Source organism: Triticum aestivum, chromosome 3D (genome assembly GCF_018294505.1).
Source record: "Triticum aestivum cultivar Chinese Spring chromosome 3D, IWGSC CS RefSeq v2.1, whole genome shotgun sequence".
Lineage (NCBI taxonomy): Eukaryota > Viridiplantae > Streptophyta > Magnoliopsida > Poales > Poaceae > Triticum > Triticum aestivum.
Window position 1 is genome coordinate 619,068,964 of NC_057802.1, and position 71,514 is coordinate 619,140,477.

A 71,514-nucleotide genomic window follows, 5' to 3' on the forward strand; every position below is an offset into this window, starting at 1 on the left:
ACGGTAGCTGGTGGAAGCTGAATCTTCTTCTTCTTGTTGCTGTTCAAGCAAGGGCAAGGGGGCTGCGGGGGAGAGGAGGAAGAAGGGGTCTGAGGAGGAGGATGCTTCGCGGGGGCTGAGAAGAAGGGAAGCCCATGTGAGGGAGGGACGGACGACCTTTCTCCACTGCTTCTTCTCTTCTCCTTGTCTCTCTCGCTCTCTTCTCTTCTCTTCTCTTCTGCAGTGAGTTTGTGGATAGAAAAGTAAGGGAGAAAGAAAGCTCCTGCCCACAGGAAAGAAAGAGGAGAACAGAGTGAGTCAGACACAGGATGGTGCCTTTGTTTGGTCTCTGTCCCCCTCCTCTCTCCTGCACTGCACTTCTTGATCATTTTCAACAACAACAACAATATATATATATATATATATGCACTCCAAAATTATTGTTTATATACCTACAGAGTATAAGTATATATTCTCCTTCCTTCCTTCCTTCCTTCCTTTCTTCTAAGAAGAGGAGCATCTTACTAGTACTTCCATCCATCTGTTGTGTTGTCAGATAAAATAAAATACTAACTAGATTGCTGCAATCTTAATTTATTGTCAAAGGACGGCCTAGCCTGTCCTTTGGATCTGTTTGTATCTCCCCTTGGTTTCAACATCAAATTTAACGCCCAAATACACCTAGATGTTTCTTTCCTTTTTCTTTTCTTTCACAAAATACTCTCATCCGTATGTTATGGATTTTAGTGATCTAAACACGCTTATATTAGTTTACGGAGCCCAAGCTAATTTTGAAAAGAAAAAAAATATCTACTCCCTTCTATCTATATTACTTGTTGCTGATTTAGTACAACTAGGAAGTACTACATTTGTCACGCCTTAATTAGCTATTGCGTAGTCGCTGTCAGCTTATCTTTTCGTCTGCATACAAAAATTATCGCTCAGAGTTACCATTAATTAAGAGTCTTTTTACGGTACCCTGGTACTCCCCAAGGCCTATGTGGAGTACCAACTAAATCCGGCCGTTAATATTGGAGGGCATTAGAGACATTTTACAGTTGACACGGTGGTTTGATTACCCTAATCCAATCAATTTGTGTCTACGGCGCCGCCTCAGCGCCCGAATCAGCCGCCGCCATCTCAGTTTCTAAGATCACGTCGCCTTTGTTATAGATGAATTTGCCGGCGCGGTTGAAATCAAAACGATCTCCTTTGTTGTAAACGAATCTGCCGGCGTTACTGAAATCAAATGGGCCGCCCCTGTAATTTGCTGATCATAAATTCCCCCATGTCCATATTCAATCAACAGTATTGATTGACGGTAAACTAACGTGATTCAGAAATCCTTGTTGGACCGTTCATGCCTGCATGATTTTGTGTTTCTCTTGGCCAAGGGAAGAAGGACCATACGTTGGTGCATGATCGAAGAACTCGCTGGTGCATGATCGAAGGTGCATAAGTTGGAGCATGATCAAAGAACTCGCTGTAGCTGACTGCCGAAGTAGCATCATACTAGTCATCAAACTTTGGATCTGAGTCTAGCTCTTGTACATGACGAATATACCCTCAGAATTAAGGTACTCCCTCGTATTTGGCTGCAGTACTCCTTGATGCTTACAATGGAGTACCATTTAAGCACGCCCGTTGGATTTGAACAAATGGATGGCTCATATTAAACTCGGGGTACTGTAAAAGAACTCTTAATTAATTGTCAAACTTGGTGAGTAACGTCTTGTCTCATCTTGATTTGTTTATTTATGGATGGTGTCTTGCTCCCTAGCTTCTTCTAGAAACAAAGCGATCCAGGTGAAGCTGATTTCAAGAGCTCCCTCTTTTGTTGCTACCTACTACTACTCCAGCAATTTACAAGGGTGAAAATGTTTGACTGGCCAGTACAACTCACTACTCCCTCCGTCTGGAAATACTTGTCGGAAAAATGAATGTATCTAGACATATTTTAGTTTTAAATACATCCATTTTAATTCATTTTTGCGACAAGTAATTCCGGACGGAGGGAGTACTTATTACTGGGATTCCATTAGTCAAGTACCCATAGCATGGCAGGAAAAAGGAGTATAGTAGTGTCGACCAATGGCAAATGGGTTCAAGTCAACTCATCTTGTGTTGATGACTAGGACTCACACATCTCTCTGTCATGAACGAATCGCGCATGATAAGTTGCCTCTCCTTTCATTCTACCTTCTTCTCTTTTTCTTCCATGGAAATTTTGGGCATCCATGCACATGCTAAAGAGGTGGCCCGTTAATATACCCGATCAAAACGACAGACACATCGATCATGCGAGATGAATGCCAGCTAAGCTCATGAGGGTTAACATGCATGTAAGTCATGTTTTAGGTCGAAATTAAGAGCCATATATAGAACCTAGTCATGTTTTGCCTTTTCACTCTTCTTCTTTGTCCATGCAAGTCCACATTTAATTAGGCTTGGGTAAACCCTGTCCATCTTTCACACTGAGTTGTTGGTTAAACTAGTTGGTATATTCAGTTCTACAAATATGTGATTGTTCATCACAATGATGTAGAGGTCAAGGTCAGCCTCTTTTCGGGACAAAAGTGTTCAACATATATGTATCATCGTAGTTCATTTCTCAGTCAGATCAATAAGAGTGTAGTACAGTACTAGTGCACAAATCAATAACAACACTATGGGCGATGCCTAGAGATTGTTTCTAGGACAAAAGCCTTGATGGATGGATGATAATAAGATCCCCAAGTTGCCACAATTCAGAAGATGAAACATTCTCGTCAAACTTCTCAGGCATCTATCAACAACACACACATTGATGACTAAATAACTCTACTAATTCTTCTCTTCTCCTAGTTAGGAAATGACTTATTGCGTACCATGGATGTTGATGGCCATCTCAGGTACTTAATTACTTGCCAACAACACAAACATCTCCTAAAACAGAGCCTTCTTACATTCACTCAGGGTGAAACAAATCATTGACATTTAATTAACAATGGAATTGTGTACGATATTTATTTAACTGGCGGTGTTAGCCTGCACTCGATAATTTTTCAAAAGAAAAACTCATGTTCAAACTTTTAAAGAAAAATTGATTCTTCGTCTACCATTTTATTCGTGTCCGACGAGCCAAAGGTGGTGCCGACACATGCGCAATAGTGCTGACAAAGATGGATAACATGTATGTGGTAGTTTTGGCAAAGATGGGTTGAAACATACATTGTGTTGGCGACAATGCAAGTGAGACACGACGCCGGATGAAGCCCAAATGCGAATACGAGATGTAGAAGAGTGGCCTTAATTTGTGGTAGTAGGTGCTTGTTAGGTTGACACTGAGGCAAAACACAAGGGCAAGGTGGCAGCATGGACCTATTTAATAATGATAAGAAGAGGGGAGTAGATAGCATGTGTGAGAGTGGTTTGTTGGAGACTCTCGTTGATGTCATGCCGAGGTAGGTGATGGCAGAGCGGAGGTGGGTCAAGACAGGGTGAGAGAAGGGGAGGAGGGTCGGCTTATGGAAATGGGGTGGGGCAATTTCGACTGTCATATACTCAATCTTTGGGGGGAAACAACTAGGTGTACCAAATATGTAGTTCTTACTAAATAAGCATAATTGATATATTTCATATCGCTCAATATCAATGAAGTGTTAAAGGAGACTAAAAGCATCTCAATCTGAAGTTGCGCCATTAATTCCATGGTTTCTGTACTATTGGTACCATGTTATTCGTGTCCGACGAGCCAAAGGCGGTGCCAACATATCCATGGTAGTGCTGATAAAGATGGATGACATGTATGTGGTAGTGTTGTCAAAGACGGACTGAAACACACGTTGCGTTGGCGACAATGCAAAAGCGGCATGATGCCAGCTGGAGCCCAATGCGAATACGAGGTGTAGGAGAGTCGCTTGAATTTGCGGTGGCAGGTGCTTGTTAGGCCGACACCGAGGTGGAAAAAAAGAGCAAGGTGGCGGCATCCAACTATTTGATAATGATAAGAAGGGGGAGTAGGTAGTAGGCGTGAGAGTGGTGTTTGTCGGAGACTCTCGTCGATCTTACACCAAGGCAGGTGATGGCAGAGCAGCGGTTGGTCAGGACATGGAAAGAGAAGGGGAGGAGGGTCGGCTAATGGAAATGGAGTGGGGCAATTTCGACCATCATATATGAGCTAGGTTGTATCATGGAAAAAAGTGTGTCTCGAGGGAAAACAGCTAGGTATACCAAATATATAGTTCTTATCCAAATAAGCATAATTGATATCTTTTGTATCTGTTGATATCAATGAAGTGTTAAAGGAGAGACTAAAGGCATCTCGATCGGCAGTTGTGCCATTAATTCCCTAGTTTCTGTACTAGTGCTACCATTTTATTCGTGTCCAATGAGCCAAAGGCGGTGCTGGTCTAAATTACTTATATACAATATATATTCCTTTTTCTTATTTTCTATTTTGTTTTTATCTGCATGGCTAAATTATTTATATACAGTATATATTCTCCTTCTGAGAAGCATCTTACTTCCATCCATCTCTTCTTTGATAAAATAATTACATAGATAGTTGTTGTTTTAATTTATTATAAAAGGGTGGCCTGGCATGTCCTTTGGATCTGTATCTCGCCTTGGTTTTAACATCAAATTTAACGGCCAAAATACATGTACTATGTTTGTTTTGTTTTGTTTAAAGAAATCCCCCATCTATTTGTTAGATACCCAAGCTGATTTTTTTCATATATACTTCCTTCGATCCATATTAATCTTCGCTGCTTTAATATAATTTTGGTATAAAGTTGTACTCAAGCAGCAACAGTTAATATAAAACGAGGAGAGTACGTTATTTGTCACGCCATAATTAGCTATTGTGTATTCGTTGTCAGCTTATCTTTTCTTCTGCATATAAGTCGAGTTAGTTAACATATTTATACTGCATAGAGAAATAATGGCTCGAGTCACCATTAATCAATTGTAAAACTTGGTGACCAATGTCCTGTCCCACAAACATTTTTTTACGGTGCGTAGCTCCCTAGATTCTTCTTCTAGACAGAAAGCAATTCGGGTGAAGCTGATTTCAAGAGCTCCATCTTTTGTTGCTAAGCAGTTTTAACATGCTTTGTCTTATCTTCTCTTTTCACATGAGAGGTAAGAGTATAAAATAGATCTGATCCGTTGATATCATTAATTAGTGGTCTGATTAACTCTTACCTTCTTACCTCACATGTCAAAAGAGGAGGTAAGAGGAAGCATGTTAAAATTTGCCCCAGTGGATTTACAAGGGTGAAAATGTTTGACTGGATGGTACGACTCACTAGTTACTAGGATTCGATTAATCAATTACCTATAGCATGGCAAAGGAGTATAGTATCAACCAACCAATGGCAAATGGGTTCAAGTCAACTCTTGTGTTGATGACTAGGACTCACACATCTCTCTGTCATGAACGAATCGCACATGATAAGTTGACTCTCCTTTAATTCTACCTTCTTCTCTTTTCTCCATGAAAATTTTGCGCCTATGTGCACATGCTAAAAAGGAGACCGGTTAATTTATCCGGTCAAAATTACAGACACATCATTCATGCGAGATGAATGTCAGTTAAGCTCAAGAAGTTTAGCATGCATAAGTCATGTCTTAGCGAAAATTAAGAGGCAAATATTGTTGGTTGTGAGCTGGTCATATGTTGTACTTTTTTTACTGTTCTTCCTGTCTACGTCAGTCAGCATGTAGGCTTGAGTGACCATTGTCCATCTTTCTCGTTACACTGAGAGTTCGATCGGGTGAAGCATCTAGCTAAGCTAGCCCTGGTACCATTCATGATTGAACTACTTCTTTTCCTTTCTGACGTCAATTTTTTAACATTTCTAAAAATAAATAGAAACTCATGTTGTTGTTTGTATTGTAAAAAGGATGGCCTACGCTGATCTATTGTATCTCAGCCTTGGTTTCGACATCACTTCACATTTAACAGCCGAAATACGTTTGGATAGTTTACATAAAAGATACTCACATTTGTCTGTTAGATACCCAAGCTGATCCTTTTTTTAAACATACGTACTACAATTGTATCTCAGCCTTGGTTTCAACATCACATCACATTTAACGGTATTTTGTACTATGTTGGATTGTTTACAAAAAAGATACTCACACCTCTATAGTAGAAAAAAGATCAGCCAAATTCGGGTGAAGATAATTTCAAGGGCTCCCTCTTTTGTTACTACTTCGGTATTTTTGAATGGTGAAAATGTTTGACTGGATGGTAGAAAATGGTTAAAACGACGGACGCATCGATCATGTGAGATGAATGGCAGTTAAGCTCAGGAGGTTTAGCATGCATAAGTCATGTCTTAGTGGAAATTAGGAGGCAAATATAGAACCTATCCAACTAGCCATGTTGTTGGTTGTGAGTTGGTTATGTTTTAGTAATTTTCTACTCTTCTTCCTATCCATGTCGGTCAGCATTTAGGCTTGAGTGACCATTGTCCATCTTTCTCATCACATTGAGAATCCGGGTAAAGCTGGTTTCAAGGGCTCCTTTTGTTGCTAGCACTCCGGTGATTTAGAATGGTGAAAATGCTTGACCCGAGCGGTACAACTAACTAGCTACTTATACTAGGATGATTTGGCATTGCATAGTAAAGGAGTATTATTCAATCAACCAACCAATGGCAATGGGTTGTGGTCAGCTCTTGATGATTAGTCATGGACAAATCGCACATGATAAGTTGCCGCTAGCTCCTTTTTTCCCAATGGAACGTAACAGTGAAAAATGGCCCGTTAATCATATCAAGAAAGGATAGACACATCAGGTGAAATGGATGACAGTCAAGCCGAGGAGGTTTAGCATGCATGCATAAAGCTATGTTTTATTTGGAAATCAAGAGGCATGTAACATAGTCTTCTTCTTTTCTCTTCTGTGTCTCGAGTTGGCCGAATTAACTTATTGAGTTTGGACACCTTTTCTCTCTTGAAGTAGTGCCCGAGTTGCTGCCCTTCTTGTGTCCCCTCCCTGGAATGCAAGACTTAATCCCCATATTCATTAAAATCTCTGTACCAAAATGTAAGCTTTTTTTTGCCTAGGGTATAAAAAATGTCTTACGGCTTTTTTGTTACGGAGGGAGTGCTATTTTGGCTTAAATATTGATAAGAATGTAGTAGCACTGCAGATTGACGGGCAAGACCACAACATGTACATGACGATGGAAGATTGCACAAATATTGCTATTAGGACAAAAGCTTGGATGGATGGATGATAATTAAGATCCCCAAGTTCCCACGGTACAGAAGAAGGAACATTTTTGTGAACTTTTGCAGCCATCTATCAACCACGACAAAAATGGCTGCTAGGTTGTCAACCTTTTCCGGCAGAGCAATGCTAGCTAGCTTGACTTACTTAGGAAATGACTTATTGCGCATCATGGATGCTGGCCATCTCAAGGACTTGGGAACAACACACACATCTCCTGAAGTAGAGTATTCTTACGTTCACTCAGGGTGAGAGAAATCATTGCATTGCTACATTTATTTAATTAATGGTGGAACTGTGTGTACAATGTTTATTTATATGGTTGGGTTAACAGGCACTTGATTATTTTTTCAAAAACTCTCATGCTCAAACTTTTTAAGCAAAATTGATTCTTTGTCTGCCAAAGGCGGTGCCGACACGTCATTGGTAGTGCTGACAAAGATGGCTGGCATGTACACGGTAGTGCTGGCAAAGATTCGCTGGAACGTACGTTGCGCTGGCGACAATGTAGGCAAAGCACGACGCCAGCTGGAGCCCCAATGTGAATATGAGGTGTAGGAGAGTGGCATCAAATTGCGGTGGTGTATGCTTGTTAAGCTGACACCGGGGCGAAAAAGAAGAGCAAGGTGGCGGCATCAGGCTATTCGGTGGTGATAAGAAGAGGGGACGAGATAGCATGCGGTGGAGTGGTGTGTCGGAGACCCTCATCGATGTCACACCAGAGTAGGTGAGGGCAAAGCGGCAGAGAGGTGGTTGGTCGGGAGAGGGGAAGAGGGAGAAGGAGGATCTGCTTGTGAGAATGCAGTGAGCAATTTCGAGCATCATATATGAGGTTGTATCATGAAAAGTGTATATGGGGAAAATCAGCTATGTATACCAATATATAGTTTATATGTAACGAGGCATAATTGATATCTTTTTTATCACTCAATACCATTAACTAACAATTTTGAAGGAGACTAAAGGCATCTCGATCGGTAGTTGCGCCATCAACTGCCTAGTGAGGTGTGGCATCGAGACGAAATAATGCATCGAGGGAACTAACATGAAGCACTTCGCTGACTTTTGTTTATAGTCTGTATTTAGCACATGTAAGCATCTGACATTGAAATGGAGAACACTTCTATGCTTTTATTTTTCTATTTTTTTTGTTCGATGACCGTCTAGTTTTGTATGTAGATGCCCTAATACTCAGAGTGAAAGAAATCATTGTGCAACATAAGGTTGAATTGTGAGTATGATGTTTATTTAAGTGGCCATGTTAATAGTCACTCAGTTATTTAAAAAAAACTCATGTACAAACTTTTGAAGGAAAATCGATTCTTCATCCATGTCCAGCGAACCAAAGGTGGTGCCAACACATCTATGGTAGTGCTGACAAAGATGGCTGACATGTGGGCAGTGGTGCTGGCAAAGATGCGTTGAAACGTACGTTGCTCAAAAAAAACGATGGTGAAGCACAATGCCAGCTGGAACCCCAATACGAATATGAGGTGTAGGAGAGTGGTATATGCTTGTTAAGCTAACACCGCCGCAAAAAAACAAGAGCAAGGTGGCAACATCAAGCTATTCGGTGGCAATAAGAAGATGGGAGGAGGTACCATGCGGTGGAGTGGTGTGTGAAAGACCCTCATCGATGTCACACCTGAGTAGGTGAGGGCAAAGCATCAAAGAGGTGGTGGGCCGGGGAGGAGAGAGGGGGAGGAGGTAGTTTATGGGAATGCAATGAGCAAAACTGTCAAGCCGTATCACGAAAAGTGTATATGAAAAAAAATAGAATGCCAAATATATAGTTTCTATGTAAGTAGGCATAATTGATATATATTTTTTTCGCTGGTGCCACTAACAAACGTGTTAAAGGATACTAAATGCATCTCAATAGGCAGTTGCGTCGTCAACGCTCGGGTGGGGTGTGGCATCGGCGCTGAATAATTCACCGAGGAAACTAACATGAAGCGCTTGGCTGGCGTTTCTTTCTATTCCGTATTTAGCACATGTAAGCCCCTAGCACTGAAAGAGAGAACATGCATATGCTTTCAAAAGGTTATGTTTTTTGTCCGATAAGCGTCTAGCATTGTACGTAGATGCCCCAATACCATGGCAGAGATAACTTTTTTTTGCCAGAAAAACTTCCGATCTATTCATCCAACATCATGACAGTACAAAGAACACTAGAAGTAAAAGAAATTACATCCATGTCCATAGACCACCTATTGCATGCATTGTCCTTGCCAGCTTATCTTTTTCCTATGCATATAGTACCATGAGTTAACCCATGCTACCAGTAATTAATGGCAAACCTTGGTGAGTCACGTCTTGCTGAACTAGATTAATCATGTATGTTGCTCTCTTCTCTTCTAGAAAGAAAGCAATTGAGTTCAAGCTGATTTCAAGGGCTCCCTCTTTTGTAGCGCTGAGGAGTACTGTAGTTTACAAGGGTGAAAATGTTTTACTGCTGGGCAAGCATAACAATGGAGTATTAACCAACCAATAATGGGTTGAGGTCAGCACCATATTTTCATTATTGTTTTAGTTCAAAGCGGTATATTAATATATATGCTTGTACACATGACATGGCTTAAACGTACGTCGGCAGAATGTAATAGTTCATATCAACGATATCAATAAAAATGTAATAGTCATGTGGATCAACGAACAAGACCGCTGCCTCTGCGTGGATAACAAGATGATCGAACAGTGCACACGAAAAGTAGCAGCCACAAAAGCTAAGCCTTGATTGAATGGAAGGATGATCACACAATCCAGAACAGAAACATTCTTGTCAACTTTTGAAGGCATCTATAAAGCAGAGTGAAAGTCTGTTTTGAAACTAACTAGATAGGATTAGTTACCAAACAGTGTAGCAATGGAGTATCAATCGACCAGTGGAAATTGGTTGAGGTCAACTCTAGATGACTAGGACAAATCCCTGTCATGAACGAATCGCGCGTAATAAGTTGCCACTAGCTCCTTTCTCTCTTCATTTTTTTCCATGGAAAATTTGCACCTCGACAAACATGGTAAAAAAGATGGGCACTTAATCTGGTCAAGATGATAGCCACGTCATGCGAGATGTATGACAGTCAATTTAAGGAGGTTTTAGGTGGAAATCTGAGTTAGCAGGAGTAGTCCTACTCGGCATGACGAAGAAATGACCAATATTTTACACATATTTTTTTGTGGCAAGTTAGATTCATGGCGCATGTGCTATGTATGCAACCGATCCATACACAACGTAGTCATTGGCTAACTAAACTTTTGTCATTGTAACTAACCTCATGAATAGTGTCCAACCACACATCTCTATCATGAATGAATCACGCATGATAAGTTGTCGCTCCTTTCTGTCTTCTTTTTTTTCATGGAAAACTTGCATGTCCATCCACATGGGGAAAAGATGCGAGATGAATTGATGACATCTAAGTTGCGGAGTTCTATTTTAGTATGCATAAGTCATGTTTTACCTAGGTGGAAAATCAAGAGGCATCTCCAGAATTAGTTTAGTTAGACACCTTTTGTGTCACATCATAGATGCCAGTCAAAATGATAGCCACATCATATATTTACTTAGATAGCCAAATCATGTTTTACCACCAAGTCGTCAGGTTCTTCTTTTCTTTTTCTCTTCTGTGCTTGTGCGACAGGCGTAGTTGGATTAGTTTAGTTAGTCTGGACAGTGGACACCTTTTGTGTCTGGGGATATAGCCTGAATTGATGCTGCTCCAGACTTCTTCCCGAGATTCTTGCACAAAACCATCTTTTCATTATTATCTCGTTAGTTTGAAGTTGGTATATATTCTTGTACACATGACATGACTTTAACGTCGTTAGAAAATACATCTCGTGCACGCTGAACGAATTCAGCTACAACAGAAGGAAAATGATGCATACTAGGCCTTTTAACTTGATAATTAACGTCTCTAAGGCGGACCCGCAAACCGCCTTGCAGGAGTCCGGACACCCGAAACATAGGAATCTGACACCCCCGGCCCACCCAAAACCCTTCCCGGATGCCGCGACTCCATCCTCTCTATTTTTTCTCCTTCCTTCTTTCTCTCTTGCCTTCGCCGCCGCTCACTCACCCCGGCCACCTTGCCACACCCCTGCCGGAACTCTACATCCCCACACTAGTAGAAAACATTGTAAAACCTGGTGAGCTATGCCTTGGGTCGTCCCGATCGGACACATAAGCTGATTTCAATTTTCAAGGCCTCATGTTGTTCGTAGAGGCATAATTCTGAAAGGGATGAAATGTTTTTTGACTGGATGATAAAACTAGTTAGTATGATTAATTACCCATGTTAAAGCAAAGGAGTATCAATTAACCAACCAATGGCAATGGGTTGGGGTTAACTGATGATGACTAGCGTCTAGCTAGGACATACCCCTGTCATGAACAAATCGCCCATGATAAGTTGCCGCCTCTTTCTATACTAATCTTTGTGTAAGTACTTAGCTTTTCCATGGAAAATTTGTTTGCACCTCCATCCACATAGTCGGACAAGGGCAACGTTAAAAAGATTGGCCAGTTAATCCCATCAACACAACACTTATTTTTCTGCACATGGATGCTCTTCTTCCGTCGTTCCCATCTATTGAGATTGTTTGGAGAAAAAAATCCCATCAGCACATCATGCATGCGAGATGAACGGTAGTTTAACTAGCTAGCATGCATAGTTGACTGAATCAAAATTAGCAGTCAGTCAGTCAATCAGTCAGGTCTTCAGTGTCCAGTTTTACGCAGGAAATCAAGAGGCATGTAGCACGCTTCTTCTTTTCTTTTGCTTTAGTATTACACAACAACAAGTGGGCTGCCTGAAGTTCAGCTTAATAACTCCACAGACAGACTTAGCCTTGTCTCTGGAACGCTGCCTGCAGTATCATACTACTGTAGTGTAGTTCAAGTTCATTTCATTTCTTAACATCAACCAGATCAAGACCGCTGCATCTGGATGGCATGGATAACAAGATCAATATGATGACGATGGAGCAGCTCTCGCTTTCTCCTTTTCTTAATAAATAAAAGATGATGGATGCAACAGTGCACAAATAAAGAAGAAACATTCTTGTCCACTTTTGCAAGCATCTTTCTATTGCACAAAACACCAACTATTGGAATCGAATTTGCTCAAAACACCTACCCTTCAGGTTTGTAGATAGCACGTATTGGTGTAATCCGCTGTAGATAACTCTAATCAATGACATGATTCCTAATAGTTGGCGTGTGCAAACTATGGTCAATAATTGATACACGAGTCGAAATTTTACGGATCAATAATTGACACATTTATGGTTTTATTTTTTTTATTATTTTAAAATAATTTTGAAAGAAAAAATCCTACTGAGCCAACAAGTTGTCAATATCTTCAAAAACTGTGGTCCAGATAAGCTAAAAAGTTCTCAACTCAATACTAACTTTATGGAATTTTTAAATGCTAAGTTTTAAACCAAAAATTGCAACGAGCAACAAAAGCTGTGGATATTGGCAGTTTTTATCAGTCAACTGACGTGATCGACCTTTTATTTTATTTTTTTGCCACATGTGCACTTACAAACTCATTGTTTATCATGTCAACACAGTAAAACGATTAATTAGAGCTAACCGCTAGGGATGCAGAGCGGCGCCCGATCTGCCCCGCTTCCAAGTCAAAATATGTGAGCTTGGTTATAATTTCTCCGGGCAGATTTAGCTTGGTTTGAACTAATCACATGTTTATGCGGGATGCCCGCCTGCACCCCTACTAACCGCAATGGGTTACACCACTTTCTCTTTGTGTCTGTGTTGGTTTCTGCAGTGACTGTGGATAGAAAAGGGCCGGAGAAAGCTGCCCACAGGAAAGAAAGGGAAGGGATAGGTGCCTTTGTTTGGTCATTTGGTTTTTTGTCCGCACTGCAAAGTTATTTATATACAGTATAGATTCTGCTTCTAAGAAGCATCTTACATACTACTTCCATCCATCCATCCGTTAGATAAAATAACTAGATACTCAATCTGCTGTTTTTGTTGTATCAGCCTTGGCTTCAACATCGTATTTAATGGCCGAAATACGTGTACCATGTTTTGTAGTATTGTTTATTAAAAATAAATACTCCCATTTGTATGCTACAGACAGCCAAGCTGTTTTCTTTTTCTTGAAGAGACTACAGTTGTGACACCCAAGCTCACGCCTTTAACTATTGCATGGCTCGAGTTACGATTAATTAATTTGTAATACTTGGTTAGTAACGTCTTGTTGTCCAGATATTTTTCTAGTGTGTGTTGCTCTCTTCTCTTCTACTCCCTCCGTTCCTAAATACTTGTCTTTCTAGGCATTTCAACAAGTGACTACATACGGAGTAAAATGAGTGAATCTACACTCTAAAATATGCCTAGAAAGACAAGTATTTAGGAACGGAGGGAGTAGAAAGGTAGAAAGAAACTCAGGTGAAGCTGATTTCAAGGGCTCCCTGTTGCTACTACTCCTATGATTTAGACTGGTCATAGTGGTGATATCTTAGCCGGTATCATGCAATTGAGAATAGCAAACACGCTAATGTGACAAAAAATTAAAGAAGAGAGAGATTTAAAGTAGCATAAATAGATACTGTATCATATTAAATACTATGCTACTTTGTATTATGCATGGTAATAAATAAGATAATCTGTACTACTGGGCACTAAACCCTAATAAACACACAGACCCTACGTACGTTGTGCAGGAAAGAACCCGCTACTGAGCCGACCCACTAATAGGAATAGAAACAGAGCAGGCCGTAAAATCACAAAAACACAGACGCTACCAGGATTTGAACTCACGACCCCCCTAGAGAATTGAATGAGTGCACACCGTCTACCAGCTGCTTTTGATTAATTGCAGCGCTAGTCGTTTATGACTACATATATCGAATATATTTTAGACTCCGTGAACAATTTTTGAAAACGAAAACTTTTTCAAAATCGTAAAAAAGAATTTGGAAACACTAATATTTTTCAAAATCCATGATTTTTTTAATATGCAAACTTTTTTGAAACTGTGAACAATATTTGAAATGAGAACATTTTTTTGAAACCATGAATAATCTTTGAAAAATTGGAACATATTTTGAAATTATGAATACATTTAAAAAGTGAGAACAAAAATTGAAATTCCGAAACTTTTCTGAAAAATTGTCCGCACGGGCAAATTTTGAAACTCCAAACTTTTTTGAAAACATGAACAATTTTTTTAAAATATGGATCCGCAAAAAAAGTTTGCGTTTTCAGAAGAAAAAAAGTGTTCGAATTTCAAAAAAAAAAGGAATTGTTTAAAAAAACCGGATCTGCCACTAGTTCATATAATTCCTCGCAAGTTATTAATCAGTCAGGCTTGCTAGCTCCACTGGCTTTGAACTCTCTACATCATGCGTGAGGTTTGGGGTTTGATTCTCAAAATCTCTTTTTTCCAACTTTTTACCAGGCGTGCTTGGGCAGTGCAGCCAATGGGTCGGCCCAATCGGCGAGCGCCCCTTGCCTAAAAAAACAAGTTTCTAGAAAACACGATCCTACCCTTTATTATGAAGAGGTATGAACAAATCTCGTCCCTTGGTGTGTTTATGGGGGGGGGGGGGGGGGGATACCAAAATGTCATGAACGAATCATGCATGATAAGTTGCTTCTCCTTTCTACCTTCTTCTCTTTTTCTTCCATGGAAATGTTGCACCTCTATCCACATGCTAAAAAGGTGGCCAGTTAATATATCCGGTCAAAACGACAGACGCATCGATCATGCGAGATGAATGACAGTTAAGCTCAGGGGGTTTAGCATGCATAAGTCATGTTTTAGGTCGATATTAAAAGGCATATATAGAACTTTTGTCATGTTGTTGGTTGTGAACTAGTTATGTTTTGGTTTTTTACTCTTCATCTTGTGCAAGTCGGTCAACATGCAGGCTTGAGTAACCATTGTCCATCTTTCAGAGTTCGTTGGGCTTGCTCTTTTGTTGCTACTAGTACTGCAGTGATTCACCAATGTTTGACCGGTCGCGGTACAACTAACTACTCCCTCCGTTTCAAAATAGATGACTCAACTTTGTACTAACTTTGTAGCTACTTACTAGGAGTAATTACTCATTGCAAAGGAGGAGGAGGAGTATTCAATCAACCAACCAATGGCATTGGGTTGTGATCAACTCTTGATGACTAGGATTAGGACACATCTCTGGCATGAACGAATCCATGATAAGTTGCCACTACCTCCTTTTTTTCCATGGAAAATTGCACCTCCACATTGTCGATCCAAGGGGACGTACGGTGAAAAGATGGCCAGTTAATTATATGAAGAATAAAAATGATAGACACGTCACGCGGAACGGATGCAGCCATGTTTTACGTGGAGATCAACAGGCAGACCACCGCTTAGTCTTCTTCTTTTCTCTTCCGTATCTCAAGTTTAGTTGGATTAATTAATTAAGTTTGGATACCTTTTGTCTCTTGGAATAGTGCCCGAGTTGCTGCTCGTCTTGTGTTCCCTTCCTTGGGATTGTTAGAGTAAACCACGTTAGGTGCGCGCGTGGGTGCGTGCGTGCCTGGCGCAAGTCCATGATCAGGCCGGTTGATGGCTTTGTTAATTCAAAGCCGGGCTCTTCTTGAGCCTTCGTTCTAAAAAAAGTTCATGACCAGGTTGTTAGCTAGCTCATGCATGCCCATGTGTTTGGCCGGGTCATGCGTGGATGGCCGGTGTGGTGTGCGTGCATGTAGGTCGTGAGTTAGTGGCAGTAGAAATAGGATTAGGTAGTTGCCTGTGTGTGTGCGTGAGTGCTAGGTGGTGTTAGTGGCTTACGCACAGATCCTGCCTATATAAGGGACCAGAGTGCAGTGCCGTGAAAGGAGCCAGAGAGAGATGATGTAGCCTCTAGGAGTGTATGTGCGCTCATGGTGCGGAGGAGACCGAGTTCGTGCTCGAGGAGAAATACAGTGAGGCCGTTCGTGCGGCAGGGGTGTTCGAGCGCCCGGAAAAATCTCTCTGTCCATCTTCCTCCTCCTGATCGTGTCTCCGGCGATCACCATCGAGTGCTCGAGCTAGTTCGGCAACAACAGGGATGCACCACTTCTTCCCCGTATTCTTGGGCAAGGGTGATACTTTCATTATTATTTTAGCTTACTAAAGATCGACAAGAATGTAGTAGCACTACAGGTCAACGGGCAAGACCACTACATTGATAACGGGACCATGGAACATTGTGCAAATGTTTTCATTAGGATGAAAGCCTCAATGAGTGGATGATAAGAACCCAAGTTGCCACATTCCTGAAGAAGAAACATTCTTGTCAACTTCCGCAAGCATCTATCAACCATGGCACACCTTCCATTTCTAGCAGAGCAATGTTAGGTGGCTAGTCCTGATCCCATTGATGACTAAATGACTCTACTAGTTCTTCTATTTTCCTAGTTAGGAAATGACTTATTGCGTACCATGGATATTGCTGACCATCTTAGCTACTTATTTACTTGCCAACAACATACATATCTCGAGAAAACAGAGTCTTCTTACATTCACTCAGGGTTTGCATTGCGTCAGTTAATTAGGTGGAACTGTGAGCACGATGTTTATTTATATGGTTGTGTTAACAGACACTTGATTATTTTTATTTTTATTTTAACTCTCATGTGATTTTAAAAACATATTCTTCGTCCACCATCTTATTTCGTGTCCGACGAGCCAAAGACGTTGTCGACACGTCCGTGGTAGTGTTGACAAAGATGGCTGACATGTACATGGTAGTGATGGCTGACATGTACATGGTAGTGATGGCAAAGATGGGTTGAAATGTACGTTGCACTGCCGACAATGAAGGTGATGCACGAAGGCCTTAATTTCGGTGGTATATGCTTGTTAAGTCGACAGCGATGCAAAAAAACAAGAACAAGGTGGCGGCATAAAGGTATTTGGTGGTGATAAGAAGAGGGGAGGAGGTAGCATGCGGTGGAGTTGTTTGTCATAGACCCTCATCGACGTCACACCGGGGTAGGTGAGAGCAAAGCGGCATAGAGCCGGTGGGCCGGAAGAGGGAGAGAGGGGGGAGGGTCGTTGACCTCATACCAGGGTAGGGGAGAGCAAAGCGGCACAGGGCCTGTGGGCCAGAAGAGGGGGAGATGGGGAGGAGGGTTGCCGATGTCATACCAGTGTATGTGAGAGCAAGCGGCGGAGATACGGTGGTCCGAAAGAGGGGGAGAGGGAAGAGGGTCGACAATGTCATACCAGGGTAGGTGAGAGCAAAGCGGCAGAGAGCCTATGGACTGGATGAGGGAGAGAGAGGGGGAAGGTCAGCTTATGTGAACACTATGGGCCATTTCGACATTCATATATGAGGTTCTATCACGGGAAGGTGTATATTACCGAGGGCAGCTAGTATACTATATATATATAATTTCTATGTAAACAGTCATACATATACCCTTTTATCGCTCATTGTCATTAACAAACGTAATTTTCTTACATTCACTCATTCAGGATGAAAGAAATCACCGTGTTGCAACATTTCTGGGCGGAAGTGTGCTTATAATTTTTAAATAAATGGTTTTCTTAGCAATCACTCAACTGTTTTTAGTTTTTTTTTCTCGGAGTCAAACTGTTTAAGAAATATTGATCCTTCTTGTACCATCATATTTGTCTCCAAAAAGCCGGTGTCAGCTCTGACATGTCCGCAATGCTATTTTTGAAGGTGGGCTAAAATTTAGGGCATATTGGCAATAACAAAGGTGGGGTATGACACGAGCCCACCCAATGTGAAAATGAATTGCAGTAGCGGCAAAGAGATTTGCCAAAGATGCCCGTCGGGTGGTGAACCGAAAAAGAGAGAGGGAGGAAGGACGGACAGCCTGTGGGGAAAGAGTGAGGCGATTTCGGCCACATATACAAGGTTGTACCACGAAAAAAATGTATCTTGGGAAAAAGAGAGAAGTTTGTAAGATACACACCGCCACAACGGCACAACGCTTCCACTCTATCTTTGTGATTAAATGTGTAATACCCTCGAGATTGGGATTGGGGGTGTTTTGCTCTCTTGTAGGAATTCAGCTGAAGAAGGCTCCTTAGTTACTCTTGTAGGAATTTAGTAGGGTGAAATGGTTTGAGTGGGCACTCGAATTAATTACTAGCAGGAGCCAGCCCAACCAAGTTGGTACACATCTCGGTCATGATAAGTTGCCTCTCCTATCCTTTCTGCATGTACCATATACGTACTTTTCTTCCATGTGCTGTAGAATTCTGCACCTTAGTCCAGATGAGATGGACCAACGCAACGGTAAAAACATGGTCAAAAACGTCATGCGAGGTGGATGTTGAAACTGAATCAGTCAGTCAGTTAACTGAATGAAAATGTGAGTGGAAATTGAGAGACGTGTGCATGTATAGCAGTCGTCAGGTTACCCAAAAAGTGAGTTGCCGGGCCAGTAGCCTGCTGGATTAGATTAGCTTAATACCAAGTGCACTGACAGAATTAATTTTGTGTCTAGAAATCAGGATTGCCTGAACCGCTTATATGTATGCACATGACATGACATTGGTACACTCTGACATGACATTGTGTAGTTGAGCTGTGAAGGGAGGTAGCATGGGCCTTTTGACGTGATGAGAGAGAGAGAGAGACTCAACTAATCTGTATTATGCAACCCTAGTTGAGTTTTGTAAATCACATACTCCCTCCCTCCGTTCCTAAATGTAAGTCTTTTTAGAGATTCCACTACAAACTACATACGGATGTATATGGACATATTTTAGAGTGTAGATTCACTCATTTTGATCCGTATCTAGTTTATAGTGGAATCTCTAAAAAGACTTATATTTAAGAACGGAGGGAGTACATCACTGGATCAGCCTCTCTTAAAAAAGAAAGAAAGAAAGAAAGAAAGAACAAAGATGATGGAACGTTGCAGAAAGAGTGTTGGTGTTGTTGCGACAAAAGCAAGCTTCTCTTGTTCTATTCCTCGTTTAGATTTGGAATCTCTCTCTCTCTCTCTCTCTCTTGGAGTTTGTGGATACAACAGTTGATGACAAGCAAGAAAGCTGGCTATTTTAGCTGCCCAACCCACAGTGAGGAAGGAAAGGAACACAAGAGAGCAGTGTTTGGTCGTTGGCCCCCTCCGCTGCACTGCACCGCACCGCACCGCACTTGTTCACTTTCTATTTTGTTTTTTCTCCTAACCGCATGATCTTGCTATATGTTGCGGAGCCGGTTTCATGTACTCTAAACTCCACCTTAACTAATGAATGAGGCAAATCTTTTGCATTGATTTCAAAGCATGTATTTTTTTGAAACGAGGCAAACGATTTGCCATTTTCATTGATTAAGAAGAAGAGATTTGCCCGGTTAATTAAAGGAAAACCGGGCGAAAACATGTATGATATTGTTGCTATGATACTTTCACTGCGGGAGGTCTTAGGTGTAGTAGTAAAATAAACAGATACACTCCTGAAGCTGTTGTTTCTATTGTAAAAGGACAGCATGGCCTGTCCTTCCTTGGATCTGTTTGTTGTATCCCAGCTTTGGTTTCCACATCACATGCCATCTTGGTTTGTTTAAACCAAAGATGGATACTCAGATCTGTCTGTCTGTTAGATATCCAAGCTGGTTTTTTTCTAAAGAAAATAAAATAAAACACATACAACAATAGTGGACACCGTTTCTCATGCCTTGATTACGTATTTCGTAGTCGTTGTCATATCTTTTTTTAGACTCGTTGTTTTCCTCTGCATATAGTACGCGTTAAGAGCATCTACAACCATGATCGGGTAATGTCGATCCCCAAACGTCCGGGGGCGTGCCCGGTCAATGATTGCGCGCGTCCGTTTTGACCCTTCATGTATGCATGCATGCAACCATGCTCCTTACATTCTCCTCAAATTGTTTGGTCAAATGTATGTGCTTGATGGAGATTTTTTTTGTCGAAAAGGAGGTTATCCCCCAGCCTCTGCATCAGAACGATGCATGCGGCCATCTTATTAATAAGCAAAAAATTCAACCAAGTCTCCAGGTCTCAAAAAGGTACAAAGGCTCACAAAGAGCAAGAAAAACATGAAACAGGATAGCCACAACCGGCGGAATAAAAATAGATAGGAAGCTAAACCCCTATCCTATTACATCTAAACCCCTATCCTATTACATGAACGCTATCCAAACCGGTTGAAGATAGCCCGTGCTACCGTCTCCCACCGGATATACCCAGTAACCATACGCTCCTCGGCATCCGTCGGAGTGAGTAGCGACCACATACAGATCAGTGTAGTGGCCCAAAAAATAACCTGCAAGAAATGAATATGTGGAGATGGAGAGAGAAAGATTAAAAAATAATAAAGAAAGAAAAAAAGTGGTCCGTGGAGGGTTGCCCGGACATGCTCGGACATCCCCATATCCTCCCCATATTTGGTATTGATATTTGGATTTGCGGACAGCCCCATCATACGGGGAAGAAGTGTGGATTTCGCATTTAGGGTTCCGGCTGTAGATGCTCCAACAAACGATCGGCCGAGCTACCATTTTGTTATAAAACTTGGTGAGTAACGTCTTATCTAGATTTATGGTATGTTGCTCTCACCTCTTCTAGAAACCGAAAATCGTGTGAAGATGATTTCAAGCGGTCCCTCTTTTGGTGATACTCCAGTGAATTTACAAGGGTGAAAATGCTTGACTGGGGTGGTAGAAATAACTAACTCCAGTTAATAACTAATTAATTACCAATATCATGGCAAAGGAGTATATAATATCTAGCAACCAATGGCAAATAGGTTCAAGCCAACTCCTGGTAACTACGCATCACTGCCATGAACGAATCGCGCATGATAAGCTGCCGCTACTTTTTGTACCTTCTTCTCTTCTTCTTCCATGCAAATAATTTGCACCTCCGTCCACATGCTAAAGAGATGGCCAGTTACTGTATCCAGATGGCAGGCTTTCGAGGAAAAACATGGGGACTTCACGTTGCAAAGGCAGCACATCAGTCATCAGATGATGCACATTCGACATGAACATGGTGCCGTTCACCGAGACGAACCGCACCATATTCGGCATTCCCCCCGTGGAAAAAAGATGTCCCCGACCTCGGCGACAACGGGCAGGAATGGGGCAAAGACGAGGTCACCAGACCGTACACCACCGCGAGTAGAGATCAAGTGGATTCATCACATATGCATGTGCCCTATGCACATCATTCGCCACCGTCGTGGTGGGGGCAACCAGTGCTTCAACCTGGGCGTGAAAAGCCATCTTTAGTAGTATGAAAATGTCGCTAATCGACTTATTTCACCCCTATATAACCACTTTGTAATGCTGTAATGCTAGAAGAGAAAGGAAAAAAAAAAAAAGATGATGAACAGCAGCAGTAGCATGGATGACCGAACGATTTTACTGCTTCCTTGGCAGTTACAAGTTGGAAAACAATTAGTGCCATGGATGATGATCACACACAAACATGGGCAGGGCCCAATCACAGGAATGGAAGATGAGATTATCATCATCCCCTACTCTGTTTCCATGCTCTGTTCTGCTGCAGGAAAAGAAATCTGCTCCTGCTCTCCTCTGTTTCGATACTCTGCTTTTGTTCTGTTCTGCTGCAGGAAAATGAAAAAAAAACAGGGCCACAAGATTAAAATGACGATCTTGGGGCGGGGGGAGGTGGGAGGTACATTGATTAGAACAAAACAAACATTAGCAGTAATATGACTCAGGACGATCAAGTACTGACTTGTACTAGTACTAACACTAGAGGTAGCTGGGAATGAAAGAACAGTAAGCAACATTGTTAAAAGAAGACAGCTAATAAACACTAATTTTGAGATGACACCCTCACTCATTTTAGCTGGGAGTGGTTACAATGTTAGAGATAAATACTGAAACGAATAACACTAATTTTGAGATGTCACTTATCCATGCCGGCATGACGACAAAATGAATATTATTAGCCAGTTTTAAGTGAGAACTTGTTCCTGGGGAAGAGCAACATAATAATTCATTGAAAGGAAAATGCGTCACATCGATACACACATACATAGTCAATGTCAGTTCCACTTATCTTCTACCATGTAGTGTCAAAAGAACATCTTACATTATGGGACGGAGGGAGTACATGGCTGGGTAATATTGTGTACTCCTACACTAGCAAGAAAAAAAAAACAGTATCAATGTTGGAGTTTCCGCTCGAACTTTCTAATTAAAGTCTAATTTCCTCTAGATCAATTGGGATTTATTTTATTTGTTTTGCTCCCTTTCAAAAATCCTGGTGAATAAGATGGTCTCATGCCGTTCCTTGCTGCTGTGGCAATTTACATCAAGGGTGGTGAAAAGGTAGACATCAACTGTTGATGACTAGGAGCAGGACAAGTCTCTGTCATGAACGAATCAGCATCATAGCCGCTCCTTTCATCTCGTTCTTTTCCATGGTAAATCTAACTATTTGCACCTCTCCTCTATCATATGGCTCTCTATCCACCACATAGTCGGCCCAATGGAGTGGAACGGTAAAAGGGTGGCCAGTCAAAACGATAGTCATTTCTCAAAAAAAAAAAAAAAGGTCAAAACGATAGTCACGTACGTCATGATGGAACTGAAGCCAGCTTGAAAACATACAGGATGACATGTAGCAGTTACACTCAGGATAATTATTAGGTAGTATAACATGGTTAACTACTCTAGTAAAGTTGCTATTGTAGTATTCAATTATACACATGACATGACACGCTGAGTGCATAGTAAAAGAACGCATGGGAGGGTCTTTTGATGTGATCATAAATAAACTGGATTAGTTTACATCCATCATACTAAGTAGTTCATTTGTGTGAATCATCACTCACATAGCGGCTTCATTTAAGTGGGTACACATCAACAAATAGACCACTGCATCTGCATGGTATGGATAACAAGATGATGGTGATGATGATGGAGCAGCTCTCTCTCTTAAAAAGAGATCGCCGCCATTGCAGCTGGCTGGCAGGCCAGCAGGCAGACGGAGGCTGACGCTCCGGACGTCCCAATGGAGGACGCGACCGAGGACGAGTCGACGCTACCCTCCTCGCTGGTGCATGTCGGCATCACCATGGGCGAGGCCCATGCCCACTACACGAACATGGCGCGGGAGACCACGTTCCGGCAGGCGCAGGCCGACCAGGCCTACAACCTCCGTTTCCTCGACAAGCACCAACGCATGGAGAAGCAACTTGCCACCGGCAGGGTCATAGTGCCGGACGTGGACGTGGCCGAGCAGGAGGTGCTGGTCGATTCCTAGCACATTGCCCACGAAATCCTCCCCGACCGTTGGCGGTACATCCAGTATTACATTCCTGTAAAGGAGATGGACGAGGCGGCGGATGAGGTGTTCAACAAGACCGACGACGAGGAGGGTATCGCCAGCTCCGCCATGACCACGAAGCCGGCACGCCCGCGAGCGTCGCCGGCAACGAGGAAGAGTAGAGCATGGGAGGTCGCCGGTGCTCGGGTCCCAGGAAGGGTACCGCTCACCCCCTCTTGTTGAAGCCAGGCCGCTTAGCGGCAATGTGCAGGCGGATAGCTTCAGTTCCCGGGGCTCACAGTGGCGGAAAATGAGGCGAAGCTTCATTTTTCGGGGCTCATCGCCGGTCGGAGATGGGAAACGGGCGTCGGCGGTCATTTTAGGCTAGGTGTAGAGTCCGGTCTAGATGAAATATGTCTAAATGTAAAGAATTTGCTTCGCTTTAGATGAAAAACACCCAGTTTTATGTAAAAAAAAAATCCAAGTATGAATGAATATCGTCCGGTTTGTTTAAGTTTGAATCAAATTGGTTCATTTTTGCTAAAATTCATTTGAAATGTAACCGGGCATATGTGGTAGCTTTGAATGACCCGTATTCATGTCCACCTACTGGTCCTCCTAGTCCACGGACGAATGCGGGAAGAAATTTGAAGGTCAGAATTGAAGATGCCCTTATTACCCATACCATAGCAAGTAGTACTAGCAGGAGCCAACCCTACCCAACCCAGTTGGTTGAGGTCAACTGTTGATGACTAAGAGTAGGACACGTCTCTGTCATGAACGAATCGCGCATGATAAGTTGCCGTGTTCCTCTTCTTTTTTCCATGGAAAATATAGCTATTTGCACCTCTATCCACATGGTCAGTCCAATGGAACGCTAAAAGGGTGGCCCGTCAAAACGAAGCCTCGTACGTCATGATGAAACTGAAGCTACGCTCGGGAGAATTATCAGGTGTTAACTGAATCAAAATTAGACGCTATGTCATAGCAATCGTCAAGTTCTTCTTCTTTTGATGTTGCTTTTTTACACAACAAGTGGGCAGGGTAGCAGGCAGTATACCTAGCTGCCTGCCTGGATTATCTTAACTTAATCAGCCCACTGACAGAATTACTTCTGTCTCTGGAATGTACTATGTAGTACTAGTAGTACTGCAGCAGGAGCAAGACCACTGCATCTGCATGGCATGGATAACAAGATCAATATGATGACGATGGAGCAGCTCTCTCTATCTTTTTCTCTTAAAAAAAAAGATGATGGATGCAACAGTGCACAATCCCTCCCAAGGATAAGGCTTTTGTCCTTTATCAAAAACCCACCGAAAACCGAAACCGACTGAATACCAGACGCCCTATCGGAGACACAGCTCCACACACCATCTGCTGGTGATAAGCATGCCAACACAAAGGGGAAAGAGTGTGTGTGGGGGGAGGGGGGTATTTAAATTGGAACAGTGCTGCCGCCTCGCCACCCCAAACCAAACTCAAAGGCTCACTAAAGAAAACCTGAGAAAAAAAATACCCATACCACTGCACAAACACATTCGGGTTTGATGTCAAGCTCGCTGCCATCTAGGACCATGCATCGACACTCTCTTCTCCGGTGACCTAGCCAGGTCAGGCTGCCACTGAAAATCATTCTGGATCATCAACACCACCGCCCAGCACCATTTGACGAAGGCCGCCACTTGAGCACACATCTCCTTGGACATCCCATGACAGCCCTTTAACGCCTCCACAAGTGGGCCGCACCCCAATCAGGACCTCCCCGCCGAGCGGCAAGAGGGGGAATATATGGGGTGGCATCTAGGTTTCCGTTGCCAGCCTGATCCTCTTTCCACAGAACATTTTCTATCCTTAACAACACTCCTAGGTAATCAATCCAGAGTGAACTTTTTACGTTGTTTTTTCTCGATCCCATGTTGAGAGAAAATAATAATTCTATTTCATAAAAAATAAGGTTGGCTATATGAGAAGTAGTTGCACAATGATTTCTTTCCCGGTAAAAAAGGATTTGCATTTTTAACTCGTATCATATATACTTGACAGAAGCATTCAATCATCTCTACTAAGTTACTAAGCTCGATAGAAATGATGGGTTGTGGTGGATCGGGGCTCTGGGGGTCATCTGTGGGATCTGTTTGTAAACGTGTGCTTCTTTGCTTGAGGAGTTATGGGCCTACTCGCAGGTAATCATGGTGTCCGTGTAGAACACATCTGAACACCACCGGTAGACATCAACTTTGCGATATGTAAGCAACATCAAGTGACCCACTAACACCTCTCTTCACCACAAAGACCATACCATAAAAACTACAACAGTAATCAACGACACAACCATATTAAATGACAACCGAGCCTGGGTAAATGGCACACTGAGCCAACTGTAATAAATTGTGTGCAAAAACAAAAGGTTAACTTATGACTCAAGAATGGCGCAGCAAGTCACGCGTCACGCTGTAGTTGGGTAATTTCGACCGTGTGGAAAACAAGAGCATGAAATGCACGGTTTCTATGTAAAATAGACATAATTGATATCTTTTGTATTGCTTAACACAAAATTAAGGAGACTAATACAATGTTAACTAGAGATATTACAAAAACCAATACAAATCTCGAGAGGACGTTCTCACTTATGGATGAAATTATGTATTGTATATATTCTCCTCCTAAGAAGTATCTTACTTCTGTTAAACAAATAAAATACCCAGGATGCATGGTTTTTATTTCAGAATGGCATGGCCTGTCCTTACTTGGATCCCACATCACATTTAACAGTTGCAATTGTGCCTAGTTACTTTGTTTTTTGGACAGGCCAATATGTTAATACCCGCTATTTTTTGTTTGTTAAGAATGGTCCATCATTGTCAACTTATGTTTCCTTCACATGGACACGGAAGCACTTTATCCTTTTTACAAGAAAAAGAACCGCCTCCTGCCGGCGCCGTCGCCGGTCTGCCTCGTCTCCGGTGGCCAGGGAGCCGCGGTGGATCCCGGCCTTTGCCGGTGGGAGGGCTCCGTTTTTAGATGTGTTTTCGAGTTTTGTTAGTGTTTGTGTCCTGCTCAGGAAGGCAAGACAAGACCGCGACGGCTCCCTGAAGATGGAATAAGGTTCTCTCCGCCTAGCCCTCTTTCCGGTGATGCATCTAGCATCGTCGGTGGGCATGTGGAAGTGTGTCTACGGCGGATCTTTCTTTGGTGGATTTGTTGGAATTTGTTCGTCGTTTGTGTGTCTTCAGGTTGGATCCTTCCGATCTACGCTACTATTCATCGGTGGCGGTTGCTGTTCTGGTGCGCTGGTCCTAAGGGGTCTTAGTACGACGACTTCCCAACAGTCTATTACAAGCAGTTTTCAAATCAGTTTTTGTTCTACATAGCTGGAAAATTTAATGTGGACTAGGAAATAATTATCTTTGTGATTAACATATAATATCTTCTAGATTAGTGTACTTTTCTCCCATTGAAATTGGTTTGCCACCTCAATACACATGTTGGGTCCAACTCAACGGTGGGAATATGGTGAAAATGAGAGCCACGTCATGCGGGGTGGATGGTGGGACGGAAGCCAGCTTGGAAGATAAACACCAGAGTAGGTGTTTAGATTAATATACATAGCTGCCTGCTGGATTAGTTTAGGGGTTGTTTGGATAAGAAGGTTAAGAAGATTAGTTTAGCTTAATATAATAAGTCCACTAACAGACAGAATTACTTTTGTCTCTGTAATCCAATACTGCCTGAACCGCTGGCCGCGTGTCCCATCCCCTCCAATTGGAACAATGGACCACCATCTTTCAAATTTGTAGTATTATAATGAAGCTTGTATACATACACAATCTTTTGTATTAATGGGCTCTAGTTCATTTTTGTTAATGAAATCACATAGTACTAGAACGTTGCACAAAGAAGAGTGTTGGTGTTGTTGCGACAAAAGCCAGCCTTGATGTATGGTACTCTAGTATGGAGGCACACAATCCATCCAGAAGAAGAAACATTCTTGTCGACTTTTACAGGCCTGTCCAGCAACACCATCCATTTCTAGCAACAAAGCCACTAGCTAGATAGATAGATAGATAGATCCTGGATTCCTGGTCCTCGTCCTTGTAACAGCAGCAGCAGCACTGGTACCATCCATGGCTGAGTGAATGACTTCACTACCACTGCCTCTTCCCCTTTCTTTCCAAGTTGGGAAATAACTTAACAACTTATGCAGCACTAGTAGTACCATGGAATGGACGCTGACCATCATTCAAAAGGAGGGACTTGTATATCTGCTTGCTTGCTTGCTTCCCCAACACACAACACACACAACACACTGGCCAACCACGTCTTCACTAAGTCGTCGATGCATTTCCGGTCACGGATTCGACGTAAGGAGCTCTCGCCCAGCGGTGCCTGGTCGGTCACTTTTGTCGGAATGCCTCATCTAAGCTCGCCAGCGGCAAACGGCGAGGCAATGATGACCATAATCCACAACGGTGCCGGCCACAAAGACGGACAAGTCGAGGACCTCCACACGCCAATGCCTGAGCAAGAGCCGTGGGCGGACACCAACAAAACAGAGGAGGACACCCGGTAGTTGGATGCCGACCAAAGAAGAAGAGGGGCAATGTGTACATGGACAAGAAGGATGAATTGTTGAGTTTGGCGTGCTTGGCCAGTGTTGGTTCGTTTCAAGGCGCGGGCAAAGGGCTTGGCTTTTTGGTAAAGCGTGCACGATTGGTTTCACGAGCAAAAACATGATGACTCCTATAAGAACGAAGTGATCTATGATCGCAATCGGAGGTTGCTAAGCCATTGATGATACACGATTCAACATGATGTCAACAAATTGCCAATGCGTATAAACAAATTCAAAATTGGTGACGTCACTTTCGTATTGCTCTTTTTGTTGGTCATTTGATTGTTTTGCTCAATGTTATAACTTGTTGATCATGTCATTGTCTTGCTTTGCTATTACTGGCGTGTGCGCTTAATTATTACAAAAAGACGGAGAAGAATCCCTTCATGTTGATGCATTGCTGGATAAAGTTGAATGGGAAAGCAAGTGGGTAAGCATTGCCCATTCCGCCAAGACCGCCGCTGCCAAAGCCAATGGAGATGGTGTTGATCCAGCCGCCAGAGGGCTTGCAACAGTCACCCGCGTGACTCAGTCGAGGTTGAGGAAGTGGGTGATGGAAAAAGAGAAGCGAGAAGGGGTGGCAGCCAAAATGACGGAGAAGTTTGAAATCATCATGGCGAAGAAGGAGTAGGCGGCTGCCAAGCGCATTGACCCCGATGAGGAAACAAATGCGGAGAGTTTTGACATGTTTATGGAGATGCAAAAGAAGAAGAGTAAGCTCTAGGAGCAAAAGATTGGTATCAAGGCTGCTTCCGAGGAGCAAAAGTTGTTGTCCGTGAAGGCGACATAGTTAGATCCCAATGCGGCAAGGTTTGTTCAAGACTACTGTGCTACCATATAGAAACGCTTTGCACAAAAGAAGGGTAAAAATGCTGCCGAAAATTAAGGTCTTGGGCACGGACAATCGTACTGGTGGGTTTTGAAAATCGATGGATGTAAAAAAGAAAGAAACTTGTTGCTTTCGTTTGCAACTATTTAAATATATGGTTGAATTGTTGGTGATCTAGATAAGTTTGTCATAGTGCGGAGGCCGGATAAGGGGCGGGATTTGATGACTCTTGTTGGGTGACCTCCCGTCCGGTTGACACATTGCAAACATGTCAGTACGTGTCCACAGACATTTGGCGATATCCAATAAGTGATCCGGTGCTGGATGCGCCCTTGACTCCATCAAAATTAGTATCTCCGTCCAGGTTTATTAGGCCCTATTTTATTTTGGATTCAACTTTAATCATGTATTTAACTAAAAGTATATAAAGCACGTGCTACAAAAAGTATATTGTTGGATTTGTATTTGAAATAGATTTCTATGACATAATTTTCGTGACATATAGTTTATATTTTATTACTAGTTAAATTGATGATCAAACTTTAGCTTAAAATAAAAGAGAGCCTAATAAACCCGGACGGAGGGACAGTCACTGGGTGAGGCGGTCAATGTCCAGCTTTAGGTGGACACGCCGGAAATCCAGAGGCATGTATGCAGTCGTCAGGTTTTTTCTCTTAATAATTTAATATTGCACAACTAGTGGACCGGACCGGAGGCAGTTTAGCTGCCTGCTGGATTAGTCTAGCATAATGAGTCCACAGACTAGTCCTGTCTGAACTTATCCGGAAAAACAGAAGAAAAGGAGAAATAATGCCTGAAACCGCTGGCCATGTCCAGATTCTTGCACACAAGGACCATCCTTTTTCGAAAATAATATAAAGCTGTGGTAATGTTTATAATCAATCGCATGACATGACATTGGTCTCTACATACTTTGTTGTAGAAGAAAGAAAGAAAGAAAGAAAGAAAGTAATATGTAGTGTACGTACTTATCATACTACTAGTTGAGTTATGTAAATCTACTCATTACATAGTGGTAACAGTTTAAGTGGGTTCACAGACAGCAGTCCAGTCCAGCAGATGAGAGGAGGAAGGCAGGCACTGAATCTGCCTGGATGCAACAGCAACAGTGCACAGATAAATAAAGAAGATTGTTGGTGCTGCTGCTGCGACAAAAGCCAGGCTTGATGTATGGATGAGCAAGCAAGCTCCCGAAGAAGAAACATTCTTGTCCACTTTTGGTTGCTGCAGTCTGCATCTCCAGCATTTCTAGCGATGCTAGAAAGATCCTGCTGGTCCTTGCTTGTTTGCTTGCTTGCTGGTGCAAGTAAAAGACTAAACAGCAGCAGAAGAAGCATCGATGGCTGACTGAATGACTTTACTGCTCCTCCTTTCTTTCTTTCTTTCCAAGTTCATTCCTTTGGTTCCTTCCTTTGGGATGAAAAGAAAAGAAAATCATTGCAACATGAGTGAATCATCAAACATTCATACACCTCAACAGTTCCAGTGCCCAATCACATTCACAGGAATGGAATGGAATTAATGATGAGATGATCATCACCTCTTGCATCACCCCCCTGCCCCACTCTACTCCAGCCCTACTCTGCTTTGCCCTGCTGAAGAGAATTAAAATGACAGCAACACTAGCCAGGATTAACATGACAAAAGGTGATGGATGATCACAGCACAGCACAGCACAGGGGAGGGGAGCTCTTGACTTGACTTGTCCTTGTCACTTTGCATTGCAGATTAAGTCAGACGGTACATAATTAGAACAAACAAACAGACGGACAGACATTAACAGCACAGGGTACTCACTAGCTAGCTAGGAACCAAAGAACCAACGGTAAGCAGCAGCAACCAACACAGGTAGGTAGGTAGGTAGGTTGCTCATCTACCACTACATCATCATCATCATATAGCATAGCATAGCATAGATGATTATTTGATTTGATGCCAACAACACCTCTTCATATTCATCAGGGATCGATCGATCAAGGATGGATCAGGCGTATATTACGCCTGATGAGAGCGACATGAGGAGAATGGCGGCCCGCTCCTCCTCGCCCAGGCACGACGGCTTCCTCCGCCGCATCTGTCGCCGCCGCCGCTGCTGCTTCAGCACCGCGTCCTTGGCAAAGCCCACCATGTGGAGCTCAACGGTGTGCGTCGTCCTCGCCTTAGTCTTCTTGCTCGCCTTCTCCTCGCCGGCCTTCTCCTCGCCGGCCTTGGCCTTGTCCTCCTCCTCCTCCTCCTCCTCCTTGCTAGAAGCCTGGGCGGCCTCGGCTGCGGCAACGGCAGCCTTGATGGCGTCGTCCCTCTTGGGCTTCCGCTTGGCCTCCGGGTCGAGCCCCATGGCCACCCGCCGCCTCTTCCGGTACCGGATCCCGCAAGCGTTGCACAGCGACTGCAATCAAATCAATTCAAATCAGGTCGGATCAGGCATTCAACCATTGATCGCAGCGAAGCGAGCAACAGGAGAGGAATCGACAGCAACAGGACAGATCGAACAAGGGGAAAAGAAGAAGGAAACAAGTAAAGAGCGTACCTTTGGTCCGTTGGGTCCGCCGCGCCAGAGCGGCGTCTTGGTGGTGTTGCAGTCGTCGCAGGCCTTGGGGTCGCCGGAGGCGGCGCGCTCCTCAGGATCCGCCGCCGCCTCCACCTGGACCATCTCCGCCGGCGACATCTATGGATCGATCGCTGCCGCTACGCCGATCGGCCACTACTGCTCCGATGGCTTGATCAAGCAATCGCTTGATCGCGCGGGGAAGGGAGGGAAAAAAGTTTGGATTCCGCGGGCGGCGGCTCGGGTTTGGTTCGAATGGAGGCGCAGGGGTTTGGGTTTATCTATCCTCTGCTCTGAGGTGTGGAGCGAGTGAGGTGAGGTTTAGCTTAGCCGAGAAAGGTGTCTGTTTTTTTAGCGGCGGCGGCGCGTGGGAACCCTAATCGCGACCCCCGACTGCCCTCACTGTGAATTTACCACTCTGCCCCCGCTCGGCCCACCCAAAGCCCAACCGATTCAACGCTTTCTGGTGCTGCACGGGTTCAGCCCGTCAGAAAAAAAAAAACAATCTTTATTTTTCCACACTGCCTAATCCTAATCCACTCCGCGTGCCAATACAAAATCAACACCTTTTTGCTCTACCCGTAAAAGAGACTTTTTTGTTCTAAAAAATACCAAATCTTTTTTTTTGGAAAGTGTGTGTGTGTGTCTAAAATAAATAGCCAAGTGCCCTACTCCTATACCAGTTATTAGTTTACAAATTACAAATCATCATCAAAACTCCAGGGAAGAGAGAGAGAATATTTTGAGCCAGTTCCAAGCCAAAGTTTCCTTCATCTTGGATCAGCGCAGCTCGGGGTGGCGGAGAGTGTTGGGGAACGAGGACGACTCGTCCTCCTCCCGCATCAGGTTGTCCATGATCATGTCGTGGGACCGCACCGTGCCCGACCGAGCCCCCGCCGGCGAGAACGGGAACGACGCCCTCCGCTCCAACGCCGACGCCTCGCTCGGGGGACGCTCCAGCGCAATCGCCTCCTGCACCTCCTTCACCACCTCCGCCATGCAGGGGCGCCTCCTCGCGTCCGCGTCGATGCACCGCACCGCCGTCTCCGCCACCTTCCACACCGAGTGCACGTCCCGGTACTCCCCGGAGATGGCCGGGTCCACCACCGCCTCAATGTCCCCGCTCTCGTAGTAGAACTTGGCCTAAAGCATTTTCATTTTGTTGTTTTCAGTGTGTCAGTAGCTGCTTCCACACCACTGAATGAATGACTCAAGAAAATGCTGACTGACCCATGGCCCGATGTTGCGGAAGTGGTCGCCGAAGGTCATGGCCGAGATGGGCGGCCGCCCCGAGATGAGCTCCAGCAGGATGATCCCGAAGCTGTACACGTCGCTCTTCTCCGTCAGCTGCTGGGAGATGTAGTACCTGCATGTTCCACAGACGCAGCACGCATGCATACGTTACTATCTATCTGAAACCTTGCCATTTGCAAGCAAGCTGAAACTGCAGTCTGCAGTTTTGGGTTCAGTTGGCCTGAGAGTCAAAAAGGGCTGGTGAGAAGCGAGCACTGACTGTGGATCCAGGTAGCCCAGCGTGCCGCGGACGTTGGTGGACGCGTGGGACTCCTCCGCGACCAGCTTCGACAGACCAAAGTCCGACACCTTGGCCCGCATCTGCTTGTCCAGCAGGATGTTGCTCGTCTTGATGTCCCGGTGGATGATCGACGGCGTGCACCCGCTGTGAAGGTACTCGATCCCTGCATCCAAATTCAGTTTCTACAGGTTCAAACATATACTGCTATCTGAACGTATGCTCATGTCTGAATTTACTGAATACTAACCTTTTGCTGAATCCTCTGCAATCTCAAGTCGCTGAATCCAGCTAATATGTTTGTCACGCCCTGCAAACACACAGTTTGATCATGTCTGATTTAAAGAAAATCTTTCTTTTTATATTTGAGCCAATAAATACGGGAACAAAAGGAAAATTACCATGGAGATGCTCTTTGAGAGTCCCATTCATCATGAACTCATACACCAGGATGTTCCTTCCGTCTTCATGACAGTAACCTAGAAACGCCACCAGGTTCCTGTGGTGTATCCTTGACAGCAAGGACACCTGAACAAATTAACAGCAACAGATGTCGAAAATCACTCACTTGACACGCACGCCCGCCATATCCAAGGCTATAATAGCATTCTCCTGGCAAACCAATTAACAGCCTACCTCATTCGTGAACTGCTTCTTCCCCTGGTACGAGTCATTCGTCGGCACCTTCACCGCGATCTCCCTTCCGTCCGGCAGCTTCCCGTAGTACACTATCCCGAAACCCCCGGAACCAATCCTGTTCTCAAAATTCTTGGTCGCCGCTTCGAGGTCGCATAATCTGAAGGGATGGCAAGTCTCGGTGGCGATTTCGCATGACGGCGCGTCTGACTTGTGCAGCTTGTGTGCGGGCGGGGCCGCCTTTGTAAGGTCATCTGGACCACAGAATGAGTGAAGGTTATACAAGAGTTGACAACACTCACACGCACACAGAAGGAAACACTACAAGAAAAATATAACAAGATGTGAGGAGGCGACCTTCTGGTGGTGAGCTCTTCTTGTTGGCTTTGCGTGTCAGCACGTAGCAACAGAGGGAAACTGCAAGCAACAAGGATACTCCAAGCAGCGCAGATATGATGATTACCAGGTGGTGCTTCTCTTGATTCCCTGCCTTCAGGTCCATATTGCCAGCATAGCTGAAAATTTTACAGCGAGGAAAGCTTAAATATTAGTAGCTGACAGCAAGCTATTTAAATAACCGTTGCTGGAATAATATACTAATTAATATAGTGTATGAAGGAAAGAATACCGACTTGAAAATAATGCCTCTGCTTTTCAGAGCCTTGGGGATATACCCAGACAGCTTGTTATTCTGAAGATAGCTGCATTATATGTAGAATAATATTGGGCAGTCAGTTCACAAAGGCATGCTATTCTCTTTGTTATGACCAAATTTTTGGTATTACAACTGACTAGGTGTTAACATGGCAGGCAAACTGCAGTTAATTGGACAGAAATTAAGCAAGGGTTTGATGAAAGACTCACAGCTCGGTGAGCTTGGGCAAGCTGCTCAAATATGAAGGTACACTGCCAGTAAGCTGGTTGTTCTCAAAGTGACTGCATTTTTATTCAGTGAGAAAATTAATGAACTATCCATTCATGAGAAAGACGCAATCAGTGGTAGTGGGAGGTGAAAAATCTGAAATGAGGCAGGTGACTCACATGATTGAGAGGTTCGAAGAGGCGGCGAGGTCTGGAATCGGACCCGTCAGCATGTTATCATCAAGTCGGCTGCAAATAAATTCATGATCTATCAGGACATGTGTAGAAGGAATAGAATAGAGGTGTTAATTCATGGTTTAATCAGGAGAACATTCTTTGAGCAGAAAGGCAATGATGAAAATTGTTACATTTCTGCTAAGAATGACAAAGCCACTAGTTCCGGAGGTACGCCCCCTGTCAAGTTCTTCCCTGAAAGATTTCTGTTCATAACTAAAGGTTGTTAAAGTTCAGATATACACTAAACATTTAGCACAAGATCAGGGAACGATATAATGGAGAGTTAAGTGAATGAACGTACATTGAAACCACTCTTAGTTGTGGTTCTGAGGAGCATCTGACCCAGGACCACGGCGAGGGCCAGCAGGGATCGCCGCCTTCGTTGGCCCAATCACCCAAGGACGTGTACCGCGACGCGAGGCTTGCCATGGCCAGTGCGTCCGGGGACCCGGGCTCAATCTCGACATACTTGTAGATCTCGAATGCGTTGAGAATGGGTCCCCTGGACGAGTCGTTGGTCTTTCTGAACGCGAATGACAGCACGAAGGGTAGTGACACGTTATAGTAGCCCGGCTGGTAGAGCCGTAGCTTCCCAGGAGCATTCTCACCGACGTCGACGGTGGCCTTGCTAACGTCAGGTAGGCCAGGGATGAAGAGCTTGAACTTGCGCGTCTCGGGGACGACGGACTCCTCGATCTCAGCGAAGTAGCTGAAGGCCCAGCCATCCCCCGGAAAGCCGTTGAGGTTGAGCCGATAGGTGAGCTCACCAAGGGTGCCTACGACGGCGGTCTGCATCACCTTCTCCGGCGGCCTCTCGCTCGTGGCGACAAACACCGGCTTGTCGGTGGACACGTTGACGGTGCCGGGCGCCGCGTCGACCAGGTAGTTGGCCCGCCGGACCATGTCCGATTCCCATATCCGGTCGTACGGATCATCAGGATACCTGCATTCATAGAATTAACCATGATCATCAAATCATTAACTTTTTAAAGAACTGTTAACTGATTATGATCAAAACAACAGAAGCTAGAAGAAAGGAAATCTATTCTTTGAAACAGAAAAGAAGAAGAAAGAGATTTTGTTGTACATGAATCAGTTTATGGGCGGACCCCAACTCACTGCCTGATGGTAACTGGCAAAGGATTGTGACTTGTTACATGGAAATAATATTCCTCCATGATAGGTCTTTTTTTTTTGGGATTCTGGAAAAACTGGTAGATGTGATTTTGTTTGTCTGCACACAAGGTTGACTTGGTGGGCTTTCAAGAAACAAGGAAGGAGAACATTTCTCCTGGTTTTTTACAACCCATTTTCTAGCAGAGTCGACTATGCTTGACATCACCTCCCAGCCGAAGGTTCTGCCGGTGGAACCTTTGGTTGGGTCTTAATAAGGAAAAGTTTGAAATGCCGTCAGTTTCTCGACATAAACTCTGTTGTCAGACAGTGGTTAAAAAGAAAAAGGAAAAGAAAAATGTGAGTTTGTTTGGTTATGAACCCAATTAAGCCCAACATACCCATGTTGGTACAACCGTTTTGGAGATCAGTTTAACTTTCTCCGAGGAAGAGATCAGAAATGCTATCTTGTGGAGCAAAATTAGTTCTTCTTCTTCAGGTTATCCCTTTTTCGAATTCCTTCTTACTTGCTCTCTGTTGGCAATTCATGCCATTTATTTAACACACAGATGTCTCATATTTCTGTGTGTGTGGTTTTGGTGGCCTAGGCGTTCCATAAAATTTGGGTTAAATTGCTTGACCACAATTTGAGTAAAAAAATCACCATTTGGGGGCATGTACTGTAAGAACTGTAATTGATTATGATCAAAACAACAGAAGAAGAATAAGAATTAAATCTATTCCTTGAAACATAAAAAATGAAAAATAAAAGGTATTTTGGTGCACGTGAATTAGACGGCGCTGCTTTTGGTGATGAACACCCTGATATTTCCCTGCCTGGCAATATTGATGTTTCTGTTACGGATGAATCCCAGCCAACTGCATGATGGTAATTGGGTAAGTATAATTACAAACAGAGGCTTGTGACTTGTTACGTAGAAATTAAATCCCTCCATGATATGCCTTAGTGCTGTAAGAGGATTTGGAAAAACAGAATCTGATGGTGGAACCTTGGTTGGGTTTTCACAAGGAAAAGTTTGAAACCTTACCGGTTTCTTGACATAAATTATGTTTTGTGACAGTGGTTAAAAGGGAAAATGGTGAGTTTGTTTGGTTATGAACCTAAGACCAACATCCACCTTGTTGGTTCAACCCTTTTTTGTAAAAACTCTGGTCTGCTCTGCTCTGCTCTCTGATCCAGAGAAGAAATCTTTATGAAAACGTTTCCCAGCTTGTTATTCTGAAGAGATGTTTTGGAGGAAAATGGGTTCTTTTTCAGGCTAGCAGTTTTGTCAAAATCCCTTGTTACTTGCTCCCTGGTTGGAAAAATCATGCAACAGACAGATGTCTCAATTTTGTGTTTTTGGGGATGTTGATGGTAAACCAAAAATATGACTTGACCAATTGGGGCATGGTTTGTAAGAGCAAGGAACTCCAAATCTGAAGGAGGATATTAATCTACAGACCAAAAAAGACACTAGTTTGCTGGAGTTGACAAATTTTGGTTTTTAAATAAAATTGGTTGACCAGAATTTACCTGTGTAAAAAAAATTCACCATTTTTGGCATGTTCAAATCCAGTGATTTTTAGAAAGAGTAGCAACACTGGAAAGATGATTACATGTTCAAATCAAGATAAGAAGAAGTAGGAAAGAAATGGGGGAAAAGAAAGAAGCGGCAGACCTGACGGGATCCGGCGAGGGGGCGCCGAAGTTGATGCGGGCGGCGAGGGCGAGGAAGGCGCGGGCCTCCGCGTCGGTGCGGTACAGCGACCCGTTGAGCGGCCGGAGCTCTAGGGTGGATATAAAGGGCCGGCCGGTGGTGGCGTTGGAGAGGCAGACGGAGACGGTGGAGGACTGCGCCAGGACGACCGCTTCCCTTGTGACGAGGCGTGCGCCGTCGTAGACGACGACGGGAGACCAGCGGGTGGCGCCGAGGTAGAGGTCGAACTCCGGGAAGGCGTCGTCGCCGTCGAAGCCGGCGTAGAGGAAGGTGGCCCGCAGCAGGTAGCGCGCGCGGGTGGCGACCGGGAGGGCGTAGCAGTGCTTGGCGCCGTCGGACGGGAAGGCGCGCAGCGTGGCGTACTGGGTGTCGGTGCTGGAGGTGTTGGGGGTGGAGATGGGGGTGCCGGTGGCGATGAGGCCGGCGTCGGAGGTCCAGCGCAGGCCCCGGGCGTCCGTGTAGTTGGCGGCGCCGCCGCAGTCGATGCTGAGGAAGCCTGCAGCAAATTAAATTAATACTGTAGGAGGCAGCTTCAGTTAGTCAGCTAGTTAACCTCATCAAAAAAAGATTAAATCAATTATCTGTGGTGATGGATCTACTAGCAGGATAGTGAGTGATTCAAAACATCCATGGATGAATAGTTAGAGGCCATCATGCAGTACTTGGTGGTACAGTACTAGTGCAAATTGAAGTAGTAGTAGTAGTAGTAGTACTGAAATGAAATATACATCAGTGGTTGGTGTTACTGATGAATTGGCATGGAGATGCAGTGTGATTAGATAAATCTCACTAGCTTCATGATAGTACGTACGTACAGTAGTACACAACACCGATGAATTACGGGCACATCATCCATCATGCAGTACATCCGAGCTACTCCTGATTAAATCTCACTGGCTAAATGAATGAATGATAGTGCATGTGCGTGAAGCTGTTTGCAAATACTTATGTAATACAGACAGAAGCTGCTGATTTATCCAGTGGTAGCTGACGGATCAATTAGCAGAGAAGAAGAAGAAGAAGAAGAAGAAGAAGAAGAAGAAGAAGAAGGAGAAGAAGAAGAAGAAGAAGAAGAAGAAGAAGAAGATACTAACCAGGCATCTGAGCTCGTGACACGGCGGGGAAGGAGGAGCAGAAGAAGAACAAGATGATGTAAAGCCGAGCAAGATGAAGAAGAAGAGGAAGCCGCCGCCGCCGGTGCAGGTAGCAGCAAGATGAAGAGGAAGAGGAGGAGCGGTGTTGCGTTGGAGGAGTCTCGGCGGCCATTGTATTGTGGCCTTGCTAGCCGCCCGGCTGCTCTGCCTATCGGAGCAGACCAGTGGTCGCCGGCCGTCACGTCGGTGTTTCTTACTTGCTTGGTTGCTACGTAAGCATATATCTATCTATCTATGGTGGATCAGTAGCCTGCCCCTCCCAGAGATGTACATGGAGATGATGGCCTCCTCTTCAATCTATCCATCTGGGTGATTGATTGATTATAGCACTCCACTGGAGTAGTAGTAAAACAGACAGACAGACAGACAGACAGAGGGGATGGGGAAAGTGAAGCACCTCTCCTCTCCTCTAGAGTGGAGGGAGGAAGAAAGCAGAGCTGTGCAGTGTGAAGAGGGAGGGAGGGAGGAGCAGCACCACCACTGTTAAGCAAAGCAAAGCAACAAAGCAAAGTAGTAAAGCACACCACCACTCACTCACTCACTCAACCTAAGCTAAGCTACAAGAGGAGAGGAGAGAGAGATGTGCAACACTCACTCTGTAAAGTTGCCATGGAATCGCTCCGTGCCTTTTTCCCAATCCGTCCGTCCGTCCGTCCTTTTGTTTTTGTTGCATCCATTCATCTCACCTTCCTTTTTACACTACCATCCTCTCTGTGCAACAAGTAGCCAATGCATGCATTTGTATCCAGGCTAACTGCATGCACTCTCTTGCCCAACAATGATGGCATTTCTAGCATATCACCGTCCCCATCCCATAATATAAGAGACACTTCACTAAGATTAATAACACTCTTACATTATGAAACAGAGGGAGTAAATAAAAGGGTGTGGTTACATCTCGCTCGACTAAGACATCGGAGACGTGAAGGACTTTACCTCCACCAACGTAGTCGACCTAGTTTTGTAACCCTGGGACCCCCGGTATGCTATATATAAGCTGAGGGTCGGGCTCGTCGTAGATCATATTCAATCCCTTGGTACTTTACCTAAAGTATCAATGCAATGCACACAAGCATGACGTAGGGTATTATCTCCTTCGTGAGAGCCCAAACCTAGGTAAACCGTGCCTCCTGTTACCATCGTGTCAAGTCGCACAGTTAGGATACCCTACCAGAGATATGATGAGATTAAAGATCCAGCTGCATGCATCACGAAAAGATCATTAAGCTTTTCTTCATGCCCAGCTGCAGCTAGAGCATCCATCACAAAGATGAGATTAAAGAAGATCCAGCTCCAGCTCCAGCTGAGGGACCCATGATCAACCATCATGCCAGATTATTGTCAGTCCAGTGCACATGCATCCTCCTCCTTTCCCTTTCTTTTGCATTCCTTTCCTTTCAAACGGGTTGGAAAATAACCATGCATTCATACTACACTACACTAGTAAGTAAAGCAGAGAGAATGAAGGAACATGTTATTAAGAATATATATAAACAATGCATGCAAAGTTGGTATGCCTTTTCTTCGTCAGCCATGCCCATGCAAGTCACTGCATCCAGCAACTATTTACTGCTACTCTGTAACTAACTGCACTCTCTCTTAGCCACTAAGCAGGAGAAAAATCTGATCTTTCCATCCATCCATCCATCCTCCATGAGATGAAATCAGATTAGGCTCCAGCTGCATGCATGCATCATGAAAAGAAAGATGCTGAAGCTGGAGCATCCATCCATCTCCATCTCCATCAGATGAGATCAGATTGAGCTCCAGCTCCAGTTACAGCTGCAGCTGAGGGATCCATGAGCTATCATGCCAGCCAGACAGCCAGGTAAGGTGATTCTCACTCAAATTAAGCTGGGCTGAAACTGACTCAAGCATCTGTCTTCCTCCCTTTCTTTTTCTCTCTTCCTTTCACATTACCTTTACTTTCCAAAGGCAAATAAAAATACAATACACACACACATACATACATACATACATACATACATACATACATACATACATACTAAAGCAGAAAGATAGATAGATAGATGGATAGATGAGCATGTTTAGTTTACAAGAATATAAACAAGCAAAGAATGCATGCATGCATTTCAAAAGTTGGCATCTACTGCTACTGCTACTGCTTGCCTTTGCTGCTTTATCAGCCCATGCCCATGCAGGTCACTGCATATGCATCCCACTGCAGCACAAGCCTTGACAAATCTACCAAGCCTGCCTAAAGCATGCCGCGTATCACACTATCAGTTACTACCAGTGAAATTACTAGTCATGCCAAATAAGATACTCCTCCTCATCATATAAAAGCTAGCTAACCAGCACATAGATGCATCAATGCTCCTCTGCTCTCATATTAGACCAACCACAACAACAAGAATAACAACTAGAGTTAACTAGTGACCACCAACCAATAGCAGTCTCATTCACCACACAATTCAACCAGACAACACAGACAGACTTTCAGGTAAGGTACCAACAAAGTCACCAGGTTTTTACACCAACATGCATCCAATCCTCACATGCAACCATGCCATAGTCTTTTTACATCTTACTACTGGAGTACTTAATAACAAACACCTCTCAGCATCAGCATCAGCATCCAGGGAGCATGCCATGCCACCATCTCCAAAAAGAGACCACCACAAAGCCTTGCTTTCTTACTCTTACTCTTCTTACTCCTCCTTTTAACACAACCAGAAAGCTACCACCACCTAAATAACAAACACCTCCTCCTCTTCACCTGAAACCAACAAACACAGCAACACAGCATCAGCACATGCAGCTCAATGCAACAAACACAGGGAAGGGAAGCATCATCATTACACGGCGGCAGCAGCAGCAGCAGCAATAAATAAATCATCATATCCAATTACCTCTCTCCTTCACCTCCAGCAGCCCTGTTCACCCCTGCTTCGGCCCGTCCTCAACCCGGAACGCGGCCGTGGCGCACGGGAAGTCGGTGAGGCGGAAGCTGTCGAGGCCGGGCCTGAGGGCGACGATCTTGCCCGCACCGCCGAACGCCGCCTCTGCGTCCGCGCGCCGCCTGAACACCACCTGGGCCGAGCTGGAGTGCTCGTCTGTCTCCGTCCTCGCCTCGCTAACGGGCCCGTACTGGCTGAAGATCTCGATGAGGTCGCCACGCGAGGGCACCGCGCCCGGCTTGCTGAAGTGCAGCACCAGGCCCGTCAGCGACACGTCCTCCTCGGCCCCGTTCGCCTTCCCGTTCTCTGCCTCTGCCAGCAGCATCTCATCTTGCTTCATCTCGTCGTCACGCCGCTGCTTCTTGCTTGATCTCATCTTGCCCTTGTCCTTCTTCTTTGCCAGACTAGACAGCGGTTCCTCCACGTTTATGAGAATGTCAGACCAGTAATTGTCCTTCATATCATCACACACCACCGGCGGCTCTGATGGAGCAGGTGAGCTCTTTGCTGCCTTCTCAGACATCTCTGCTTCAGCATGAGGACTAGACACTTTGTCTGATGGCTTCTCAGCTATCTCCTCGTCGGCAGGGGGGCAACAAACTTTCTCTGTTGCCTTCTCAGGTGTCTCCACATCGGCAGGGGGGCTAGAAACCTCATCTGCTGCCTTCTCAGGTGTCGCCTCATCAGCATGGGGACTAGACACTTTCTCTGCCGCCTTCTCAGGTATCGCCTCATCAGCATGCGGGCTAGAAACTTCCTCTTTTACCTTCTCAAGTGTCTCCTCACCGGCAGGGGCATTAGAAACTTTCTCTGTTGCTGCCGTCTCAGATGTCTCCTCGTCGGCAGGAGCACTAGAAACTTTCTCTGCTGCTGCCGTCTCAAGTGTCTCCTCGTCGGCAGTGGCACTAGAAACATTCTCTGTTGTTGCCTTCTCAAGTGTCTCCTCGTCAGCAAGGGGACTAGAAACTTCCTCTTTTACCTTCAAAAGTGTCTCCTCGTCGGCAGGGGCAAGTGAAACTTCATCTGCTGCCTCCTCAGGTATCGCTTTTTCTGCTGCCTCCTCAGGTATCACCTCATCAGCATTGGGACTAGAAACTTTCTCTGCTGCCTTCTCAGGTGTCGCCTCATTAGCAGGGACACTGGAAACTTCATCTGCTGCCTTCTCGGGCATCACCTCATCAGCATTGGGACTAGAAACTTTCTCTGCTGCCTCCTCGGGTATCGCCTCATCGGCACTGGGACTAGAAACTTTCTCTGCTGCCTCCTCAGGTATCACCTCATCGTCAGCATGAGGACTAGACACTTTGTCTGCTGCCTCCTCAGGCACCTCCAAGTCAGCATGAGGACTAGAAACATTGTCTGTTGCCTTCTCAGGTATCTCCTCGACAGCATGAGGACTAGAAATTTTGTCTGCTGCTGCTTCCTCAGGTATCTCTTCGTCAGCATTGGGACTAGAAACTTTGTCTGCTGCTGCCTTCTCAGGTATCTCCTCGTCAGCATCGGGACTAGAAGCACGGCAGTCTGTGTTGGCTGCCTCCTCCACATCAGAAGTACAGGCACGAGCGCTCTTCAGGAAATCAGTCAAGAAGCTAGCGCTTGCAGGGGCGATCTTCCCCATCTTCTCAGCATCACTTGCTCCGACACAAAGCTGTGACAGCATTTCACCACAAGACGGAGAGCCTTCTGCCACGGCGCCTTTCTTGCCCTTATCCGGCTTAACAGAGCGTGGAGACTTGTCTGGAACAGTCACTTCACTGTTTTTGGCCCTACGCGATCTCGTCTGAGAAGCTTCACCGTTAGCTTTGACAACAGGGGTTTCCTGTGGCTTCGGTTCAGCAGCTTTGCGCCTTGCGGACCTCTTGGAAGACGTATCGCCTGATATGCCACCATTGGCTTTGACAACAGGTGATGCCTGTGACTTCTGCCCAGCAGCTTTGCGCTTCACTTCTCGAGCTTTCGTGGAACCCTTGGGAGAAACAGGCTGTGGCTGGGAAGACAAATCCCCCAATGTGTCGAGCTTCTTTCGTTTCCTGGTGTGCATTGAATCCTTCATATCACGGTCATCAGGACCCTCTGGTTCCTCAGTTGATTCAGGAAGAGAACCTTTTCCCTTAGTCTTTGATGAACCCTTTGTAACACGGTCAGGATCCTCAGTTGATTCAGGCAGAGAGCGTTTACCCCTAGTCTTTGCTGTACCCTTTGTGCCGCGGTCAGGATCCTGACGTTTCTCCGCTGATGCAGGCAAAGAACGCTTCCCTCTAGTCTTCATTGTATCATTTTTATCACGGTCTGGGTCCTCAGGTTCCTCGGCTGAAGAAGGCAAAGAACTTTTTCCTCTAGTCTTCACTGTACTTCTCGTATCACGCTCAGGTTTCTCGGTTGATGAGGCCACAGAACGCTTCTCTCTGGTGTTCATTGTATCCTTATCGCGGCCTGGATCCTCAGGTGTCTCAGTAGAAGCAGGCAAAGAACGCTTCCCTCTGGTGTTCGGTGTAGCCTCAGGTTTCAGGATTGAAGAAGGCAAGGGACGCTCCGCTCGAGCCTTGCTCTTACCACCTGCTGAAGGGTTAGGGGTAGCTGTCTCTGCCAGAAGTTCAATAAGCGTCTTCTTCTTCCTGCCAAGCTCTGAGACTGCAAAGGGTGCATTCTCTGTTGCTGAGTGTACATCAAGGTGCAACCTTTTCTTGAGAGGAGAAACTCTAAGTCCATCCCCATCCTTTGTGATTGTGGTTTTATCCTTGTGGCGTGCAGAACCCGCTCTACGCCCTAGATTGTTCTCCTTGGGCAAAGCAGCATCTTTATCTTTTACCTTTGTGGTTTCACCAGCATCCTTCTTCCTCGGCCATTTCATAACCTCCAAAGCCTCTACAATCTTGTGGCTGGACCTTAGCCTACGCCCTGATTTTCTCTCACTCAACATGCCATCCACAGCATCCATGGAGGTGTCTATGATCCTGTTACTGGCTGAACTCTTCTTACTGGACTTCCTTTTCTTGCTCGGTGTATCATCTGCCGCCACTCTACTCGGCGTTGAACTGCCAGTACCAGTGGCCTTTTCCTTTGCAGGCTCTGGCAGAGACTCTTTCTTCTTCTTCTTTGCCGACCTCGTACTGATCTTGGAATTCGTTTCCTTGCTCAATGCACCATCTGTCGCCCCTCCACTGGGCATAGAGCTGTCCTTATTCTCAGCACCTTCCTTTGCAGGATCTGGTAGAGACTCTTTTTTACCTGCGTCTTTCTTCTTCTTCTTCTTTGCCGACCTCGTACTGCTCTTGGAATTCGTTTCCTTGCTCAATGCACCATCTATCGCCTCTGCACTGGGCATAGAGCTGTCCTCATTCTCGGCAACATCTTTTGCAGGCTCTGGTACAGACTCATTCTTATCTGCATCTCTCTTCTTCGTCTTTGCCGAACCCTTACTTTTCTTCGACTTTCTTCCCTTGCTCACTGTATCATCTGTCGCCTCTGCACTGGGCATAGAGCTGTCCTCGTTCTCAGTCACTTCCTTTGCAGGCTCAGTTACAGAGTCTGTCTTGTCTGTGTCCTTGGAGGTGTCGTTCTTCTTCGTCTTTGCTGAACTCCTAGTAGCTCTCCTTGACTTCCTTCCCTTGCTCGATGTATCATCTGCCGCCCCGCTGCTGGGCATAGAGCTGTCCTCATCCACATCATCTTCTTTTGCAGGCTCTGCCTCTGGTAGAGACTCGCCCTTATCTGCCGTGTCTTTGGAGGTGTCTTTCTTCTTGCTCTCTGCTGCACTCTTGCTAACTCTCTTCGACTTCCTTTGCTTGCTCAATGTATCATCCGTCACCTCCACACTCGGCATAGAGCTGTCCCCATTCACATCATCTTCTTTGGCAGGCTCTGCCTCTGGTTGAGACTCGCCCTTATCTGCTGTATCTTTGGAAGTGTCTTTCTTCTTTTTCTCTGCTGAAGTCTTGCTACCTCTCTTCGACTTCCTATGCTTGGTACTGGGCATAGGGGTGTCCTCAACTATGGCAGCATCTTTGTTTGCAGGAGCTTCTCCCTTATCCGCTGCATCTTCGGAGGTGTCCATGATCCTGTCCCTGGGCATAGGAGGGCTGTCCTCAACATCAATGGCCACTTCTGGTTCCTTTGCAGGAGCATCTCTCTTGCGCGATGAGCTCTCACCACCATGCCTCGATCTCTTCTCCTTGGCCGGAGCATCGCCATCCCCGCCGCCCTTCTCCTCCGTCCTCTTCCTCTTTGTCTGTTGTGTTGCTGCCACATCAGCCTCAGCCTCAGCCTCAGCCTCAGGAGCAACGGCAGCAGCAACGTCCTCAATCCCCTGGTAGATGACAAACTCAGGGAGCTCCATTGGACACCTCAACCGGTTGAAAGACCTGAGCTGCGCCATGGCGGTGGCAAGGTCGAGACGATCGGCGCCGGCCAGCGGGCTTCTGCCCAGCGCCGAAATGTAGTCGACGAACGGCTTGGCACGGAACGAGTCCCTCATGTACACCTCGTCCACCACGGCGCCGTACGCCCCCTCCCTGATCCCGGTGTTCTGAATCTGCTGCTTCCTGGCGACGGTGGGCGGGGAGCAGGAGCAGGAGAGGCCGGCCTCGATGCGGCGGGTGACCTCCTGCAGCGCGGCGTCGACGGCGGCGACGTAGCTGGAGACGGTGCTCTGGGCGGCGAGGCGGGGGAAGTGGGCGCGGAAGGGGCGCAGCACGGAGGGGTCCATCCAGGCGAAGGTCCGGTCCCAGAAGTAGGCGACGAGGGGCGCGCCGGGCCTGGCGTGCCGGAGCGCGAGCTCGGAGGCGTCGGCGGCGTCGAAGACCTGGGCCGGCCACCAGGGGTGGCTCCGCACCTTGCACCACACCACGTCGGGCGGCGCGAACCCCTGCTGCCCCTCCTTCTCCTCGTCCTGGAACGGGCAGTCGTACCGCGGCCGCGCGCCGGCGTCGTCCTCCTGCTCGCCGCCGCCCTCCTTGTGCAGCTTGGCGCGGCCGCGGCGGGGGCTCTTGAGGACCTCCTCCACCTCCGGGCGCATGACGCGGATGCGCGATGGGCGGGCGGGGGCCGGCCCCTCGCCCTCGGGGGCCTGCGCGGCCATGGCGGCGCCGCCGCTGCGCGAAAAGAAGCAACAAGGACGGGTTAGGGCACGGCGCGCTGGGGTTTGTACGGTGCAAAAGAAAAAGGCGCGATTTTTAGCCGAGCTTTCATTCCGAGGAGGGAGGGGGGAGAGGCAAGGGGCTTACCGTCGGGGAGATCTCTGCCGCCGGGGATCTCGCCGGAGGCGGGGGCGGGGGTGGATGGCAGCTGGCTGGCTGGAATGGGGAATCGGGGGAGAATGGATGGGAACACAGAGCCTATAGAGAGGAGGAACAGGAACAGTGGGAGGGTTTGGGGAATTCTCGTTAGGACAAGGGGCCACTGGTAAATAATGCCACCCTCTGCCTCTGGTTGATTTTGCAATTTGGCCCCGTTCTTGCTCCTGTATTTTCGAAAAGGGGTGTTCAATCACACCAAAAACATGATGCCTGCCTGATGATGAAATTTCCTTCTTTTTCTTTCATATAAATGTTAAGAAAGAAATGCACTAAATGAATTATCCCAAAATGAAATATCCGTGTGCGCGGCGCAATATAACTACGGATACATGCTATGTATAGCATTTATTGATTTCTGCTGGAAACAGATATGCAACGTAATTTGTCAGATACAGATGGACGGACGGTGTGTATTGATTCCAGTAGTATCATATGCGACAATAATTTGTTTGATACGGATGAACGGACGGTGTGTATCGATTCAAGTCGTACCATACGCAACAATAATTTGTCTGATGCGGATGAACGGACGGTGTATATCGATTCCAGTACTATCAGGTTTTTGTCAACCACACGGTGTATGCACCATTGCAGGCGTATACGGCGGCGGTTTCCTGCCATTGTGTTTTACTGGTTCACTTTTCTTCATTCACCGTCCATTGTAAGAATTTTTTTGATATTTTTGTTGAGTAACTAACGGAGAGGGGTAGCTTGTTACTGATTTTGCTGGTGTTTGTTCATCAGACTCTTTGACATTGGCTCTGATCATTGCAATTTTCATCTCCTTGTGGTACTCTTCAACGGTCTTTGGTCCCTTGATTTAACACTTGGAGCTTCTTGAAGATGTCACGAGCATAGTGCTTGGGCACAAATCTCGCTCTCATGATTCATCGCAAGTAGCAATGGGGCTTCTCCTTGCTTTTGTCGAAGTTCTTGTGTTTGTTTCCTTCATATGAGTGTGCAGTCGTCGAACTCAAGCGATGACATGGAAATGTTCTTCGGCTCGTCAAAGTTGTACACTTTGAAGATCATGTCCATCTTGAGGGCCCAAGAGATGTATCATTGGGGTAGATGACACCGGAGAACTTAGGCATTGCGAACTTAAGCTTCCAGAAGCATTCCTCGCCGTCTTGGAGGTCGTGTGGTCGTTGTTGTTCATTGTTGGAGTCGTCTTGGAGATTGAAAGGTTGAAGTTGCACTTGGAGTTGATGAGGTGGGTTTTCTTCATGCTCTTCATTGTTTGCTTCATGATCCATGCGAGATGTGTTGGCCATGTGCCGCATATCATGACGCTATTCTGCGTGACCTTCTCCTCTTGCCATGCTTCTCGTGCTTGATGTTATTGTTCGTTCAATTGATGTGTGAGAGCACGGAGGTGTCGTTACAATTGTGTTGCTTCGTCGGTGTGACGAGCTTCTTCTTGGTGATGTGCATTGCACTCTTCATCTGCTAGGCGGCACTCTTCTTGTTGTTGACTCCGTTCTTCTTTTTGATGGAGTTTTCCTGCTCGGTCATTAGGGGCATGTTGTTCGCATGCTTCATGTTCATGGTGTTCACGGTCAAGGATGTGGTCTATCAGTCCATTGCCCCGACGAGGAGGTGGAACTTGGTCTTCATGGTGGCATACAACTGTGACGCCTAGTATGAGAGAGCAATATGATGAATACCACGACGTGACTGCTCAAGCTCACTCATCCAGACAGGCGCACAGTGGACTTGATGGGACGCAAGAGGGATGGTCCAGTTGGACTTAAGATATGGCCAAGGACGGAGTGACCCGTCAGGGTCAGCTGACGTTGGTGGCCATGACGCAACCAGGACAAGGTCACACGAAGTCTCAAAGGTTGTCATCAACTACAACCTATTCCGAGGGCTCGCAGGAGTCAACAAAAGATGGCTGCAGGAGGTCTCTCAGAGTCACTACCTATAGGGCGGGAGAAAATACATGTCAGGGCTAGCTAAAATTATACCGAATCAATACAAATGAAGAACTCGGGATCAGGAGTAAGGTGTTACACCTCCCCGGTGGCCCGAACATGTGTATTTTTGCCTCTCCGTGTCGCGCGGAGTGAGTGGAGTGTTTAAACTCCTGGACGAACTATCTAGGAGTTGACAGTAGCTCTGATCTCTACAATTACCCATCGCCGGATGGTTATAAGAACAACTACTATGAAGTGTTTAAAAGCAGGGAGGAGACAGATGATGAATACTCCAAGTTCGTACCCAAAGAAAAGAGCAATAATGAAGTAGGCAAGGGTGCAGGTCAGATCGGATTGAGCGGGCTGAAGAACTTGATAATGTGCATCTAGTTTGTTGTCATTGTGGTGTTGATGTTATCATGTGCCTGGTTATAAAGATGCTCTACAGGTATCTCCGAAGGTGTTTGTTGGGTTGTGATACGTCTCCAACGTATCTATAATTTTTGATTGTTCCATGTTGTTATATTATCAATCTTGGATGTTTTATAATCATTTTATAGTCATTTTATATTATTTTTTGGTACTAACGTATTGACATAGTGCCAAGTGCTAGTTGCTGTTTTTTCCATTTTTTTACATCGCAGAAAATCAATATCAAACAGAGTCCAAATGCCACGAAACTTTACGGAGAATTTTTATGGGCCAAAAGGAACACAACGGGCCTGGCTGCGCCTGGGGGGTGCCCTGAGGGGGGCACAACCCGCCAGGGCGCGCCAGGAGGCCCAGGCGCGCACTGATGGGTTGTGCTCACCTCGGGTGCCCCCCGGACCGCCTCTTTGCTCTATAAATACCCCAATATTCCCAAAACCCTAGGGGAGTCGACGAAATATTGATTCAGCCGCCGCAGAGTCCAGAACCACCAGATCCAATCTAGACACCATCTCAGATGGGGTTCACCACCTCCATTGGTGCCTTTCCGATGATGCGTGAGTAGTTCTTTGTAGACCTTCGGGTCCGTAGTTAGTAGCTAGATGGCTTCCTCTCTCTCTCTCTTGATTCTCAATACAATGGTCTCTTGGAGATCCATATGATGTAACTCTTTTGCGGTGTGTTTGTTGGGATCGATGAACTTTGAGTTTTTGATCAGATCTATCTTTTTCTATATCCATGAAAGTATTTGAGTTTCTTTGATCTCTTTTATGCATGATTGCTTATAGCCTCGTATTTATTCTCCGATATTTGGGTTTTGTTTGGCCAACTTGATCTATTTATCTTGCAATGGGAAGAGGTGCTTTGTAGTGGGTTCAATCTTACGGTGCTTGATCCCAGTGACAGAAGGGGAACCGACGCGTATGTATCGTTGCTACTAAGGATAAAACGATGGGGTCTATCTCGTGTTCTTGATTTTGCACGATCTTGATGTACCGCGAGCTTTGCTATTATAGTTGAATCTTATGATGTTTCTCCCCCCTCTACTCTCTTGAAATGGGTTGAGTTTTCCCTTCAAAGTTATCTTATCGGATTGAGTCTTTAAGGATTTGAGAACACTTGATGTATGTCTTGCATGTGCTTATCTATGGTGACAATGGGATATTCACATGATCTACTTGATGTATGTTTTGGTGATCAACTTGCGGGTTCTGTGACCTTGTGAACTTATGCATAGGGGTTGGCACACGTTTTCGTCTTGACTCTCCGGTAGAAACTTTGGGGCACTCTTTGAAGTTTTTTGTGTTGGTTTGAATAAATGAATCTGAGATTGTGTGATGCATATCGTATAATCAAACCCGCGGATACTTGTGGTGACATTGGAGTATCTAGGTGACATTAGGGTTTTGGTTGATGTGTGTCTTAAGGTGTTATTTTAGTACGAACTCTAGGGTTGTTTGTGACACTTATAGGAATAGCCCAATAGATCGATCAGAAAGAATAACTTTGAGGTGGTTTCGTACCCTACAGTAATCTCTTCGTTTGTTCTCCGCTATTAGTGAATTTGGAGTGACTCTTTGTTGCACGTTGAGGGATTGTTATATGATCTAATTATGTTATCATTGTTGAGAGAATTTGCACTAGTGCAAGTATGAACCTTAGGCCTTGTTTCCAAGCATTGCAATACCGTTTTCGCTCACTTTTACCACTAGTTACCTTGCTGTTTTTATATTTTCAGATTACAAAAACCTATATCTACCATCCATATTGCACATGTATCACCATCTCTTCGCCGAACTAATGCACCTATACAATTTACCATTGTATTGGGTGTGTTGGGGACACAAGAGACTCTTTGTTATGTGGTTGCGGGGTTGTTTGAGAGAGACCATCTTCATCCTACGCCTCCCACGGATTGATAAACCTTAGGTCATCCACTTAAGGGAAATTTGCTACTGTCCTACAAAACTCTGCACTTGGAGGCCCAACACGAGTCTACAAGAAGAAGGTTGCATAGTAGACATCAAGCTCTTTTCTAGCGTCGTTGTCGGGGAGGTTAGTGCTTGAAGGTATATCTTTAGATCTTGCAATTGAATGTTTTAGTTTTTTGTTTTATCACTAGTTTAGTCTATAAAAGAAAACTACAAAAAAATGGAATTGAGGTTGCCTCATATGCTTCATCTTTTTAATGTCTTTCGTGAAAATAAGGATTCCGATAATTGTGCCAAAGTGTTAGAAGAAGAATGCATTAAAATGTTTGGCACTAAATATTTGAATGATGAGCATATTTGCAATGTTGTTAGTATGAATTCTTTAAATATCCATGATGCTAATGATATGCAAAGCCACAAGCTTGGGGATGCTATGTTTAATGAAGATGATATTTTTATTCCTCCAAGTTTTGATGAGCAAATTTATTATGATGATAGCATGCCTCCTATTTATGATGATTATATTGATGAAAGTGGGTTTGGAAGAGTGTCAACTTTAGGAAGTAATGATCCCACTATTTTAGAGGGTGTTGAATCTTATTTTGATGACTATGAAAGTGGATTTGGAGAGGTCATGACTTTATTTAGTGATTAATCCACTATTTCGGAAGAGGTTCCAATTGATTATGAGAACAAAGTTGCTATCTATGATGATTATTGTGATGACATGTATGCTATAATGAATAATGATAACCATGAAACTTGTCATCTTGATTTTAATTTTCAATTGGATTATGCCTCACATGATAGTTATTTTGTTGACTTTGCTCCCACTATTACGAATGAGAAGAATTTTGCTAATGTGGAGAGTAGTAAAATTTCTATGCTTGTGGATCATGAAAAGAATGATTTATGTGATGGCTATATTGTTGAATTCATTCATGATGCTACTGAAAATTATTATGAGGGAGGAACATATGCTTCTACATATTGCAAATATCAAGTTTCCTCTCTATGTGTTGAAAATCTTGAAGTTATGCTTACTTTACTTTCCTATGCTAGTTGATTCTTGCTCCCATAAATTGTTTGCTCACAAAGTCCCTATGCATAGGAAGTGGGTTAGACTTAAATGTGCTAGTAATATTCTTCATGATGCTTCCATTATGTTTCAATTTTTATCTTTTATGTGAGCATCATTGAAATCGTCATGCCTAGCTAGAAAGCCATTAAAGAAAAGCGCTTGTTGGGAGACAACCCAATATTTACCCCTACTATTTTTGTGTGTTCACATGATTATGCTACTGTAGTAATCATGATTTATAGCTTTTGTTTCAATAAAGTGCCAAGTAAGACCTTTGGGATGATCTATGGTGATAGTTGATTTTGATCTTGCTGAAAAACAGAAACTTTTGCGCTCAGGAAAACAATTCTCATTTTTAGAAGAAGCGTGATAAAATACTGATTATTTTTGCAGAAGATTAATAAACAAATTTTTTAGGACTTCCTAATTTCTCAGGATTTTTGGAGTTAGAGAAGTATTCGAGAGTTACAGATTACTACAGACTGTTCTGTTTTTCGCTTGTTGTTTGCTTATTTTGATGAATCTATGGTTAGTATCGGAGGGTATGAACCATAGAGAAGTTGGAATACAGTAGATATTACACAAATATAAATAAAGAATGAGTACACAACAGTACCAAAAGTGGTGATTTATTTTCTTATACTAACGGAGCTCATGAGTTTTCTGTTGAGTTTTTGTGTTGTGAAGTTTTTAGGTTTTGGGTAAAGTTTTGATGGACTATGGAATAAAGAGTGGCAAGAGCCTAAGCTTGGGGATGCCCAAGGCACCCCAAGGTAATATTCAAGGACAACCAAGAGCCATCCCCTCTTTCGTCTTCAATCCATCGGTAACCTTACTTGGAGCTATATTTTTATTCACCACATGATATATGTTTTGCTTGGAGCATCATTTTATTTTATTAGGATTTGCTTGATGTTTGAATAAGGTACTTAAGATCTGAATTTATTTATGAGAAGGAGTCTTCACATAGTCTTCACATCTGAATTTATTTGCTTGAGCAGGGAGTAGTAACCGTCTTAGACTCGAGACGAAAAGATCCCAGTTCTGAATACTTTGACGCTGAGAGTTAAACCGGAGCATGACCTCGTTGGAATTGAACTGCTGAATGTTCCATTTGAGGAGTTCTTACAGTTTTTCAATCAAAAGGCCCTCGATAAATCAACGATCACTTGCTACTGTCTATAAGTAGTACTACTTCTGTCATTAAGTCTCTCTATATAGGCCAGCTCTTTCATTGCATGTATTTATAATTATCCTCACTATATTATGCAGATTGAAGATCGCCGAATTGAAGAAAAGACAAATCGGTGATATTGGGTTCATTAACACAAATCTCATAGATGCATATACGGTTGAAAAACATGCCAAAGAAGCCGAGGCCAACTTGCTACGATCGTTGGTATTAAATCAAAACAAAGATATAATACTCTTTCCTTACAACTTCAAGTGAGTGTTACTGTCTTGTGCATATTCGGTTTCCCTTATTAGTCCAGGTTATGGTAATGTAATTGATGACTTATGCATGCATGCGCAGCTTCCACTATATTCTCCTAGAGATTAAGCTTGAGCAGGGAGTAGTAACCGTCTTAGACTCGAGACGAAAAGATCCCCAGGACTATGCGGACATGACTCAAATGCTCGAGAAGTAAGTTAAATCGATCATTATCCACCATATCAGCAACTTTGTTCATTTCCTGATATCAAGTAATTGTTTTCTTTGTCTGGCAGGGTTTGGAGAAAATTCACCACAAAAGCCCCGGGACTGTCGAAGAAGCTGCAATTTAGACACCCGAAAGTAAGTACTATAGTAGCATGTTCCGCACATCTCCTAGTGATTCAAGCGCTAGTTTCATCAATACCATTTAGCATGCTTGCTTATCAGTTAGATTGACCTCTATTTCTTGTAAAGTGGTTGTGGCAGGAACAAGGGAATGATTTCTGTGGATACTACGTTTGCGAGTCTATCCGCCACACGACCTGTGAGCGGGGCTACTCTAACGAACAATATGAAGTGTGTAAGCAATAATATTCACAATTTTATTTTATTACCATCATTTGTGTCGAGTTTCATTTATTCATATATATATATATATATATATATATATATATATATATATATATATATATATATATATATATATATATATATATATATATATATATACGTATTGACCCCCTTCTTCAAATTAGATCTTTCGGATGTGGGATGAACTCCTAGCACCAGATCGTATGCAAGCAATTCAAGAAGAATTGGCGGCATTCTTCCTTGACCACGTGATCGCTGAAAACGGAGAATACTATGTGGACCCTGTGTTCTTACAATTTAATTAGGAGATTATATTGTAAGAGATAATTATTGTATATATATGTAGCCGGTAGTGTCAGATAGATATACGAGAACTTGTTGTTCGACCAATCTCTCGGAGAAGGAGAGGTGGTCGATATCACTTCTCTCTGTATGCATATGTTCATGACGATCTCCTGTTTCCTTCATTTGCTTACTAGCTAGCGTGTCTAGTCCTCTCCATACATATATAGTACGTAGCGTCGACCAAGCACGGAGATAAGAGAGGACACTTCTCTCTATTAATTAGCTAGCTAACACAATATATGAAACACCTAAATTAACCCCCAACCCCCCCCCCCTTAAAAAAAACAAAAACCCCAGCCCCTGAAATGCTGACGCGTGGATGCCTATTGGTCCCGGTTGGTGACACCAACCGGAACAAAAGGCCCTGCCTATTGGTCCCGGTTGGTGTCACCAACCTTCTGTCCCGGTTCGTGTAAGAACCGGGACTAAAGGGTTAGGGCTTTAGTAACGACCCTTTAGTCCCGGTTCGAAAACCGGGACAAAAGGCCCTTACCAATCGGGGTAAAAGCCCCTTTTTTTACTAGTGGGGGTACGACCTTTCTGAAATACATTACATTACAACTTAAGAATTTTAGGTCAACTATGTATATTATTAGCAGCCACTGAGATTTTTCATCTATCATGCAGGTGATGATCAGGGGAGCTTGAAGCAGGCCACTAAGCATCACCAAGCAGCTGCGAAGATGGCGTCACCTGGTCGAGACAAATAAAACAGAGGATGACAGACTTGTACAACTTATATACTATTTCGATGTTATTGTATCGTGTGAACTTGTAAAAAATCTGTAGTATGGGTACTGCAATGAAAGATATGTTGTATTTGTACCTTATGTGTTACATTGTTTTATCTGACTATCATTAGTAGAGGTAGGTACCTAATAGGAAATAATTAGATCCCTGCCATAACAAATGGATGTGGTTATTCGTACGAAACCGCCTGCAACGCAGTACGTAAACATTAGAAGTGGTTATGCATGGGAAACCAACTGAGTTGTCAATGACAATGTAGGTTGTTTCTAAAATGTCGCTGTCGTGCGAAGTATTAGCCATGCAAGCTTTGAGGTGGATTCAGAAACCATCGTTGGTCCATGTAACTAAACCACCATCAAACCCCGATTCTGTACCAGCGTGGTGCATCCGGGGCAACATCGTCGGGAATGAGCGATGGAGCAGCTGGCTTAGTTGACATATATGGACGATGTATAGTTGACACATTCTTCTTCTTCAAAATTCATGATGACAGTATCAACAGAAGAACTGTAATACGAGGAAACCGACGACGGAGTGCAAAGCAGTTTTATATCATTAGGAGGAGAAGTGGAGCACTCGTAGTGCTCTTCATATCCCATATCAAAAAGGTTCTTGCATAGTCTTCTGAAATGACATGCTAGCCCAAGTGCGACGAAATTTTGCATGCCCAAACATAAGCGCTCTAGATAGAAAGCTTTCACACTTTTTTGAGGTCATGAAGACTTCGTTGAGTCTGTCGACCAGACCGCTCATGATGCCTATCATATTTCTGTTGAAGACTTACGAGAAGTTCACTGTCAGTCATCACCCTTGGCCTTTTGCGCTGAGAAACAAAAGTGCCGATAGTCTGTGTAGTTTTGATGCTTTCTTGTGTGGATTGCGGGACTAGCCAGACAATCTTTCATAAGCATTTTCTTCAGCTATGGCACCTCTTGCAAGGCATTTTCTTTAGTAGAAGGAAGGCGAAGAACATGAGCAGTTGAAGTGTTGCGAGTGAAATCTTTCAAAATAGGGCGAGGCTATTTTTTGTGTGAATTTTTGAATTACGCAACTAAAAATCAAAACAAGTCTAGAAAGATGAGGCAGATGGGCTTCAAATCATGGAAACCCTGCTCATGATACCAAATGGTACGGGGAAAACCGTTGGGTCGCCCAATCTTCACGATTTGAAGGTGGATTTGAGGTGAAACATGATGAACTCAAAGAACAAATGGGGGAAACTCAAAAGAAACACTCACAAGGACAAGATTCACACCAAAGTTACTAAAATCTCAAGTCAATGCAAGATACACTCAAGATCCATGAACAACAAAGGAAAATAGATAAGTAGGGTAGTTCATCCCAAAATCTCTAGGAAAAATGGAGGTCTTGAGAGATAGATATTTTCCAACTTGTAAGAAGCAGAGGTCTTGTAATCAGAAGGAGAGGTGTTAAAATTTGAAGGATTATCTCCTGAAAGAGGTCTACTTTGCTAACCCTAGAAAATGAAAGTGTAAGAATCATACAGGTACTAGGACGGGGAGGGGATAATTGAGGGTACGAGGAGCATTTTATGTCATTCGCATGTAGGCAAGGCAGAAGATCGGGAGAGGGTGGAGGCCCCTGAGATCATGGGTGAACAAAGAAGGTGCCATCAGAGGCTCGGAGCTCTGGGGCCCAAGGGACCGGATCTCCTGGGTGTTCAGGGAGTGTGCCATCAGCTGGGTACACGGGGTTCTGTCTTCTCGCTCCTCGTCATGGACTTGTCATTCCTTACTCACTGCACAGTTGCATAGAGTTTTACTTTGGGGTAGCAGGTGTGGCTCATCAAATGCTTAGGAAGCTCAAAGAGGAGTGAAGTCACCTTGGTTTCAATAGCTCGTGGACGAGATCTTGTCATTAGTCAACTTGGCCTAGGCGATGAGTCCATGGTATTGTCGGTGGGATGCTCCGCATCGATAAGCTTCTGGGCGGCCACTTCAACAGCGAGTAGAGCACCACATCTGCACATTAATTAGCAACTCGGACGTGCCCACTAGGAATGTACCATGGCGGTCACGCACCACCGCCACCGGAGCCATCGTGTGTTGGCCGTTACAACGTCGACATTCACCTTAAGCTGGGCAAAAGAAGCCCTTTTTTTTTTTGCAATTTTGGCCCCGTCCTTTCTCCTGTATTTCCAAAAAGGTGTGGTCAATTCACGCCAAAAATATAATGCCTCCCTATGCCCGATGATGAAATTTCTTTCTGCTTCTTTCATAATAATATAAAGTGCATAAAGAAATGTAGTGAATGTATTTTTTTTCATGGTAATACATGTCTCATTCATATCATAAAGATCCAAATACAAGTCACGTAGACATGACAAAACTGAAAAGGTAGCAGAACATCTCTGAGCTTGACACCAACGCCTATCATCTGCCTTCGGCACCACCACAGCAGCCACCGAGAAAAGAATGACGGATAACCTTCACACCCGAGCTCGACGCGGCTCCATCGCTGATATGCAGCTTTGCGGACCTCCAAGGTGGGTCACCAAAAGTGAAGCCTTTGCCATTGAACGAATCAGACCGGGGCAACACCCCGGACACGCCATCGAACTCCAGATCTGACAGCCCACCACGACTAAAACGCCGAAGGAGGAAACCATACCCGCCATCCACGAACCACAAACTCAACAGTCCTTCCGTCTTCCAGATGTTGTGGATGCAGACCGCAATCTACATCCGCTCCTGGACTACCTTCCAAGCTCCGCGCCGACGCTGGAGAAAACACCGTCGGAACGGTGAAGTCCGAGGAGACAGGTTCACCACGAGGATGCCGCCGCCGCCACGCCATCCTTACTTGAACAAACTGATTTCCAAATCCATCCCTAATCATACAACCGATGGCTTCGTCAGGGAAGGATCCAAAGAATCTTTATTCAGCGCCGTCATCGTCGTTGTCGAAGGCAATCCGATGAACAGCCTAAAAACCTAGACTGCGAAAGAGTAAAAACGATCCACAGACATGGATCCGGCGACCCCCTCACCGTCGACGAGTGAGGTCGCCGGTGGAGGGCAGCCGCCGGAGAACGACACTGGAAGATTGGCCTCTCCTGGAGGCGGCTAGGGTTGCAGCCGCCAGGGAGTAGAAATCAACGTGTGCATGGAGAAATATAATTACGGATACACACATATGTATATATAGCACTTACAAAAAAGATATTTGCCACCCCTCAAAAAGAAAAAAAGATATTCGCCAACCACGGGAAGGGTATATCTGCGGCTCTTCTCCCTTCCCTTCCCTTCCCTTCCGTTGTTCGGTGACAGCCGCCGCAATCCAGATCTACAGAGGGGAGAGGTTAGGGCTCCATGGCCGCGATGTTGGACAAGAGCAAGGATGCGAGCGCGTGGGAGTCGGAGTCGGAGGGGAGTGAGATCCTGAGGACGAAGAAGGAGTTGACGGTGGTGATGAAGTGGAAGAAGGACAAGATGGAGATGGAAACCATAGCGGCCAAGGATCCTTCGTCGTCGTTGGGCACCAAGGCCACGGCGGAGCCGGTGGCGGCCGGCAAGAAGAAGAGGAAGAAGGTGGTCAAGAGGAGGTTGCCGCAGGCGGTCATGGAGCATATGATTGCAAGGCCGTACAAGATCTTCGATGATATCCCTGACGACGAGCTGGCCGAGGATACGGAGCACTTCCGCGAGGTCTACTTTGAAAGAAAGCTTATCACTGACAAGATCTTGGCCTACCAGCGGGCCCTCATCGCCCAGTACAATGCCATGGGCTATGCCGAGGATGAAACGGAGGTCACCGACGACGATGAGGAGGAGATGGTGGAGACCTAGCTAGGGCAGCAATCAACTCAAATCAAATCAAAGGCTGTTAAATAATTTGCAAGGAGGCTATTACTGTAATCTGCTGCTGTAATTTACTGCATTTGTTTGTTTCATGCTGCTGTCCAACTGTAATCTGCTGGAGGTTGTTACTTTGCAAATTCTCGATCTTCGGCTGCACGTACTGTGTAAGTTGTTATAAGAATGTAATAGCCGGCCCCCCTTTACGTAGCAGCAGTGCTGCTTGTTGTAGCTTGGTTTGAAGAAATTGTGCATATCGCTTTTTGATGGCTAAGATTTTGCTCGTCACAAATAAAAGGGCGTTGCTGGTTTATTTGCTAGCGATCAGCTGATTAATTACCGGTTGAAGGGAAAAATCAAATAGCATGCATGCATTGTCTTGGATGAATCAAAGTGAAAGTGGGCGCACTTTAGGTAGATAACAGTTGAAAACTTTGCAGGCGCACTTTAGGTAGTAACCAGAATCAACTCATCAACTTAGTGGAGTAGTACAAACACCATGACAGGAGTGTTACAAAATGGTTGGAATTCCAACAATTAAAACAAGAGATCTCCAGATATTACAGTACAGTAGAGTACGGCAAATGCCATTACATTAAGGCGGTACAATCTCATCCATTACTGCTAGATGTGGTACAACATGTCATTCATTTCCCTTAAGAATGATGGTGCTCCTCAACTTGCAAGAAAATGCTACAGCCGTTGTGTGATAGACTCCTCTTGATTTTGTTTACTACAGCTATATATCCACCCAATCAATAAAAAATCAATCCCTATTGCTCTCTTTCTTTTGAGACATCTTCAGAGATCCAAGCTGGTAGTACTAGTATAGTAGTAATAAATTATTGTACGTTGGGATCAGCATAAAGAAAATGGCACTTGTCTATGAAGAAGAGACAAAAAGAAACAAGGATGATTGACCTCCAAACCGTCAAACGAGTCCAAAACCGTCAAGCTGTTTAAAGTAGACTTTGAGAAAGCATATGACAAAATAAAGTGGCCATTTGTCTACAAAATGCTTAAAATGAAATAATTCCCTGATAAATGGTGTGATCTGGTCATGCACACTATGATAGGAGGGCAGGTAGGAATAAGGTGAATGATAGGATTGGCCCGTACTTCAAAACTTATAAGGGTTTAAGACAGGGGGATTCTATGTCACCATTATTGTTTGACATAGCCGCGGATGCCTTGGCTCTAATCTTAGATAAAGCCAAGCATGCAGGTTATGTCAAGGGGGTGCTGATTGAACTTGGAGACAATGGGGTGAACATGCTGCAATATGCAGATGATACCATTTTCCTTCTTAATGATGATGAGGAGAGTGCTAAAAATCTTAAATTCATTCTCACAGCTTTTGAACAGATGTCTGGACTAACTATTAATTTTCACAAAAATGAGGTGTACCTTTTTGGGGAGGCCAACAACAAAGGAGAGATCTATCAAGAAATATTTACCTGTAACAAAGGGGAGGTTCCATTCAAATTTCTGGGACTGCCTGTTACCAATGTGAGATTAGGGAATAAATTCTGGAAGAGCATGACTGGAAAAATAGAAAAAAGATGTGCTTGCTGGCAAGGAAGGCTACTAAATATGGCTGGGAGAGTAACTCTAGTCCAGGCCTACTTGACAAATATGCCTATGTATATGATGTCCTTCTATCCCTTGCCAGTAGGGATTAGGAAGAAAGCAGATTTCTTCAGAGCTAGATTAGTCTGGCAGGAGAGTGAAGATAAAAAGAAATACCATCTAGTTAACTGGAAAACGTGTTGTTTGCCAAAGGAATTGGGTGGTTTAGGTATTTTGAATCTTGAGTATATGAATAAAGCCCTGCTGGCAAAATGGTTATGGAAGCTAGAGACAGAAGATGGGATGTGGGCCAAAATCCTTTTGAATAAATATGTTAAAGGAAAATGTATATCTGGAATTAAAAAGAAACCTGGTGACTCTCATTTTTGGGGAGCCCTGATGTAGATCAAGGGTATCTATTATGAAAACATTAAAAAGAAATTAGGAGATGGACTAAATACTAGGTTCTGGGAAGACTGGTGGGTAGGATCAAAACCATTGAAAGAGGCCTATCCAAGCCTGTATTTCATCAATCTAAACCATGACATTTCAGTGGCCCAGGCCATTGACATGAGATGGGAGGGTTTTGAGTTTAGAAGAAATTTAACTGAAGACAAAAGAGCTCTATGGGAGAGTTTGAAAGCCAGATGTGAAGAAGTGAGAATGTTTGAGGGCAAGGATCAGCCGATGTGGATGCTAACAGCCAACAAACAATTCTCTGTGAAATCGTTATATCAACAGTCAGTAAAAACAGATGTGGCCTTCCCACACAAATTTCTTTGGAAAGTGAAAATATCAGCAAAAATTAAGATGTTTCTATGGTTGATTGCCAGAAAAAGTATACTAACCAGAGACAACCTTTCAAAAAGAGGGTGGAAAGGGGATCAAAGATGTGTATTCTGTGGCCAAAATGAAAATATAGATCATCTTTTTTTCTCTTGCTCCGCTGCAAGGCTGCTCTGGAGCTTGAAAAAGTGCTCATTCAATCTAAAAACAACCCCAGGTGGGGTTGATGATTGTCTGGGCGCCTAGATTAGGAAATTCAAAAAAGAGGATAATAAATTAGTGCTAGTTGGAATGTCTGCAATTCTCTGGGCTATTTGGAAATGTCGAAACGATATAATTTTTCGAGTTAAATTGATCAATGATCCCATGAAATTGGTAAAACTAACTTGCAACTGGATTGTGGATTGGGCTGTTTTGGAGAGAAAAAACCCAGGACAAAACCTCCTGATGCTGGGGGCAAAGCTAATCGCGCAAGTAACAAGTGAGGTCTACAGAGCTTCGCAGGGATGGAGAGCTGGAGTTCCTCGCCTAACGAACTGAAGATTTCGTCTCTTGGTGTTAGCTCGTTTTTACTTTCTTGCATTGTTTGCTGGAGGCTGCGGCCTCTTTATCAAAATGGGTCGCCTGTGACCCCGTAGATTTTAAAACTTGATCGCTGCCTTTTGAGTTGGTTCCCTTGGATATTAGTAGTTTTAAGTAGGGTGCGCGGTTGTAGTGAACTGGTACTGGTGATGGTTTCGTTAATGAAATCAGAGCCCCCCCCCCCTCCTCTTTTGCTCAAAAAAAAAAGAGTCCAAAAAGAAACAAGGTTGAGATGGTATTATTCGGCGCATTTCTTTGTTGCTTCAAACAACAGTGCATGTTCTCCTCCTTTTTTTCATCTCGAATCGGTCCCGTTAGATTCACGTTCAGATAGGCTTTCAGTTTTATCGCACAAACCACATATATAGTATGAACATACTAATTATATGTCTGTCCCAACAAAATAATGGCTTATATTTTGGCAATGTATGTATTAGTTGGGTTTTATCTTTATGAGTGAAGTAACAACACTATGATCTAACTCAAGTGCAGATTAATAAAAGAAGTTATGAAACCAAGCAAATTGGCCCCAAAGTAATCCTGAGGAAACTTCAACTTATGATGTGTAGAGGAGAATCAGGAAAAGCATACATAGATTAGAAAGGTATCGCCACATAGTGGTGGTGGTCCTTATCTAATGTGACTAAAGATATCTTCATTTGAAATAACGTACGTGCAACAAATAAGAGTGAAATCTACAGCACACAGGCATCGGTAGTTTCAGTGGAAGACACTGAGCCTTTGGATGAAAAACAGGCGGCAGACAGTCCGAGCCTCGCCGGGATGTCCCCGGAAAGGCCCCCCACGCACCTGCACCTGTCAAACCTTGTTGCTGGCTCCGGCTCGCTACCAGGCGTGGCATTTATCGCTGCCGCTTGTCGTCTCAGCCTCGGAAGCAAATTCGATTGACTGACGCAACAAAACAAAATTCAGATGAATAGCAAATATAATGCGGAACAGTATTACCACTTGACATACATGGAGAAAAAGTAATTTGAGTACAACAATGTCCAATTCACATGGAAGGCAATGAAGTTGCAATTCCCAGTTATACGCGTTCAGTGTTGTTCCAAACTAGGAGTACACACAACACACAGGCTGAACTGAAACAAGCTTATTAGACAACCACCTCTCTCGCCACGCCATAGGGCAGGCAGGATTTCAGCAGAGTTATAGAGCAGCCAAGTTTCTCCTCATTCAAAAGAAATCTCATCTCCAATTCCTTTCAGCCTTCCAAGGTCAGATAAAACTAGACTAGACTAGACGGCTGTGTGTTCCCTCAAAACAATAAAAACGTTCAGAGATCCTTGACAATTTCGATGCCCATGGACTTGGGCGTGCCGATGATGGACTTGCATGCACAGGGCCTCGAGCGACATGTGCTTGCAAGGGGTCAGCCTGCTTCAGCTTGGCGATCTCGTAGACGTGGCGCAGCGAGAGGGACATCACAGCATCTTCACCCGCACCCCAACAGGCTTTTCCCAGGCGTTTTTTCCCCGCTGGCGCCTAAAAATCAGCCTAGCCGCATCCCAGGAGGCCGTTTTTCACCTGTTTGGGCAGAAACTGGTGCCGGCGGACCCAGGCCGGGGCGAGCGATTTTGGCGCGAAAGAGTGGGCGAGACGCCGCTTCGTCGTCCTCATCGCCTCGGTTCCTGTGGGAATCAATGCGGCTGGCCAAGGCTGCCGCGCCGGTCAAACTCCATTGATGCCTCACCTGCGGCACAGTGAAGGCGCCGCGACGTGCGTCCCGCCCTCACCCGCCACGCGTCGCCCGCCATGCAGCCTCTCGCCGCTCCCGCTCGGCTATAAAAGGCGACGTCCCCGCCGGTGGACGGCACAGCTCTCATTTTCTCCCCACTCCGGCGAACAAAGCTACACTCTCCCTGCCTCCCCGCTGACGAACAGATGGCCGAGAGGTTTCCAGGCGACGGGGAACGGCTTCGGCCGTCGCCACCTCCAAGAGCCGGAGGCGTGCCTCCTCTACGAGGCCGAGTACCCGGAGCCCCCGGACATGCGGGTGCCGGGGACGTGGAGCCTGAGCGCCGGCGGCGTCCCGGTGCCGCCTGTGCCCGAAGGGGCAGCGCGGCGGGTCGAGATCGCCCGCATCCGCTCGTCCCTGCCGGAGGAGCAGCGGAACGAGCCGCGGTACGCCGCCGACAGCCACACCATGTGGTCCATGTACTCCGCGCGCCGCCACGAGGAGCAGATCGCCTCCACCAACGGCGTCATCCCCCGCGGCCGCCTCAACGCCGACGGGCGACGCGAGTGGTGGGGCGTGCCCAGCCGCACCCTCGAGGCCGTCCTCGACCACATCGAGACCGGCAACGTGCCACGCCTCTAGTACCCGCCGAGGCCATCCTTCTCTCGTCGTCGTGGCAGCTCCTGGACGCCGCGGCGGATGGAGCCGGGGTCGTCCTCGTCGTCGGGCTCCGGCTCGCCAGCCCTTCGCCCCGTCAAGCCCGAGCCGGAGGAGACGCCGCTTGGGCGCCGCACTCGCAGCGGCGCCATCGTCATCAACGAGGGTGCCCGGCCCTCCCCGCCTGATCCGGCACCGGCGAGGCGCTCCCTCCGCCTGGTCCGGCCGAAGCCCGAGCCGGGGCTGCTCCCGGTGAAGCCGGGGCACGTCGACATGGTGGCCCCCGACGACGCGTCCGCCCTCAAGTGAGCGAAGGAGGACTACATCCGCGAGCAGGTGCGCCGCCAGCGCCGGGCGTACCTGGAGCTTGAGGCCCGTCGCCGCGGCCGCGAGGAGGGCGTCATCGTCCTCGACAGCGACGAGAAGGACGAGGCCGGGCCATCCAGCGCCCCGCCGCGTGTCGGCGACTCCGGCCAGGACTACAGCAACGGCGGGGGCGCAAGCGAGGCGCGCGACGACGACGACGATGACGGCGATGGCAGCGACTACACTCGCTTCTACAGGCTTCTCGGCATGTAGACGACGGCGGTGGCTAGGCTTTTATTAGTTTGGCGTAGTTTGCATGTTTTTATGTTTTTATATAAATTTCAATGATGTATCACCGAGTTCGTGCAAAAGTCGTGAGTTTGCAAAAATTTAAGCAGAATATCGCCGAACCCGGAGCCGACAACTGGGAACAAAGTCACCCTAGGGATCAATCTAGCGCCGGTCCCCTCCAAACCGCTCTTTTTCGGCGATGGGGGGTGGGGGCGAACCGCCGGAGATGCTCTCACCATGCTGTGGCCCGGCCGGCTGGTGCTGTCCATGTAGACGGTCAGCGTGGCTTGCATCGGAGTCTCCGCCTTGTACTTGTGCGTCCTGGTATTGAAGTCCTTGCAGAACGCCATCGGATTCAGCCTGTACAAACCCAGCGCTGGTCCCACAGGGGGCAGGGACTAGGAGAAGGGTCGTCGCTAGAATAGAATAGGTTTCCGCGTCGCCACATCTTTTAAGTGTTGCCATGCTAGTTTAGGCCTCACTTTAGTCCCTATGTAACCAAACAGGAGAGACTTTTTTAGAAACTAGAAAAAGACTACTGTAGTAGGAAAGTACTCCTCTGTTTTTATTTACTTCACATTTTAGCTTTGCTCAAAGTCAAACTTTGTAAACTTTGACAAAGTTTATAGACATAAATAATAACATATACAATAACAAATCAATACCATTAGATTCATTATTGAATATACTTTCACATCATATATATTTGCTATTGTAAATGTTCATATTTTTTTTTTATAAATTTGGTCAAATTTTATGAAGTTTGACTTCAGTCAAACCTAATATGCGAGTAAATAAAAACGGAGGGAGTAATATAAGTGACCAAAGAGAATGGTTTTCAGCAAAGGAGTTTGCTTACCAAAAGTATACATCTAAGTGACAAATTCAGACTTCCTATGGCAACGTTACATGCCTCAAGCATTACTCTTGAACTGAAACAACATGTAGTAAACATACATAAGCCAAAAGTTATGCTTAATACAAAAAAAAAAGTCCTTTAGCACTGCCATAGGCATATAAGACAAACACCTCCCACCTTGAAAATGTACATAATTTTTTTTTTTGAAAAGGATGTCAAGCCCAAAATGTACCAACTATAGAGAAAAACTAACTATCTGCAGTTTGTTTTCCAAGCTCAAAGGGCTCTTTACCCCAAAATTCGAACAAAGGTGAAGCAATCTGTCCTCTTTGAACAAAACAAAAAAAAAATCTTCACAGCAGCTACAACTAAGAGACAAAGCAAACAATTTCCTGGACATGCTTTGGTACTGAAAATGTGGTAGGGCACAAAAAACAGAGCTCGGGCGAGCACTTCACACTGACCGAATTTCAAGTCTGCTCACGAGGAACACTTGACGGTCAGAGCTCCAGCATGTCTATTTGATCCACAAACAAGCAACAAATCTATGCAGACCCCATGGATCCATCCATCCCAATGACATGAAGGTAATACCAAAGTGGCATCCATTCAAGTAATCGGACAAGTTCCAAACAGCACGATACAATGCATCATATCTATCGCTATTTTACACTAGCAATATATATATAACTAAAAAGGATGGGATGCGCTGATGCGGCATTCAAAAGAAAGAAAGAAATAGGGGACCTCCCGACGGGTGAAAATGTTGCTGTATGATTGATAGGCTAAATAACAACCATATATAATTGTATGTGTGTCTAAGTGACAAATTGAGACTTCCTGGGTTAGTTGGCTGTAAGTAATCATTACTCTGAACTGAAAACCCATGTAGTATAAACATACCGCCATAAGGGTAAGATAATTGCAAATGCACAGGCATATAATGAACATGACCACCACGCACCCGCCCCTCGCGTCGCCCCCGGGCGACCCGGGGGGAAAACCCTAGCCGCCGCCCCTCGACTCTCCTCCTCCTCTCCCCCTCCTCGCCGCCGTCCATAGCGCCGTCGGGCGAAGCCTGGCCGGCTGGGCGGCGGTGGGGCTTCTCCCCATCCTCTCCGTCTTGGCTGGCGCGGGACAGCGGGATCCAGAGGAACGCCGGGCGAACGTGCGCGGCGCGGCGGTGGCGACCTGCATGTCGTGAGGTGGTGGCTGCGTTGGCCTAACCGGTGGTCGCGGGTGCCGCCGGATCCAGATCGGATCCATCTGGATCTTTTCTTCGGACTCCGTCGGCCGCCGCGGGGTGATGATGATCGTCGCTGGCCACGTCGGATCGTTCGATTCGGCGTCTGGAGATCTACAAGGAGTTCTTCTCGATCCTCCTTTCTGGTGGGTTGAGCCCCATGGCTCTTTCATCTTCGCAGGTTTCGGATCGTGGCTTGCCGGATCCGGAGTACACGGAGGTTTGGTGGCATAGGATGGGGACCGGAGGAAACTTTGGTCGGCGTGTTTGGCCCGGCATCGGCGACGTCACTTGACGCCGTTACCCTTCCTGGAGGCGAAGACGAGGTCCCCCCTATCCACCCCCGAACCCCTCCCGGACGAAAGTCCAAAATTCAGTCTGGATTGGGCGGCGGCAGCGTCCTGCGCGTCGTATCCTCCATGGAGGCGCCGTCTTGGGAGGAACTGCTGTTCGGGGGAGAGATGTTGTGGATGGTGGGATTCGAGTAGCTCCAGCAGCAGCGAAGGTGTGGAGGTTGCCAGATGGTGCGGCGTTGTATCTACCGCGTCATTGACGACGAGTGGTGGCGGCATGGTGCAGCTGCATATCGACGACGGATGCGGCTGGATGGACGAGCGCAGGGTGGTCGAGCTGTCTGGCGCCATGGTGGCGTCGACGGCAGGCCTGGCAAGGTCTGTGCGTCAGTACCTGCTCTGGAGATGGATCGGTGGAAGAAGGCGGCGGCAGCCTCGGTGAGTGCGCCGGACCGGCGTGTGACCCAGTCCCGGTATGTGGCTAGGATGGGGCATCCGACATTAGATGTTAGGATTTGGTGCGATGTCTGTTTGGTATTAGGCTCGGACATTCGGCACCACTGCATCAAGGGGGTAGGAGTAGCGACAGATGTTGCCTAGATGGTGGCTTCAGGCTTACTGATGTACTACTTTGTAAGGTCTTTTGTGCTTAATAATTAATAAAGTGGCCGTATGCATCGTCCAGATGCAGAGGCCGGGGGTGCATCCTCCTTTTCTAATACTGTCTCATATATATAGGAAAAATCCATCCAACCACCTGGGGTAGTTACCCCACATGTCTCATATACTACCATATGGTAGTATATATTCTACTTTATTATTTTAAGTATGTTCATATACTGTATATAAGATACTCCAAAGTGAGTTACATGAAAAAATTACAAGTTGACCCATGATTTTTATTATATTTGTGAAATACGTAAATATTTGTACTCAAAATATGGTACATACTACCAAAAAAGTAGTATATATACTACATACTACGCTCCAGGAGCAGGAGCAGGAGCTGGAGTTGGAGCGTGCAACTTGGTGCTGGAGTGGAGTTGAGGACTTGGTGTATAAAACAAACACCTCCCACCTTGAAAATATACTAACTATAGGGGGCGTCCTGACGGGTGAAAATGTATGATCCTAATCACATGCCCTGATGTTTACGCACTGAAAATGAAAAGTGTAGTCATATCCCCTCCTCTTGATTTTTTTTATTACACTTACTTCATTATTTAATGAATGTATCAGATCACGTAACATTAGATAATTGATTGGCACAGCATACGATATGCTTTCCTTTCCTTCGCCCAAGTGCCGATCGACCTAGCTTCTTCGAGATAAATCCAAACTATATATAATCCCCTCCGGCACCCGCGTGCATGTTTCTCATATTTCTCATCTCAAACCATATTTTCAGATAGGCCGGCTACTTATGCTTGCATGCTTTATACTTAAGACGTCTTGAAAATCGCAAGTTTTGGGAGGGTGATCAATTAGGAATGGTACCTCTCGGCTTGATGTACACACAATGGATGCATTGTCATGGTCGGACTTGGATGGACATATCATGTGGTTGATTACGAGCTGGGAGCAAGTGGCGTCGCCTTGGAGGTGGACATCTCAATTCGTCTTGGAAGCAAGGCAAGCTCCATGTCTTGGACGATCCACATAAAAGGGACAACTCTCTAGCCGTGTGTGTGTCAATTGATCACGTGGTGGCCGGTGTGAGCAATCAAGCAAGAAGTGGACCATGTCGCTCTCCGCACGGATAAAGTGGGACGACTCTCGCTCTTGTATGTTGGTGGCTACACGATAGGTGATAGGCTGTGGCATATGCCCTTTTCTATGTACTAGATGACCCGTTGCGCCAATGGCGCAAAGGCCGGCAGCAAGCCAAGTATTGTAAGAGTGGTGATAGGAAAACTCAGTCAGAGATCGAAATAATGAGTACTTTCTGCTGGTTACTGTCTCTGTTCATGATTACTGTTTCTCCTTGAATAGTCTATGCTAAATGATAGTGCTATATCCCTTGAGTGGAAGGTGGACGCTGCCAGATAGGGCATGCCTCTTCCTTGCTTAGCATATTTGTTGTTGCTGGTGAGTACTCGTTGTTTAAAACAGAGAAAGTAGTACTAAATGCTATGCTACTATGTGTCATGCATGGCAATAAATAGAGTACTAAATGGAGTATACTATGCATTACAGAGGTAGTATCATACACTAGTATTATATGCATGATACTAGTATATGATACTCCCCATTACAACCAGCCTTATGCTTGTAGATTCATCAGATAAAAATCATACATTAATCATATAACTGTTAGTCCTAAACAAAAACAGCTCCTTGCATTTTGGTAGAGATACACCACTGCACCATACAAAAGCTATTATCACAGCAAGAGCCGCACATCTCCGACCTCTTTAAACATGTTAGGTCTTTTTCTTCTCGGGACAGCCGTCCAAGCAACTTTCACCTCAAGCTCAGCGCAACCCATCTTACGATTGACCACTTCGTCGGAATGGCCTAGAGTGAGGGCAAGGTGTCCAAGTACTACATCGTCGCCACCGACAAGAAAGAGCGCCAGCTTCTGATCCCGTGGGACGGCTACCACACGCCGAGTCAACGGAACGGAGCCACCGTCACCGATCACTATATGGTTGTCCGTTGCTTCGTATAGGATTCTACGATCCCTAAAGTTTCCACGGGTCGCAACGACTGCTCTCGAGATATTACACGGGCCCTTTAGAACGTTGATGGCAAAGGTGGCTTCCACGGGTGTGTAAACCTGCACACATGACAACTCCAGCCTACTCAGATAACTCTCTAGACCGAGGGTCATGGTCTCCTTTCCTGTAGCGAGGCGGACCGAATCGAATTCTTCCAAGCCTTTGCTAAAAACTTGATCCGCCCCTCCATCGCACTTGATCTTCAAATCGATCTCGAAATGAACCCTACTCCGCGGAACTAGCGCTCGACATGGGTCCGACAAAGATAACACATCATCCTGCATGCATGCAAAAGGGGTTTAATTAGGGAGAAAAAACATCGTGTAAAAATTGTGTGTTCGCACTAGGAAGGAAGAGTAAGGGATGAAGATGCATGCATACCGGCGAGGTGATGAGTTGGGGATCGTCCCTGTCACGCCTAAAGAGATAGACGCATCTATAGTCCACCGAGTCCCTTGCGACGACGGTGCCAAACACGTTGATCGGGAAGCCGACGTCCGACTCGCGCACCTTCAAGGATATGATGTTGAGACATGCTCCCACGAGCGACTCTCGCGCCGGTCTTCTCTTGCAGAGCGGCGGGCCACGGCAGAAGCGAGCTGTAAAGGGTTATTTAGGGTTTAAGTAAGGTATATAAAGGACACGAATTGATCAAATTGAAGAGCAAGGCAGAAGAAGGTTGTTGATCGATCGATCGATGTGATACCAAACAATTAATCAATCAATAGTCAATGTAGAGAAATACTACTTTACTTACTCTCTTTGTGGTAGTCGAACAAGGCCGTGTTGAACTCGTGGTGGAAGCGATAGCACACGTGGTAGTCCTGCTTGGGCTCGTACGAGGTGAACTCGTGGACACGGACCACGTGCAGAGCCCGCAGCGCCTTCTCCGTCAGCTTGAGCTCTCGAGCTGTCGACTCAGACGAGCGAGACCCACTTCTCGCCGACGAGAGCTGCTGGTGGAAGTCAGGGAAGAAGACGCCCCTGATGTCGAGGAGGTGGCAGATCTCCCGGGGCGACCTGCCCTTGATCCTGCCGGCGACGGCCCCGCAGGCCAGGTCCAGGAGGCCTCGGACCTCCAGCTGCTTCGAGGCCTGCACGTCGTCAATCAAACGATTAGTACGTAATTGATGGTTGCGATCGATCGGAGGAAGAAGAAGTCGATCAATTACGAGGATGAGATCGTAGAGGGTCTCGAGGTCGACGCCGCGGACGAGCTCCGCGTCCCAGGCGCTGAGGAGGTCGTCGTGGTCGCCGGCGGCGGCGTGCTTCTTGCAGTAGTGCAAGACCT

The 71,514-nt window shown here is 45.3% G+C and overlaps 4 protein-coding genes across 5 annotated transcripts in view; all 4 read right to left on the reverse strand.

The window, feature by feature from the left end:
• The window catches only part of LOC123081059 (probable protein phosphatase 2C 38), a 4,064-nt gene extending 3,778 nt beyond the window's left edge, over window positions 1–286 (reverse strand). The window contains exon 1 of the mRNA XM_044504026.1: window positions 1–286. This exon is cut by the window's left edge and continues 662 nt beyond it. The gene's annotated coding sequence lies outside the window, so the exon portion shown is untranslated.
• A 30,312-nt stretch (window positions 287–30,598) lies between these two features.
• Window positions 30,599–31,809, reverse strand: LOC123081061 (GATA transcription factor 15). The gene is made up of 2 exons (XM_044504029.1): window positions 31,434–31,809; window positions 30,599–31,292 (listed from the first exon to the last, which is right to left on the reverse strand). The coding sequence occupies exons 1-2, from the start codon at window positions 31,569–31,571 to the stop codon at window positions 30,891–30,893; spliced, it is 540 nt and encodes a 179-aa protein (XP_044359964.1). The 5' UTR covers window positions 31,572–31,809; the 3' UTR covers window positions 30,599–30,890.
• Window positions 31,810–31,941: 132 nt separating this feature from the next.
• On the reverse strand, window positions 31,942–46,990 carry LOC123081060 (probable LRR receptor-like serine/threonine-protein kinase At1g67720). 2 transcript variants are annotated; one of them, XM_044504028.1, is made up of 17 exons: window positions 46,848–46,990; window positions 41,610–46,715; window positions 41,372–41,438; window positions 39,751–39,871; window positions 37,512–38,046; window positions 35,018–35,659; window positions 34,848–34,919; window positions 34,660–34,728; window positions 34,483–34,554; window positions 34,251–34,319; window positions 33,976–34,133; window positions 33,619–33,872; window positions 33,384–33,510; window positions 33,233–33,292; window positions 32,965–33,148; window positions 32,682–32,817; window positions 31,942–32,594 (listed from the first exon to the last, which is right to left on the reverse strand). In XM_044504028.1, exons 2-17 carry the CDS (start codon window positions 46,700–46,702, stop codon window positions 32,232–32,234), a joined length of 8,022 nt encoding a protein of 2,673 aa, XP_044359963.1. In that variant the 5' UTR covers window positions 46,703–46,715; window positions 46,848–46,990; the 3' UTR covers window positions 31,942–32,231. The 2 variants fall into 2 exon arrangements, with proteins under 2 accessions (XP_044359963.1, XP_044359962.1); XM_044504027.1 differs by lacking the exons at window positions 39,751–39,871; window positions 41,372–41,438; window positions 41,610–46,715; window positions 46,848–46,990 and adding an exon at window positions 38,645–39,220.
• A 22,798-nt stretch (window positions 46,991–69,788) lies between these two features.
• Window positions 69,789–71,514, reverse strand: part of LOC123076703 (uncharacterized) — a 6,370-nt gene continuing 4,644 nt past the window's right edge. The window contains exons 6-9 of the mRNA XM_044498818.1: window positions 71,396–71,514; window positions 70,981–71,317; window positions 70,605–70,822; window positions 69,789–70,501 (exon numbers count right to left, since the gene is read on the reverse strand). The exon at window positions 71,396–71,514 is cut by the window's right edge and continues 350 nt beyond it. Coding sequence (XP_044354753.1) covers window positions 69,887–70,501; window positions 70,605–70,822; window positions 70,981–71,317; window positions 71,396–71,514 — 1,289 coding nt within the window. The 3' untranslated portion in view covers window positions 69,789–69,886. The remainder of the gene's footprint in view (window positions 70,502–70,604; window positions 70,823–70,980; window positions 71,318–71,395) is intronic.

Excerpts from the sequence above, each read along its gene's own strand:
- LOC123081060 (XM_044504028.1), bottom strand. The coding sequence starts at position 46,702 with ATGGCCGCGCAGGCCCCCGAGGGCGAGGGGCCGGCCCCCGCCCGCCCA. Across the intron at positions 33,873-33,975 it reads GAAGAGCTCACCACCAGAAG|ATGACCTTACAAAGGCGGCC; the intron begins GTCGCCTCCTCA and ends TCTGTGGTCCAG. Across the intron at positions 33,511-33,618 it reads AGAAGCAGTTCACGAATGAG|GTGTCCTTGCTGTCAAGGAT; the intron begins GTAGGCTGTTAA and ends TAATTTGTTCAG.
- LOC123081061 (XM_044504029.1), bottom strand. The coding sequence starts at position 31,571 with ATGTCGCCGGCGGAGATGGTCCAGGTGGAGGCGGCGGCGGATCCTGAG. Across the intron at positions 31,293-31,433 it reads GCGGACCCAACGGACCAAAG|TCGCTGTGCAACGCTTGCGG; the intron begins GTACGCTCTTTA and ends ATTTGATTGCAG.